The following is a 72,089-nucleotide window of genomic DNA, read 5'->3' as shown; positions in this document are numbered from 1 at the left end:
GTACATGATTAACATTTCCGCCAAATAAAACCGAGAAGGTTTTTTTTTACAACTTTATAAAAATAGGATGACTTCAGAAGCAAAGTAAGTATAAGTATTTTTAAATATAACAAACATCATATGCACATAATACACTTAAATCTTACAACCCTCATATGAAGATTAAAATATACAGTAGAACCTCTATATAAGAATATCCTGGGGACCACAAAAACATATTCTTATATGGAGGTCTACCATTAAAAAAATCACAATTTTTTTTGATATGCATGTACTTAGGAATTGTACATATAATTCACATGAAACACCTAAAATTGCGCATATATGTATATATGATGTTTGCTATGTAACACAATCCACACAAAACTGAACTACGATACGAAAAATAGATAAACAACGAAGATACTTATATCGAACTGAGGTAAAAAAAGAGCATCAAACCCATGCATATATGAGTAAAAGGATCTTACAAAATAGTTAGAAGAATATCTTCATATTAAATTTTGATGTATGACAAGATATATATATATATATATATATATTTAATAATGATAAGTGCTTAATTTACATGTTTTGAGTGTCAATTTCGTTCTTGGTTTAGCTATAGTTATTGCATATTATCTTGTATTATATTACTTTTCTAGTTATTGTCTTTTTTTAGGTGAATCATTCCGAAAAGAAGTGAAAATAGCACAAAAGTGAAGTCTACCAGCGGAGAAGGGCCAAAGACTCTCCCATCATCTCGAAGAAGGAAGGAAAAACAAAGGGAATGGTGAAAGAATGAGCCCATTCCGATATCATATGAAGATGTTATGAGCGAAACAAGAAGTTAAGCTTGTCAGTTCCCAGGACTGACATTTCAAGATTGACAGTTGAATTAAATTGCTAAAGGCAATTATGGTTTTACTAAGGGCTGTCATTGCCTTATATTTAAAAAAATTTAAACACCACCACTGTTTCTACTTCAGGCACCACCTTATTCTTCCACAATACTCAACCGGTTCTTGTCTTCGTCTAAAGCTGATGCCATTGATGGTGGTTATCGAAGGCGGATGTTTGGGTTGGTCTAAGGGATGCTTTGGTTGGATGTGATAGGAAACAAGGATGAAAAAGAAGATCTTGTGATTGCCATGGTTAAAATGCGGGGGTATCAAAATAAACCACCAACTTTTTCTTAGGCAACTTGTATGGACTTAACTCAAATACAATTCCGAGAGTTACAACTTAATGAATTTCAACCAAGAATTATATGAAGGGTTTATATCTTTTTCTCTCACAATCAATATGTAAACGGAAACAAGCCCGTGAACCTGATTATACCGTGAGAGTACTTGGACGATTCCAAATATCAATATCCAAGATCAATCAAGTCGTATCCAACAATTATGATAGACATATCTACTTTTATTGATTTACGTACAACCTATGATATTTCAATTCTAAATATAAACAATATAATGCGGGAAGAGAAATAACACAGACACCACAATTGTTGTTAACGAGGAAACCACAAATGCAGAAAAACCCTGGGACCTAGTCCAGATTTGAACAACAAACTATATTAAGCCGCTACAGACTCTAACCTAGTATCAAAATTTCGTACTAGAATATAGTTGAGACTGAATCCACCGTCGCAGTAATGCAGTTACAGTCGCGCTCCTTACGCCTCTTGAATCTCGCAAGACTCTGCGCAATTGAATCCCTTATATGACGTCCTTTACATCCTAAGAGTTGCTTCAACTCAATTGAAGACTTTAAACCAATCTGCCTCCCACATAGACAAAGTCTAGTAAACCTCAAAATCTAGTACTTGCGACTCCTGAAGAGCAACCTAGATTATTATTCACCTCACAAGTAATACCTACTCCGATTACAACAAAGAATCAATAGAGGAATATACTTGTGGAAACATAAATTCTGAGACGAAGAAACTTTGCGATTTCTATCTATCTTGCGTGATAGAAATGAGACTCAAAAATCAGTAGCAAGATCAGGATACACGAACTATCAAGATAAAGATATTCGGACTTGGCTTCAAGCGAAGTCTTTTTAGTCACTAAACCTAAAAAGGTTTAAAGGAGAGGAAGACTCTAGTTTACAACTAGGACACACAAGAAAAGTGTATGGGATTCAAAGATCCCAGTTGCTTGAGGTTCTCCTTATATAAACTTTCAAATCAAAGATTTCTTTAGATTTAAACTAAGGTAGCTTTGGAATCAAGCAATCAATATCTACCGCTAGATGAATCTTTAATTTGAGATTAGCACAACAAAATATACACTCTAGTTAGGATGAACCGTAACCGAACCGTATACAATGACTTATTCATGAAAGGTTAGCCTAAACTACCCAGGCAAACTATAAGCTTAATCATTTTCATATAACACTTCTTAAGACTTTAATCTTGAGTCACAACCATCAGTTATAATATGATCAAATATGTCTAGATGTGCTTTTCGAGAGTTGTTCAAATGCCATTTATCTCATAGAAATAATTTTGATGCATCTGAAAATATTTGACAGGGTAAGTGCGTGTACCTGGTATGTGTACTTACTTCCAGTTCGTGAGTTATTTTGTCATGGTACATGTACCGGTTTGTATACCCTTAAGAAAAAAACAAGTTCAGGAGTCCACATAACTTTTTTGGTATGCATACTAGGTATGTGTACCATCCTGAATTCACGAGTCAGCAGACTTTTTTAGGTTTGCATACTTGATATGTGTATCAAAAGTCATTGCCGAACTATAGCTACGCCGGTACGTGTACTAGGTACATGTACTGCGACTCCCGACCTATAACAGTTGCGCCAGTATGTAAGCTGGTACGTGTACTGTCCTGTATCCAGATTTACAGTAGTTTCATATATCTCTAATAATCAATTTGAAACATTCCCGAATAACATCAATGACACATATCATTTTTCCAGGATATTTTCAAATGATTAACTTGAATCACGATTTAGGTCATAAACAATAAATTGTTCTTTACCAAATTCATCAAGTATTGAGCAAATATTCTTAAGCTTAGTTAACATATTTCGAGAATAATTAACAAGATAAACTTAACTCAAAATTTATGTTATGCATGTAAAGTCCAATTTAGTCATGCAACATTATCTCATAGATAGAAAGGTGAAAAATTGAGTAATAGGTGGTTCAGTCTTCACTTAGCTTTTTTTTTATGAAGTTCTACGAAAGCTTCGGTTGATCTTCGCCTTCAAATGGTAGAACTCAGTGATGTTTGGTACTCAACTACACACTTCTATCCTAATCCAAGACTTGACTAAATATAGAGTAGAAATCAAGGTATAGTTTCGATCAACCAAATTTGACAACAAGCTTGAGATAGCAACACTTGTGAGTTCGACCGAGTAATGCTTTAACACATGGATTACGTTGTGTCCCATGATGAAGAACAGGGAGGAGGCTGTGGTGAAGATTCTTAGTGATCGAAAGATGATAATGGACGTTGCTGCCACATTGATGAGAAAGCTCGAGTTTGAAGAACATGGAAGAATAATGAATGTTGGCAGGTGTTGTTTGTCGTGGGACTAAGATGTATGTAGTCGACGGAGAGAAGCAGTGGGGCTGTGATGTTATTAATAACAGTGATGATGATGGAAAACGATCAGAGTTGGTGGTTTGGTGATGGAGTTGTTGTTGGCATGAAGGAGAATGAATGACGAGCTTGAACCTTTAATAGGTGGTGAGATGATAGTGCTTCTTCTCATCGGTAATGAAAAATGATGAAGTTGAGACTCGAGCTATATTGTGGGTGATGATTAGCAGGGTGGATGGTTTCGCTGCTAATGCTGATGATGGATTGATGGAGAAAATCGAGTCAAGATAGGAGAGAAAGAGGTTTTAGTAGCGATGGTGAATGATGTTTGTTGTCATCATAAAACATGGAGAATGAGTATAGAGATAAGTCAGGTGGAGTTTGAAAATATCAGGGAAACCTACATATAGGTTTTCTAACCGAGAATAATTACACGGCAACTTACGATGGGGTTTTTCCATCCGTGTCTAATCTCAGGTGAACTTACGGACCAGTTTTACCAACCGTATGAAAAAAGAATTAAATGATCAAAAATATGAGATTGAGACTAGGCTGTCAGTTCCATGGAACTGATAGGCCAAAGATCAGATGGCTGGACTTAACAGGCTCCGCGCAAGGGCCATTAATTGTGGTGATTTTTCATTCAAGAGCAGGATTTTTGGGCGTGAGTTTTCCTAGACTATATTTGGCAGTTTGTGACCTAATTCAACCTGGATTCGACACAGGAGTTTCTACAACTTGGAGACTATTTAAGATACACTTCTTAACCTAAGTTAAATAACACATCTCATATTATACTTTTGTTCTTCATTCAAAAATTATAGTGTACCCATTTAATGGGAAACCGGAAAACGGTGTAATCATGAGTGGCTAGTTTTATTGATTGGGATGAATTCTATGTTTCGGGCATGAAGCTTAATTATTATACAAAGTTTATTTGAAGTTTCCATCATATTATCAATTTCCTTTTTTTATATTTAAGGTTTATGATTGATTACTAGATTGCTCAAGTGTATAATTGGATTAATCTTTTGATCATTCTAATGCTAGTAGAAGTTGTGCGATGCGTGTAATAGTCAAACAACTCTATATACAAGTAGAAATCGTAATACCTTGCATAGGGATCATGTGAAGCAATTGCAAGCGAAGACAACACTAATAAGTGGACCTTGCGCTAGATTCTAACTGCCATGATCAACCTAAGTTGACATTACTTTAATTTGATATGGTTACACCTTGAGTGCGCTACTACTTTGTAGTTCGGTTGGATAGAATTTGATATGCGAGCGCTTCGGTATCATATTACACAAGGATCTTTAGGGCACTGAGCTAGCTGTTATTCTACGGCTAGTGATAATTGATTTTTACGAAAGGTAAACGAGTATCCTATGCAAGTCAACGTTTGGTAACAACGAATGGCTCCTTATCATGTTTTCATCTTATTGTTTATTATTCTTTTAGTTATTTCATAAACAAATCCCCCTTAGTTATTTACTTTTTTTTGCTATTCAAATAATATATCTTGAGTAATTTGTTTCACTTACGACACACATCATATAATGTCTATTATTCTTATATAGAGGTAACTCCCTTAAGATGGGACCAGAAAAAAATATGACTTATTCCAATATGAGTTTATTCTTAAATACAACTGGTCCAAGTCGGGACCAGAAATTTTTATTCTTATATGGAGGTTATTCCTATATGGAGTATTCTTATATAGAGGTTCTACTATATATACTGCAATACTCAAATCTAAACCACTAAGCAAAACTTTGAAAACATGTTCGACACAAAATTTTATGATCTTTAGAAAAAACAACTTCCCACATTTCTAGGGTCCACACGGAAAGATGGTCTTTCAGAATCAAAATTGCAGCGCAAGGGGATACTAAAACCCAAAGCCCAAATCTCATGCAGGGATTCCTTGTCAAACATATACCGGTTATCTTTTGGTATAAAGTAGTGTCCCCGTATATTAGTTTTGTTTATTTTTGCTTCATCTAACAATATACTGAAGCATTACATATTGTTTTATGAGAGCATGTTCGTAGAAATTCAAGATTTAAGATTCCTTTAGAAAACCATGGACATGAACCATGGACATGAACATCAACTCCTATACTACCAACCAACAAACCAAGCGGCAAAAGGATACAATCTATTTATTTTTGAAAAGAATATCTTACAAATTCGGTTTTGCACATGTTTTGTTTCTCGGTGTTTTTTTTTTTACTCAAAAAGGGCTAAATGGATTAAAAAGAAACATAGTTACCAGAAAGAAGTGGAAACCATGAAGTAGAGTTACAGCAGTGGCTATAAAGAAACTTGCGGCAAAATTACAGCAGTGGCTACAATGTAACCATAATACCCAAGAGAAAGCAAAACTAGCCTTAAGCTAAACATAAAAATTATCCCATAACTTCAACGGGGTGTTATAGAGAGGCTCCACTTTCTTCCGAAGCTAAAAAGATTGGAAAAATAATTTGTTATTAATGAAAGTTAATAACTGATGATAAATAGACATTTGGAAAAAGAGAAATATGAATTTCCTAAATCATATATACAATTCATATTAACAATAATAACCTACAGTAGAAACTTAACCAACCTTTTAAAGTACTTCACATATCAAGCAATTGCCTCTCTACCTATCATTATAGAACACTAACTCATAAGAAGTAACAAAATCAAAACTTTCTAAATATATTAAAAGCCATCTAAACAGACGTGGTTGATGCTAGATGCCCACAAATTTTCTCCTGAGGATATATTTGCCATTTTATCTTATGTAACCTTATATGTAACAAAATCAAAGGTGTTAATGGTTGTTTTTAGTTCAGGGCTAAAATTGTAAAACCTTGTGTCTAATGTGTTGTCTACAAAGGGACTTGTTAGAGCATTGCTCGGTTGAACCCACCAAGCATTGGTATATTAAGTTTGATTTTCATATTTTAGTGAATCAAAACTCATGTTAAGAGTCGCTTGATTATGTACTAGAGTCAACTTCGTATAGGTTAGCTTGAACGCATTAGGATATGAGACATTACAAGTATTGGGAAGACTTGAAGATGTGAAGAAGCAAGGACCTACAACGACAACAATCATCCTTCTACTTGAGGTTAGTGATATTTGACTTGAACTGTTTCATTCCCTAACGTATCTTTCAAGTCGTGCATATTGAAAACATAACTGCGAAGCATATTTGAACTCTAGATAGACATAGTATTAAGGAATACAATACGAGGTTTATTGCTTAACCATTAAACTTTGTAGATAATACATAGCTATAATCATTTGAATTCTATTGTGATTATGTATGGGTATGAGGTGAGGATTTCATCCTAGGGAACAATGTTTACATGTGTTCTAAGGAAGTAAGTTCATAAACTTATTTGTGAACCGAAAAGGAAATTGCCAGGTGTTATTGGTTTTGTTATTCATTGCATATCTTATGAACAACCAATATGTGTGATTGAGTATAACCGCTCATTACTTGTTTGTGTTCTTGGTAGAACTATTCACAAAGGCATGACTTATGTATTGGTATGACTTTTATTAGTGAAACCGATCTTAAGTAATCACCTGAGATGGTACGATCGGGTTTGTGTTATGTCTGACCAAATTTTGGAAAGGGGAACCGATCCTAGTAAGAGGTGCAATACATCATAAAGGGGAAACCGATCCTTGTATGAGGTGCAGCAAGGTTTATAGCAGAAAGGGGAACCGATCCTATGGACATGTGCAACACGTTTTTAGGCAAAGGGGAACCGATCCTATGGTCATGTGCAACACATATAAGTTAGATACTATATATATGTGGGGAACCGATCCTAGTACCTAGTCAACCGAATTTTGGAAAGCTAGTGTGACTATGCACAGTACTCACATGGAGGTAGAACCGAAACTTTTTTTGGTAGAACCGTTAAACCCATGATTGTGATTGAATGTTTGTTTTATCAATCACATAGTTCTTGAAAGTCAGATGAACCAATTCTAAACTTGTTTGGAAGTGTGGCAAATTGGTTTCGAGGTTGTAAGTGTGAAAGAGAACTTACAAAGTAAGGATGTTGACATACTTTGAACACGTGCTGTGAATTTTTATTTCTTTAATTGTTCAAAGTTATTCCTTAATATCTAAAGAAAGAAAATCCCAGGATCGAAACATAAGTAAGTTAAGAATGTTTTAATTAAGGTTATTAATTAAAAGAAATTTTCAGGTGTTAAGGAAATAATGTGCATTTACTAATTAGATCACAAGAGTCTTTTATTAATTTTATTTTGTAGGGAAATACAAGAATTAGTAATGTGCATTTACTAATTAGATTTTCCGAGAGATTTCGATCATTATTTTTGGACAGAGCATTTCCAGGAATTATGGAAGCCGAATTTATGCTTTAATGAATATCTTGAGAATATTTTCGGTTTTGGAAATTCCTTGGTGTCCAAACTTCCTTGTCTATAAATACTTGAAGTTTGCCTTTCTAGCAAACTAATCCTTCGTAACAACAGACTTACTCTTTTGTTGTTGTTACTGATGTAACCGCCTATTCGGAGAGGAGAGTAACCTAATAAGGCGAAATCTCTTACGGCCGCTCAGTTTAAAGTCTTCTTTGGGATTGAGAATCTCTAGCGTGTACCGTTGGTGGGAAACCAGATAATTGCGGTTTATCTTTTGTTTTTGATTGATTTGATTGCCTAATGGTGGTTGAAATATGATCGCACCTAGTTTTTTTATGCTTGAGGATCTTCTCTTATGATATAAGATTCACTCAAACTAGTTCAGAGTTTCGACAAGGATCTTTAGACTATTGTTAGTTCTAAAGACGATCTTGTGATAATCCATTGTTAACAGACTCCGTTCTGTGCGTGATTGATCACAAGAGATTCAAGTGATTGTGTGCAGGTTTTTATTGAAGATTTAAGAATATTTGAAGACAAAGAAGATATTGAAGATCTGATTTGGGTTTATAATCTTTGGTGTTACTTGCTTTGGTAAAAGAGGATCCAATTAATAACCGGTTTATCCTTGTGGTAAATTGGATTGATTAATTGAGTAGATTGGCATCAACACAATTCTTTGGATTAAGAGTGTTGATTGGCTTAATATTAAATGATTACTTCGTTAATTGAACATAAGATAGATCTAAGGACCTGACGAATGAGTTTATGTTAAGATAAACGGAAGAGCCTTTGTCCGACTCATATCACTTGGTTGAATAGAGTTGATACCAAACAGATTTTTTGTTCCTTTACTGTTTGGAATAGGAACCAAAGGAATTGTTCCAAGTGCGTGACTTATTTATAAGTTGGAGGCGTGGGAATACAGACAGAACTAGGTGAACTATAGGTTTAGTTGCTTGGTCTCAACTATACGAAGTTAGGTGTAATTTTGTGTAGCGGTTTAATCTGAGAGTACTCAATTCTGGACAAGGTCCCGGGATTTTTCTGCATTTGCGATTTCCTCGTTAACAAAATCTTGTTGTGTCATTTACTTTATATTTCCGCATTATAATTGTTTTATTATAATTAAATTAAATTACACAAACGTTAATTCATATTTACTTGATAAGCAACCCTATTGTGTTAGGTTAAGTCCGAAACTTTGTATCAAGTAAACATACTTCGTTGTTGCATTGTCTCGATCTCGTATCGATAGAGGATCACACGAAGTGTGAACCGATTAGTTGTATTGTCTCGACTCAGTCCATAGATAATCACTTTCGGAGAAAGGACTTATAGGTAGGAAAAGTTTTAGCTTGATGCATATTTGGATACCCTTGCCTTTTCAGTACTGAGTCATTTAAAATTAATGAGTGCTCGGGCCTCTCTACTCACACATGTATTGAGCAACTCAGTATATTTATTCAGAATGGTGCATGTAGCAACAATCCCAAACATTTTGTAAACTCTCGCCCGCATTACTCATTAGTGCATGGTTTATTGAGTATTTTCCTATGTTGTGTTCCCTAGCTGAACCCTTAGTATTGATATGACATGACAATTAGTGTCCACTCGCAGATAAGTTGCATGAATTTCCCTAAGTATCAAAATTAAGGTCTGCATGAAAATGCTCATTCAGAAGACGCGCTAACTGCTCTCTGAGAATAAAAGAATTTTGTGTCAACACACAGAATTTGTTAAATTTGTTCAATTTTGTGATAGCTCACAAGATTCAAGTTTTGGCCCAATTAATTTGCAAAAATTAGGTCTTTTGCGCCTTGTGCAAATATCTCGAACCCTATTGGTCGAGGTCAAACCTAGATGGGCTGGTAACTAATCCGCCATGGAGCTAGTAGGTACAAAGCCCTACCAGAAAAAAAGAAACATAACTGGCCGATCCGCTCCAATAGGCGCCCCTGTTGGCCGCTGGCCACGATCCATGTTGCCCTTGCCAACCATCTTTTATATTGACCAATCAGGTCGCTCTAAATGTGTCACGCGCATTTAGAATGAGGCCGGCCCCATATTGCTTGTTGGCCCTCTTTCCCATCGACCAATCAGGTCGCTCTAAATGCGCCACACACATTTGGAATGCGGTGGGCCCCATGTTGCTTGCCGGCCCCCTATTTTTTCCATCGACCAATCAAATCGCTCAAAACCCGCCACACGCACTTTTAATAAATTTGGAAGTTGGTTGGTCGGTGCGACTAATTCCATTAGGAACCTAATCTAGACGGCCCAAGCCAGTCTCCAAAAACAATCACGGCAGCACGATTATTCCACTTGATTTATTAAGCTTAACCGCTCCTAACGCGCCCGAATAGGCATCACCATGCCTCCACAAGCAACGTGCCAACACCGCTGCTGCAATCCGCGCCAAGGTGCTGATATTGCCTACAAGCCATCCCAAACCGCTCCTAGTGATCATCACAGGCGCCATGACGATTGGCTATCCAACCTGCCAAATTGCTCCAACGTGCCAATTGACAGGCCATGCCATCCCACAGCAGCGATATACTAACGTGCCACAACGGCGTAGCTGCGTGCTACCTCACTCTTTGTTCATGGCCAATGCCATAACAGATCCATGTATGATGTTTTAGGATCTTGGAAACCCATGGCCAAATCCTAGCGTGGCCAAAATAACTTTATAGCTAAAGCTAATCAAACGGCCTAAAGGAGTCCAATTTGGCTCATACTCTCTTCATCATTAATGGAGTAATATTCAAACTCTAACCAGACTATCCTAATCAGAATATAATTCTTGTTTTAATGGCTTTGGTTAAACCAAAAGGAAACCATATTTTCTAGTCATGGCCTTGCCATGATTTCCCTGATCAAAACGGCCAAGGCTGAACTTGCCAAGATGTCGCCGCGCCACATAGCCGCACACGACATTTAGGGTTTTGACATGCCAAACCCTAATTCGGTCAGGGCCATTATGCCGCCCTATGCCAAATAACATCACCTAGGGATTAAGTTCGATGTGGCAACTAGAGCTAATATCATTGATCCATATTTAGATCTAGCACCAATACGCTAAGATATAGAAGGCGTCACTTCGCCACTATGCCACTGGCAGGCGCCACTCTACCATCTTGCCACTAGTAAGTGCCACTTTGCCGCTTTGGCATTATGCCACTATGCGGGTGCCACTATGCCATTATGCCGCCTAGCTTGCGTATGATTGTTTAGAATAACTAGGTCTTGCACATTAGTCCCACTCAGCAACTTGTTGCACATTTTTCCACGAAACACTCGAGACATCAAACATGTCACAAACTGGGGGATGCTCATCAGGGTATTGGTCTGGCGGTTTATGGCGTGTGGTGTGCAATGCGCCCATTACAAGAAAGTGTCAGGAAATAGTGGACGATTAATAGCAGTAAGAGAATAGTGGGTGTAAGGCTAATCATTTTCCCCTCACGACGGGAACGTGATGTTAACTGCCTTTACACAACCCTACTTCTCCAATACTTAAATGTCTCCACTTCCTACGATATCAGGGGTGCTCAATGACTTGTATAAATAGGTTTTCAACCTATTTCGACCAACAATAGAGTTTTGGTTAACAACATAAGTATCCATAAAAATACCAAGAACTGATTGCTTACATTCGGCAAGCCAGTTCCATATTATGAGACAAGTCATAAAAATAGCCACACCTTCAGAGTTAACCATTCTGATCTCAACACCTTCTTCTCTTCCCTCCCTAAGATCAACCCTTCTCGTTCACTTTGTGACCAAAACAAGGCTAGAACGGACATTTCTTGGTTTAGGCCAGAATTGTACAGGTTGATCTCTCGACTCTAAATACTCCTGTGTAGTGCATTTGTTTAGGGTTTAGAATCGTTTCTCGGCGGCACACCCAAATTTACCAAAACCAGCAGAATCAGTTTTTACCCATAAACAACTGGCGACCACAGTTGGAGATTAATCTCTCGGTTGCAAGATCAATTTTCAATTTCGTTTCAATTTTCCCAATTTCAAGATGGTGGATCTTAGGTATAGATCAGCAACAAACTCCGATGTTACTGGCAGCGACAACACCCCTGGCGTCAACATTCCTGCTGGTGACTCCAATGTACCGCCTACCATCACGATCAACACACGTGATACTACATCCTCTACCGCCAACACCAGCGGCGCGGGAAACATTCCCTCCGGGGTGACACCTCCTATCACCAGAGCCAGAGCTGCTGCCACCACTCCCAATGTTTCTTCGAGCGTAACACCCCCAATTGTTACTAGAGGCACTGACACCCCTCCATCAGGACGAGAGACCAAAGGAGCCAGAGGAAACCAACCCCCTATTACTATTATTGATTTGATGGAGAAACAAGAAGTTCTCGCTAAAGCTCAAACAAACATGGCCACAACTCAGAAAGAGGTACTCACTTTCCTCAAGACACTGACGGAGCGGCCTAAAGAATCACTTCAACCACAAATGGAGCTAATGAGGGGTACTTTTAATACTCTAGGCACAGGCACCTCAGCAGGGCGCGCCTTTATAGATGAAGAGGCTCGTTTTTCTCCTGAACGCCCAAAGGAAAGGAACCAGCCATCTAATTTCATCACGCATGAAGATCTAGAGCGACTCCTTCAAAATCGAAGCAAAAAAATCCCGGTAGACCTGCACCAACATCAACCTCCTTATCCTCCTGATGTGCAATGAGTTCCTCTCCCTAGAGGATACTCTTCTCCTAAATTTTCCCTTTATGATGGTACTGGAAATGCTCGTGAACACATCTCTCGCTTTCTGGAATCTTTAGGAGAGAACGAATATAATCATGTCCTCCGTCTCAAAGAATTTTCAAAGTCACTTACCGAAAGAGCATACACATGGTACAATAACATCGCGCCAAACAGCATATCCAACTGGTGTGAGATGATGAACGCTTTCTACATGAAATATTTCTTTGTGTCGGAGCAAATCACCTTTTCAGACCTGGGAAGAATGTTTCAACGAAACAATGAGCATCCAAATGTTATGTCAAGAGATGAAAAATTCAGGCATTGGATTGTCACGACCCAAATGTGACTGAAAAAAAGTTGGTGGAGTCATGCATTAACGGTATGGTTCTTATTTATCGCACTTTACTAGAAAACCTGCGCTTCCAGACGTTTTTCGAACTCCATGAAGCTGCAAAGCGGTCGGCTACAACGGCGCCATCACTATTGGAAAGAACCAAACCATTCAGGAGTGAATATGCACGAGAGACTCGAGGGAACAGGCGTCTCATTAACAAACAATATAATACTGGTTGAAAAAGCGGGGGTCTAACAACAACACCCAATATTTCTCTCAGCAATCTGTATGGACAAACTCCAATATACTTTTAAGAGAATCAACTAGACAGTCAGACTCAATCTTAATAAAAGTATATCAAAGAGATATATCTCTTTCTCGATTCAATACTTACTCAAGCAAATAGAAATATGCGAGTCTAATTGAATACAAGAGAAACTACTTGAACGGTACCAAAGACCGATGTTCAAGGATCAATCCATTTCAATCAACAACCAAAGTTTGGATTTCCCGATTGATCGATTCAACGCACAACCTGTGATATTTCAATTATATAACAAAATATAATGCGTAAAAGAAATAACACAGACACCAGAAGTTTTGTTAACGAGGAAACCACAAATGCAGAAAACCCCCGGGCCTAGTCCAGATTGAACGCACATTGTATTTAGCCGGTACAGACACTGGCCTGCTACAAACTAACTTCGGTCTGGACTGTAGTTGAACCTCAATCAATCTCATACTGATCCAAAGTACAGTTGCGCTCCTTATGTCTCTGATCCCAGCAGAATCCTACGCACTTAATTCTCTTAGCTGATCTCACCCACAACTAAGAGTTGCTATGACCCAAAGTCGAAGACTTTAATAAACAAATCTGTATCACACAGAAAAGTCTACGGTAATAGATAAATCTGTCTCCCAAAGAAATACCTACAAGTTTTTGTTCCTTCTTTTGATAAATCAAGGTGAACAGGAACCAATTGATAACACGGACTTATATTCCCGAAGAACAACCTAGAATTATCAATCACCTTACAATAATCTTAATCGACTAGCGAAAGAAGATATTGCGGAATCACAAACGATGAGATGAAGGTGTTTGTGACTTCTTTTATATCTTACCTATCGGAGAAACCAATCTCAATCCAATCTTACGATTGTACTCAAATACGATAGAAACAACAAGATCATATCACGCAACTACAAAGAGAATAGTTGGTTCTGGCTTCACATCCAAATGAAGTCTTCAAGTCGTTAACCTACATGGTCTCGAGAATAAACCTAAGGTTAAAGGAGAATCAACTCTAGCTAATACAACTAGTATCATACAGGAGGTGTGGGGATTAGGTTTCCCAGTTGCTAGAGTTCTCCTTTATATAGACTTTCAAATCAGGGTTTGCAATCAATGTTATCTTGGTAACAAAGCATTCAATATTCATCGTTAGATGAAAACCTGATTAGATTCAAGCTAATATCTTTCAACCGTTAAATCGAACTTAGCTTGTTACACACAAATGAAATGCACGTTTATTTAGGTTTGTGTAACTGTACCCAAACATGTACACTTAGTTGGTTCAACAGTAGTTAACCAAATGGTTATCCATATGAGCACTGTCGTATCAACCATATTCTTCTTTACCACAACTAGTTCAAATGACTCAAAAGAACTAGTTAGAGAGTTGTTCAATTGCTTAGATCTTATAGAAGTACACAAGACACAATCGAAGAAAAAATATTTGATTCACTCGAATCAATTTTAATGAATTTATAGCCACGATTTTCAAGTATGCATTCCTTAGTTTATATAAGTTTAATTTCACGAATAACCAACTTAAGTACGCATACTGGTATGCAGACTTAAGTACCCGGAATAAGTTTTTTTTTCAGTTCACAAACTCCAGCAGAAATTCACGGGACGTGAACTTCCGACAGTGCGCGTACTGGTACGCGGACTTTAGTTCCGGTTTTCCTGAGCATCAAAGTACGCATACTTTGGTTCAAGGAATAAGGACTTACACACGTATGTGTTACCGCACAATGTTTATATCCTTCCAAGGTTATATATTCTAAACTCTCATTTCAACCATTGAAACATTCTTAGAGGACGATATATAGTTGTTATTCACAAGCTATTTTTCGTCAAAGCAATTTTCAAATAATTGAAACTAATATGACTTTCGTCACTATTAAAGATGAACTTGGCCAAAGCGAAAGCTTACCAACACATATTTCGAGAAATAGATAAGCGAGATAAACTCGGCTCGAAATAGCAAATGTGTACAATCAAAGTCTATATAGTAATATGACTTTTATCTCAAGATAGGAGATAGAGTAAATAGAATTTTGATTGATAGATAAGTTCAAGTCTCCACATACCTTTTAGTCGATGAAGTTCCACCAATTCCTTGAGTAATTCTTCGTCTTTGTATGATGATCGCCATGGAGTCTTGAGCTCAACTACACTTTCTATCCTAGTCCGAGACTTAGCTATAAGTAGATTAGAAATCAAGACTTATAGTTTTGATCACTAACATTGAAAAACATGCTTGAGATAGAAACGCATGCAAGTTCGACCGAGCAGTGCTCTAACAATCTCCCCCTTTGTCAATTTTAGTGACAAAACTATCAATACATATGGAATACAAAAATAGATAAATAAACTTTTGTAGATTCTCTTCCACATGCCTGATCTCCTTAGTTCTTCAACATTACTCGAAATATTTGTCATTTCCAAGTACTCCAATGATCCCAAAGGTTGTAAGTTTAGTATCATCGTTGTTGAAAATTCGTAGCTATAACAATGAGAAAACAAGAATTCTCAATCATTGTTACACAATGTCATAGTATTATTATACAACATCAAAGTTCAATTGTATCACAACTTCGACAACAATACTATGGTGATATGTATCACTCCTCCTTAGTCAATACTCCATCTCACATGGAAACCACTCCCCCTTACATAATGATCCGAAAACCATATATATTTGTAGTGTGAACTACACATTAATTCTCCCCCTTTTTGTCAATAAAATTGGCAAAGGTACGAAAACTAGTGGGATCCTAATGAAATTTCCGTAGACACATTTCATGACCAAAAGAAAGCACATATCAACTTTTTAGATGCAATCATATAGCCGAAGCTAGATGCTTTCATCAAGGAGTTTATAAAGATACAAGATAACTCCTATAAAATTCCACAGCCGCACTCCCCACAAAGATTTGGCAATTAACCACAAGTTCAATTAAGAACTCTCCCCCATAAAATGTCATTCTCGAAAGAACACAAGAACGACCTTACTTTCACAAGAAAAGAAGGATTTGTTTGGACATAAAAACTTACATACGAATATGAATTTGAATCCAAAATACTCAATTAAATTAACCACAAGAAAACCCATGATTAATTTAATCGGAAATGCTCAACATAAGAGAACTTACGGAGCTGCACAGTATATACATAAAAAATATGGATCAGGGAAGATCAATACTGCAGAATAGACAGTGATTCATCCTACTTTCCATCACTATTTGCACAATGACATACAATAGACATAATCCTCGTAAACAAAAGTTTTATCCTTTCTTCCATCAGAATATGACATAAAAGGCTTTAAATTTTGTAATGTCAAAAGTTCATTCATTCTTTTATCAATACATGCATATCGACATACGAATGACTTAACTTTTGACAAGGTATGGGACAATCATAGTTCACGGACGCAAACACACATATCCGATTACAATTTACAATATATAAAACCATAAAGATTAATACTGCAAAAATCATCTTCCAAATAATTTTTAGAATTTAACCAAATAAACCTAAAAATAATAATGATGAAAACATTGGACATAGCTATGTGTAATCACAATAATGGCTATTCCAAAAACTAGTTATTCTTCCTAAAACACAAGAATAAAATTCTCATAAGAATGATTTACGAGATAAATTAAAATCAACAAGCTAAACATTTACTTATCATCTTCATCATCGGAAACAATCCAAGATGCTTGAATCATGTTCAAGTCTTCATTGATCTCGGGAAACTTTGTTGCAACCAACGACAATTGTTCTTGTACGCACTTCACCCTTGAATTGACCTTACACACACCCTTGTGAATTTTTTTAAGAAGACTCGAGGTGGTAGGATCACAAGAACCATCAAAGGAATCATCTCTTTGTCTTTTGCACACATTCTCCCTTATACGTCTGAAAGTACAGAGACGGACAGGTTTGGGAGCTCCATGGGAATTGCCAATTGGGTCAAAACCACGTGCACGGAAAATTTGACTAATAAAGCAAGGGAAACCTAACTTCTTGTTGGGTGAAGTCATCGAAGTCATTTGAAAAATGATGAAACCACAAATATCGAGACTCGGAATACCAATTCAAGGAAATAGACCAATTCCGCAAACTCACGAGCCCACCGAGAATTCTCAATTGTGGAGGGTTAAAGATTAGAGATACCAAGTTTTCCGAAAGCCATCAAGGACACACTAAGAACATTAATAGGGAACTTCTCTTGATTTCAAGCAACCTTCTTACCACAAAGACCATGAGAGATGTCTTCATACGATGGTCGTTCATCACTTGGCCTAGGTAGACGAATATTACCCAACGCAATTTTGGTAATCTTCGAAATCAACTCTCTATTAACAAGAAACATTTATCTATTTATCATGGTTTTGAATTCCATTTTTTCAAGATCAACATCATGAATGTTGGCATAGAAAATTCTTGTGAGAGTATGAAATCCTTGACCAAGAGTATCAAAGATGTTTCCAAGATTGAATTTTTCAGAGCAAACTAAATATTCTTTATGTCCACTAGATAAATCCACTTTCTTTTCTAAAATAAAACCATTAGATGAAATTCTTTCAAAAACATCAACAAAAGAATCATTGACAAACCTAATCCTAAGAGAATTTTGGTCTAAAGGAAGATTCATGCTAGAAGAACCCAGACTTTTTGAAGTTCTTTTTGAAACCTTAAAATTCATCATGAGATCTAGAAATTGGAAAGAAACAAGAGGAAATCACTTACTTGGAATGAACTTTGACCACCCCTTCGTCTTATTTTTATCCAAGGAATTTTAATGGAGGAAATTCATGAACCCTAGAAAGTTCACGTAAGCGGACTGACGGGATGAGGAAGAAAGTACACGTACTTTTTCTTTATATGCCCCACTAATGGGCTTTGACCCGTTTATGAACCGCGACCCACAAAAGGAATGTGAGATTTTCTTTGATGTTCGCACATCAAGGTTGTGCATCCCGTGACAACATAAATTGTGAGAGGAGACGGATGCAGTAGAAAGCTTATTCGAAAAACCAAGAAGGATAGAATATCATTTTAACCCAACTGTACACAAATCAAACCATTTCTTTCCCCATCCTAAGATATATACAAATGGGGTAGAGCCAGACTTGTTACCAAGGGGTACTATGTGCAGAGAGACTTTCATGCACTATTCCTGGTTGATATTTGTGAGCAGTGCCAGTGATATAATCATAGTAATGATGATAATCAGGGTTACTAGAGCTTTCTATCTTCCTTTTTGTTTGACCATAAAGAAGATTTTTCCGATAACATGAAACTGTGTCAATACCATGAGAACCCGTTTTATTGAATTTTCTTGTGTTGACACCAAGTTTAGTTTGTACACCATGAAGTGATGAACTTTTATCGGAACGACTCTTAGACTTAGCGGAGTTAAGTTTTTCTAAGAATCTAAAAACGCTTTCAAAGGCTCCAAACAGATGTTTGTCAATTGATTCATCACGATAGTAATCCTCAAAAATATTAAGAGTTAATCTAGTGAGATTTCATATCTTTGAGAGTAAAGAACGTTTTATCAATCTTTCTTTCCTTTTAATTTTTCCTTTAGATTTTTTATCATCATCTAAGTTTTCCAAAGTCTTAGATGAACAGAGATTATCATGAGACACCAGAGGACCTGTCTGCAATAATCTTCGAACATTCTTTAAGGAATTCTGGCGTGCATTAGAGATGCCAAGAGCAAGTTCTCCAAAGAAATTTCCCATAGGACAAATTTTTAAGGATCAATCAAACAAAAACTTATTAGGTTTATAGTGTTTGCCTGCTCTGATACCAATTGCAAAAGCGGGGGTCTAACAACCACACCCAATATTTCGCTTAGCAATCTGTATGGACAAACTCCAATATACTTTTAAGAGAATCAAATATATAGTCAGACTTAATATTAATAAAATTATATCAAAGAGTTATATCTCTCTTTCTCAATTCAATACTTACTCAAGCAAATAGAAATCTGCGAGTCTAATTGAATACAATAGACACTACTTGAATGGTACCAAAGACCAAGATTCCAGGATCAGTCAATTTAAATCAACAACCACTGATATTTCAATTATATAACAAATATAATGCGGAAAAGAAATAACACATACACAAGAAGTTTTGTTAACGAGGAAACCGAAAATGCAGAAAAACCCCGGGACCTAGTCCAGATTGAACGCACACTGTATTAAGCCGCTACAGACACTAGCCTACTACAAACTAACTTCGGTCTGGATTGTAGTTGAACCCCAATCAATCTCGCACTGATCCAAGGTACAGTTGCTCTCCTTACATCTCTGATCCCAGCAGGATACTACGCACTTGATTCCCTTAGCTGATCTCACCCACAACTAAGAGTTGCTACGACCCAAAGTCGAAGACTTTGATAAACAAATTTGTATCACACAGAAAAGTCTACGGTAATAGATAAATCTGTGTCCCACAGAAATACCTACGAGTTTTTGTTTCGTCTTTTAAAAAATCAAGGTGAACATGAACCAATTGATAACCCTGACTTATATTTCCGAAGAACAACCTAGAATTATCAATCACCTCACAATAATCTTAATCGATTAGCGAAAGAAGATATTGTGGAATCACAAACGATGAGACGAAGGTGTTTGTGACTTCTTTTATATCTTTCCTATCGGAGAAATCAATCTCAATCCAATCTTACGATTGTACTCAAATACGATAGAAACAGCAAGATCAGATCACGCAACTATAAAGAGAATAGTTGGGTCTGGCTTCACAATCCAAATGAAGTCTTCAAGTCGTTAACCTACAGGGTCTCGACAAGAAACCTAAGGTTAAAGAAGAATCAACTCTAGCTAATACAACTAGTATCACACATGAGGTGTGGGGATTAGGTTTCCCAGTTGCTAGAGTTCTCCTTTATATAGACTTTCAAATCAGGGTTTGCAATCAATGTTAGCTTGGTAACAAAGCATTCAATATTCACCGTTAGATGAAAACCTGATTAGATTCAAGCTAATATCTTTCAACCGTTAGATTGAACTTAGCTTGTTACATACAAATGAAATGCACGTTTATTTAGGTTTGTGTAACCGTACCCAAACATGTACACTTAGTTGGTTCAACACTAGTTAACCAAATGAGCACTTTCATATCAACCATATTCTTCTTTACCACAACTAGTTCAAATGAATCAATGAACTAGTTAGAGAGTTGTTCAATTGATTAGATCTTATAGAAGTAATAGAAGTATACAACATACAATCGAAGCAAAAACGATTTGTTTCAGTCGAATCTATTCATGAACTTTATAGCCACGGTTTGAAAGTATGCATTCCTTAGTTTATATAAGTTTCAGTTCACGAATAACCGTTTTTAGAAAATAACCAACTTAAGTACGCATACTGGTACGGGGACTTAAGTACCCGGAATAAGTTTGTTTTTCAGTTCATAAACTCCAGCAGAAATAAAACGGGACGTGAACTTCCGAAAGTGCGCGTACTGGTAGGCGTACTTTAGTTCCGGTTTTCCTGAGAAGCAAAGTACGCATACTTTGGTTCAAGGAATAAGGACTTACACACGTATGTGTTACCGCACAATGTTTATATATTCTAAACTCTCATTTCAACCATTGAAACATTCTTAGAGGACGTTATATAGTTGTTGTTCATAAGCTATTTTTCGTCAAAGCAATTTTCAAATAATTGAAGCTAATATGACTTTCGTCACTAGTAAAGATGAACTTGGCCAAATCGAAAGCTTACCAACACATATTTCGAGAAATAGATAAGCGAGATAAACTCGGCCTTGAAATAGCAAATGTGTATAAACAAAGTCTATATAGCAATACGACTTTTGTCTCAAGATAGGAGATAGAGTAGATAGACTTTTGAGTGATAGATAAGTTCAAGTCTCCACGTACCTTTTAGTCGATGAAGTTCCACCAGTTCCTTGAGTAGTTATTCGTCTTTGTATTATGATCGCCATGGAGTCTTGAGCTCAACTACACTTTTTATCCTAGTCCGAGACTTAGCTATAAGTAGACTAGAAATCAAGACTTATAATTTTGATCACCAACATTGACAAACATGCTTGAGATAGCAACGCATACGAGTTCGACCGAGCAGTGCTCTAACATTGGTCCCTCTGTAAGCGTAGTGTATGAAGGAGGAAAAAAAAGGCTCCAGCAGGGGAACAACAACCCAAGCATGCAACACCAGCGCACCAGACGACTCCACTCCAGAAGGGCGCGGCTAAAACTCCTGCACGACCACAAGAAACCGGAGATGCTGCTCCAAAATTCTCGTTCCCGATTGGGGAAGTAATTGACCTCCTGGAAACGTGGATTCAAGATGATGCCATCAAGCTGCCTCCCGTCAGGCGTCCACCAACTGAGGAAGAAATGGCAAATCCCAAGTATTGTCGTTACTACAGATTCGTCAATCACCCAACCAATGAGTGCAACAATTTGAAACGCATCTTCAAAGAGAAGGTGGATGCGTAAGAATTTCAACTAGGCACTGAGGGAGTTCACAGAGACCATCTTCCTGTCAGAATTTGCACACTTTCTGGGGAATCTTTCCACAAAGCAGTACGATCCATGATGGAGCGTCTAGGCGAAATTCTTTATTTCGCACTGTGTCGGGCAAGCGGCTGTTTTTAGTCGGAGAAGTCACTCCCAAGCCCCAACTTCCCTTAGAAGGTGCTATTGGAAAATGCAACTGGGGACTGCTGACCACTGGTCACCTGAAGAACGTCGAGTTTGACCACTGCTGACCACTACTCCAAGCTAACTTCGGACTGGACTGTAGTTGAACCCCAATAAGTCTCCCACTGATCCAAGGTACAGTTGTACTACCTACGCCTATGATCCCAGCAGGATACTGCGCACTTGATTCCCTTAGTTGATCTTACCCACAACTAAGATTTTCTACGACCCAAAATCGCAGGCTTTGACAATAAACAAATTTGTCTCACACAGACAAGTCTATCAAAGGATCAATCTGTCTCCCACAGAAAAACCCTAAAGTTTTTGTTCCGTCTTTTGATAATAATCAAGGTGAACAGGAACCAATTGATAATTCGGTCTTATATTCCCGAAGAACATCCTATATAAATCAATCACCTCATAACAATCTTAATCGTATGGTAACGAAACAAGATGTTGCGGAATCACAAACAATGAGACGAAGATGTTTGTGAATACTTTTTATATCTTGCCTATCAGATATATTAATCTCAAGCCAATCAATCTGATTGTACTCGTACGATAAAAGATGCAAGATCATATCACACAACTACGATAAAAGTAATATCGGTCTGGCTTCACAATCCCAATGAAGTCTTTAAGTCGTTAACCTGGTTTTAGAAGAAGAAAACCAAAGGTTAAGGAGACACGACTCTAGCACGCAAACTAGTATCACACGTGAAGTGTGGGGATTAGTTTTGCAGAGTTGCTAGATGTCCCCTTATATAGTCTTTCAAATCAGGTTTTCACCTTGGTCACAAAGCAAACAATATCCACCGCTAGATGAAAACCTGATTTAGATTCAAGCTAATATTTCTCAACCGTTAGATCGAAAACTTAGATTGTTATACACAAATGAAATGCACGCCTCTAGGTTTGTTAACCGTACCCAAACGTGTACATTGTTGGTTCAACAATAATTAACCAAAAGGTAAGCCATATGAGCATTTCTTACCAACCATATTCTTCTTCACCATAACTAGTTCAAATGACTCAAATGAACTAGTTAGAGAGTTGTTCAATTGCAAGGAAATCTTATGTACTACACAAGACACAATTGAAGCAAAGATGATTTGATTCACTCGAATCGCTTCATGAAATTTATAGCCACGGTTTACAAATTGCATTCCCTAGTCTTTATAAATTTAAGTTCAAAAATCATCTTCAGATATATAACCTTCTTAAGTTCGCACACTAGGTTGACTTAAGCAACCGGGCAGAGTTTACAAACTCCAGCACAAAATCTCGGCAAAGACTTTCCGCCGGTTCTCGGACTGGTACTCACGCAACAAGTTTGTCAACTCCAGCTGAATTTCTCGGGATGAGAAGGTCGGCAGTTCGCGGACTTGACAACAAGTCATTCTTCCGGTTTCTCTTGATCAACAAAGTTCGCAAACTTTGGTTCAAGTGATAGGACTAATGCACATATGTGTTTCCACAACAATACTTATGTCCATCATTTGTTATGTAATCTAAACTCTCATTCCAACCATTGAAACATTCTTAGAGGACGTTATATAGTTGTTACACCATTTCTCGGCAAAGCAATTTTCAAAGTGATTGAAACATATCATGACTTTCGTTACTAGGTAAAGATAAACATGATCGAGGTGAAACGCTTACCAACACATATTTCGAGATATAGATAGGCGAGGTATACTCGGCTCGAAATACCAAATGTGTATAATCTAAGTCTATATATAGCATACGACTTTTTGTCTCAAGAAGTAGGAGATATAATAGATAGACTTTTGAGTGACAGATAAGTTCAAGTCTTCACATACATTTTTTTCGATAAGTTCCACCGGTTCCTTGAGTAGTTCTTCTTGTATGATGAATCGCCATGAAGTCCTTGAGCTCAACTACACTTTCTATCCTAGTCCGAGACTTAGCTATAATAGATTAGAAATCAAGACTTATAGTTTTGATCACTAATATTGACAAAAATGCTTGAGATATCAACGCATGCGAGTTCGACCGAGCAATGATCTAACAATCTCCCCCTTTGTCAATTTTAGTAACAAAACTATCAATACACATGGAATACAAAAAAGATAAAGAAACTTTAGTAGCTCCTATTCCACATGTCTAATCTTCAACATTCCTCGAAATCTTCGTCACTTCCAAGTACTCCAATGATCCCAAAGGTTGTAAGTTTAGCATCACCGTTGTTGAAGATCCGTAGCCATAACAATGAGAAAGCATAGGTCTCGACCATTGTTATACAGTGGCATAGTATTATTACACAGTGTCAAAGTCCAATTGTATCACAAATTCAACAATAATACTATGGTGATATGTATCACTCCCCCTTAGTCAATACTCCATCTCACATGGAAACCACTCCCCCTTACACAATGATCCTAAAAGCATATGTATTTTTAGTGTGAACTACATATTAATTCTCCCCCTTTTTATCAATAAAATTGGAAAAGCTACAAGAACGGGATCATAATAAAATTTTCGTAAGAGACATTTCATGACTAAAAGAAAATACATGCCATCTAATTTAGATGAAATCATATAGCCGAAGCTAATAGCATTCATCAAGGAGTTTAAAGATACAAGATAACCCCTTTAAAATTCCACAGCCGCACACCCCTCAAGATATGACCATTAAGCACAAGTTCAAAAGAACTCTCCCCCATTAGATGTCATTCCCAAGGGTATAACAAGAGCGACCTTAATTTCAAAAGAAAAGAAGGATTTTGAAACAAAAATGACACTAACAAGACAAAAACAACTCTACAGAAACTGAACTGGAGTAAACATACTGGAGTTTCAAACTCAATTGCCCAAAAGATAGAGATAAGCATAGGGACAAGAGTTATAGAAACGTTTTAATGAACCAAAACAACACCAATAGACTGCCGCAAGTGTTGAAACGTAGCAGTGTCTAATGGTTTGGTAAGAATATCAGCCAATAGTTGTTCGGAAGACACAAATTCCATACTTATGATACCATTTTCATAGAGATCCCAAACAAAATGGTACCTTATGTCAATGTGCTTTGTTCTTGAGTGCTCAATGGGATTCTCAGTGATTCGAATCGCACTAGAGTTATCACAAAAGATCTTCATTATTCCAGTATCAACTCCATAATCAGATAGAATTTGTTTCATCCGTAGGAGTTTAGTACAGCATGATCCAGCAGCAATATATTATGCCTCACATGTAGACAGGGATTGAGAATTTTGCTTCTTGCTATGCTAAGCTACAAGATTCATTCCTACATAGTAGAAACCCCCTGATGTACTTTTTCTGTCTTCTACACATCCTGCTCAATCAGCATCTGAATAAGCATATAGATCAGTGTTAGTATCAAAAGTGTAAGATAAACCATACCCGGCAATGTGATTAATATATCGAATGATCCTTTTTGCAGCTGCAAGATGATATTCCTTTGGATTTGCATGAAACCTGGCACAACAACCACCACTGAAAGAAATATCAGGTCTAGTAGCTGTAAGATACAAAAGGCTACCAATAATAGATCGATATAACTTTTGATCCACTTTTGCTCATTTCTCATCTATATGTAGTTTACCAGTAGTGGGCATAGGGTGTTAATTTTGGGGAAGACTTATCCAGACCGAACCTTGTCACAAGGTCTCGAGCACACTTCTCTTGAGATAAGTAAATTCCATCCTTATGTTGTTGAATTTGTAATCCTAAGAAGAATTTTAATTCACCAACATTGTTCATTTCAAATTATTTAGCAAGAGAGACTTGGAAGTCCTTTGCAAATTTTTCAGAAGTTGATCCATAGATAATATAATCTACATAGATTTGAGCAATATCCACATCTTTACCACTCCATTTGGTAAACAAATTTTTATCAGCTCCGCGTCTTGAAAAACCTTTTCTAATGAGAGAAGTGGTAAGTTTTTCAATCCAGGATCTAGGTGCTTGTTTCAACCCATACAATGCATTTTTGAGCTTTAGCACATGATCTGGGAAATCAGGATTTTCAAACCCCTTAGGTTGAGCGACATAGACTTCCTCCTTTAAAATTCCGTTTAGGAACGCGGATTTTATATCCATTTGAAACTGCTTAACCTTAAGAAAACAAGCATGAGCTAACAAAATACGAATGGACTCAAGGCGTGCCACATGAGCAAAGGTTTCGTCAAAGTCAATCCCTTCAATCTGTGAATATCCTTGAGCGACAAGTCTAGATTTGTTTCTGACAATCGTGCCAAATTCATCAGACTTATTCTTAGATATCCATTTGGTACCAACAATATTGACATTGGAGGGACAAGGTAAAAGTTCCCACACATCTTGTCTTTGAAATTGATTTAACTCTTCATGCATTTCATTCACCCAAAAGGGATCGTTCAGAGCTTCATCAATATTTCTTGGTTCTGCTTGTGAAAGATAACAACCAAAATTACACATATTTTGAAGTTGTCCTCTTGTTTTGGCTGTAGAATCTCTTCCTCCAATAATACTGTTGGGATCATGATTCCTTTGAACCCAGAGATGTCGTGGAGGGACACGTTCTTGTTCATGAGGAATGGCTTGATCAATACTCTTTTCCTCGTCACTGGAAATGTCAGGTCAGTAACCGTTGGGATAACTTCAACTGATTCTGGAATTTCTTTGACTTTTTCAATTGTCTCGGTTAGAGGCAATTCAGCAGGAGGATTATCATGACGAAAGTTACTGATGTAGTTGATGATAACATTAGCATATTTCATCATGACTTGTGTTCTAAGGTTAAACACTCGAAAACCACGACTATCAGAAGCATAGCCAAGAAAGATACCTTCACCACTTTTGGTGTCGAATTTCCCTTTTTGTTCTCGATCTTTCAGAATATAACACTTACTTCCAAACACCCTGAGATAGTGTAGGTTGGGTTTCCTTGCGTACCACAACTCATAAGGAGTGTTAAGGGTTTAGAACGTAAATACACACGGTTAATCAAGTAACATGCTGTAAAAACAGCTTCTCCCCAAAATCTTAATGGTAAGTTTTTGTTATGGAGCATTACCCTGGCCATTTCCTGAATATTCCTATTCTTTTTTTCAGCAAATCCATTAGTTTGAGGAGTGATAGGTGGTGAGTATTGTTGAATGATCCCCAGTTCGTCACAGAATTCAAATACTTTGGTGTCTTTGAATTCAGTTCCACGATCGCTTCTAATTTTCTTTAGTTTGCGACCTTGTTCGTTCTGGATCCTTTTAACAATAATATTGAATTCACCAAGAGTTTCATTCTTATGAGATAGAAATGCAACCCAAGTGAATCTGGTGTAATCATCTACCATAACTAAAGCATACTTCTTACCAGCAACAGTGGGTTGTTGAATTGGTCCGAAGAGATCCATATGAATTAAATCAAGTGGAGCATTAGTGAGAATATCTCGAGATGATTTGTGGTGAACTTTCGTTTGCTTACCCTTTTGACAGGCACCACATACACCTTCAATCTTTGCATTAATTTTGGGAATGCTTCTAACAGGTTCTTTGTTAATGATATTAGTAAGACGATAATTGATGTGACCAAAACACTCATGCCAAAGATGTGTAGATTCCACCTTAGTCAAATTGCAACGGTTGCTAAAATGAGTATCAAGTATATAACAGTTGTTTTTACCACGAGTTCGTTGAAGAATTACTTTCCCAGTTTTGTCTACAATGTCACATCCATTTGCATTGAAGACAACTCGATGGCCTTTGTCACAAATTTGACTAATAGAAAGAAGATTAGCAGTCATACCTTTTACGTATACTACATCATGGATTTCTAGAACACCGGGCAACTTGATCGTTCCCTTCTTGCTGATGTAGCAACAACTCCCATCTCCAAACGTTACAGGACCTCCTTCATAGTAATAGACGAAATAAACCATGTGAGATCACCTATCATATGTCTACTACAACCACTATCAAGAAACCATTAAAAAGGAGACATAGATCTTAAAGCAAAGGCACCCATACTATTAGTACTTCTCTGTTTAGAGTTTCCTGATAGTTTTGTATGTCCTTTCAGAGTATCAAAAAGTTGTTTAGTTTTCTTACAAAGATTACTTGCAACATTCAGACTCTTTTGAAACGACATACAAACCTGTTGAAGGTGATTGGAAGAATCACAACAACAATACGGGCCAAAACCTTGAAGTTTGTCTGAGTGGTTCCTAGTCATATCAGTTTTCACAACAACTGGTCGTTGATTACCATCTGATTTACGACTATTCTTTAAAGAGGAACAACTGGAGTTTCTCAGATTCACCAAGGGACTATTACCAGATATCAAATCTATAAGAATTGCAATTTCTGTAACAAGACCAGAGTTGATCCGGATTTGTTCATCCAACCCTTTTTGAAAAGTAACCAGTTTATCAGACTTTTTTCTACGGTTGGTTTTTAAACCTAGTGAAGCGTCAATTCAGACTTTATGGTCCATATAGTCAGATCGCTACAAACACAGACTTTTGAGGTCTTGAATGTGTTTGCCAGCTCTGACACCAATTGAAAAAGCGTGGGTCTAACACCACCACCCAATATTTCGCTTAGCAATCTGTATGGACAAACTCGAATATTTTAAGAGAATCAACAAGACTCAATCAATTAAAAGTACATCAATGAGTTTATACCTCTCTCTCTTGATTTAATTTCCTCCAACAAAAACTGCGAGTACTAATAAAATACAAGGAATAACTTGGATGGTACCAAAGACCAATATCCAAGGATCAATCAATGACAATCAACAACCAAAGGTTGGATTACTCTGATTGATGATCTAACACACAAACTGTATTATTTCAATTATAAAGATAACATAATATAATGCGGAAACTGAAATAACACAGACACCAAAAATTTTGTTAACGAGGAAACCGCAAATGCAGAAAAACCCCGGGACCTAGTCCAGATTGAACACACACTGTGTTAAGCCGCTACAGACACTAGCCTACTCCAAGATAACTTCGGACTGGATTGTAGTTGAACCCCAATCAGTCTCCCACTGGTCCTAGGTACAGTTGTACTCCCTACGCCTATGATCCCAGCAGGATACTACTCACTTAATTCTCTTAGCTGATCTCACCCACAACTAAAGTTGCTACGACCCAAAATCGCAGGCTTTGAAAATAAACAAATATGTCTCACACAGACAAGTCTATCAAAGGATCAATCTGTCTCCCACAGAAAAACCCTAAAGTTTTTGTTCCGTCTTTTGATAATAATCAAGGTGAACATGAACCAATTGATAATCCGGTCTTATATTCCCGAAGAACAACCTAGATAAATCAATCACCTCACAACAATCTTAATCGTATGGTAGCGAAACAAGATGTTGCGGAATCACAAACAATGAGATGAAGATGTTTGTGACTACTTTTTATATCTTGCCTATCGAAGATATTAATCTCAAGCCAATCAATCTGATTGTACTCGTACGATAGAAGATGCAAGATCAGATCACACAACTACGATAAAAGTAGTATCGTTCTGGCTTCATAATCCCAATGAAGTCTTTAAGTCGTTAACCTGGTTTTAGAAGAAGAAAACCAAAGGTTAAAGGAGACACGACTCTAGCACGCAAACTAGTATCACACGTAAAGTGTGGGGATTAGTTTTGCAGAGTTGCTGGATATCCCCTTATATAGTCTTTCAAATCAGGGTTTCGCCTTGGTCACAAAGCAAACAATATCCACCGTTAGATGAAATCCTGATTTAGATTCAAGCTAATATTTCTCAACCGTTAGATTGAAAACTTAGCTTGTTATACACAAATGAAATGCACACTTCTAGGTTTGTTAACCGTACCCAAACGTGTATATTATTGGTTCAACAATAGTTAACCAAAAGGTTAGTCATATGAGCATTTCATACCAACCATATTCTTCTTCACCATAACTAGTTCAAATGACTCAAATGAACTAGTTAGAGAGTTGTTCAATTGCAAGGAAATCTTATGTACTACACAAGACACAATTGAAGCAAAGATGATTTGATTCACTCGAATCGGTTTATGAACTTTGTAGCCACGGTTTTCAAATTGCATTCCTTAGTCTTTATAAGTTTAAGTTCAGAAATCATCTTCAGATATGTAACCTTCTTAAGTTCGCACACTAGGTTGACTTAAGCAACCGGGCAGAGTTTACAAACTCAAGCAGAAAATCTCGGCAAAGACTTTCCGTCGGTTCGCGGACTGGTACTCACGCAACAAGTTTGTCAACTCCAGCAGAATTTCTCGGGATGAGAAGTTTGGCAGTTCGCGGACTTGGAAACAAGCCATTCTTCCGGTTTCTCTTGATCAACAAAGTTTGCAAACTTTGGTTCAAGGGATAGGACTTATGCACATATGTGTTTCCATAATAATACTTATGTCCATCATTGGTTATGCAATCTAAACTCTCATTCCAACCATTGAAACATTCTTAGAGGACGTTATATAGTTGTTACACCATTTCTCGTCAAAGCAATTTTCAAAGTGATTGAAACATATCATGACTTTCATCACTAGGTAAAGATAAACATGATCGAAGCGAAACGCTTACCAACATATATTTTGAGATATAGATAGGCGAGGTATACTCGGCTCTAAATACCAAATGTGTATAATCTAAGTCTATATATAGCATACGTCTTTTTGTCCCAAGAAGTAGGAGATAGAATAAATAGACTTTTGAGTGACAGATAAGTTCAAGTCTTCACATACCTTTTTGTCGAGAAATTCCACCGGTTCCTTGAGTAGTTCTTATTCTTGTATGATGAATCTCCATGAAGTCCTTGAGCTCAACTACACTTTTTATCCTAGTCCGAGACTTAGATATAGTAGACTAACAATCAAGACTTATAGTTTTGATCACTAACATTGACAAACATGCTTGAGATAGCAACGGATGCGAGTTCGACCGAGCAATGCTCTAACAGTGGCTTTAAAAGATGGAAATGGAAATTGGTGGACTACCAGGGAGGACCTGGAAAAGCTGTTAACTGACTTCATACTTCTTTAGAACCTGCAAAAAATGAAGACATCTTGATCATTAATTACTTCTTTAGAAAACTTGGATTTAATGAGAATTCCAGAGAATGATGAGATATTTAAAGCTTTAAAAGACATGAAGCCTTGGAAAGCACCTGAACCAGATGGATTCCCACCTGGTTTCTTTCAACATCATTGTGATATTGTAGGTAATGATGTTATTGAAATGGTGAAACAATTTTTTCATATAGGCTATCTTCTTAAAAGCCTAAATGCTACAAATATTTCACTTATTACAGAAACAAAAAACAAGCAGTTCCCTTCTGATCTAAAGCCTATAGCTCTTTGCAACTCTTCTTATAAAATCATCTCAAAGATCTTATCAATGAGACTGGAAAATATAATGAGAAAAGTGATATCTCTACCTCAAGCTGCATATGTTTAAGGTAGACAAATAACAGACAATATCCATCTTGCTCGGGAGATTGTTGACACAATGAATAATAAAAAGGAAGTCAACAAGTACTTAGCACTGAAACTTGATATGTCTAAAGCCTTTGATAGGCTTGAATGGTCTTTTTTAAAAGACGTTATGCTAAAATTAGGGTTCTGCTCAGATTTTTGCCATCTCATCATGCAATGTGTTAGCACAACTCAGATCTCTATACTTCTAAATGGTTCTCCATGCAAATCATATTTTCCTTCAAGAGGTGTAAGGCAAGGTGACCCTCTGTCACCTTGCCTATTTATAATTGTTATGGAGGCTTTTTCCGGACAACTCCTCAAAGCTGAACAATCCAAGCAGATAGAAGGTATACAAATTGCTCCAAATGCTCCTTTAATATCTCATTTATTCTTCTCCGATGATTGTTTGTTATTCATTAATGTTGACCTACATAATGTGAACAATCTACTTAAAATAATTGATGATTTTGGAGCTGCTTCTGGTCAGATGGTGAACTTTAGTAAATCAAGTGTGTACTATAGTGCAAATGTACCACAAAAGTTTTGCAGGTTACTTACCCAAAGATTAAAGGTACCTAGGATGAACTCTAATGAAAGATACATAGGAATTCCTCTTGTCATTGGAAAGAACAAGGTTAGTTGCTTCACTGGATTGGTGGAGAGAGTTAAAAACCGTCTTTTCAATTGGAACAGTGAGTCTATGTCACAGTGCAACAAATCACTTATGATAAAGATTGTCACTAACACAATTCCAGCCTACTCTATGGGATGCTTACAAATACCGATTGAAATTATTAAACAGCTTGACACTCTGCGACGAAAATTTTAGTGGGGTTTTCAAGAGCATAATAGTATCTGCATTACTTCATGGAAAAAACTTGGTTTACATAAAAAAATTGGTGGTCAAGGTTTCAGGGATTTGAAAATTTTAAATCAAGCACTTCTTGTAAGGGCTGTATGGAGAATGTGCATTAATTCAGAGGAGCAATGGGTAAGATCTTGCAAGACAAATATTTTACTGGTACTCATATACTTCATGCAACTCTCAAGAAAAATTGTTCATGGGCATGGAGGGGTCTTCAAAAACGAATTCCATTCATAAAGACTCACAACAGGTGGAGACTAGGAAATGGGGAAAAAGTAAAGATCTGGATTGATGTATGGATTACTGGTTTAGATCATCCTCCACTACCAAGACAAGGAAATACAAACAGTGAATAATATATTTGGGTACAAGAATTATTCATTCAAGACAGCAGACAATGGAATGTGCCTTTATTACATCATTTGTTTGATTCAGATACAGCCAACCTAATAATCAATATGAGAATCCCTAATGTTGTGGAAGATAAGCTTGTCTGGATCCTTATAAGAAATGGGAATTTCACACTGAAGTCTGCATACAATAAACTTCATGAATATAGTCTTGGTAATCTACAAATTTCTCAGAAAATTGGTAACTTAAACACATGCTGGAAGCAGTTTTGGAGCATAGATACTTGGCCTCGAGTCAAACATTTTTGGTGGAAAGTTCTCTCTGACATTCTACCAACAAAAATGCGACTCTCTAGAAATTGCAGTTACATAAATTGCTTATGCATACTTTGTAAGCAATTTGATGAATCTCTTCTGCACGTTTTGTTCTTCTGCTCTTTCTCAAGAGCTGTATGGATGCAAATACCCGGAGGTGCAGCAGTTCTATCAACAATCTAGATTGATGTGACTTTGGCGTTTGAAAATTGATTGAAACAAGCTGCTCAGGCCTCTTCTCAAGGATTCTACTTGAATCGTATTATGATAGTCGCTTGGACGATCTGGAATCAGAGATGTGAATAAAATTTTCAGAATAAAAAGGCAGATCCCATTGCAACTGCTAAGAGAACACTAAGTTTTGTCAGTTACATTGATAATCTCAATAACATGCATATAATAAACCAAAATAGAATGTCGTAAGCCACTAATATAACCTCTGTCTGGAAGCCACCAATTAGTCCTTTTTATACTATTAACCGTGATGCTTCATTTGATCCTAAAACAGGACTAACTGGAATTGCTCTTATCATTCATGAGTCTACAAGAAAATGGTGTGGAGGGAAATCAAAATGCTATGCAGGAGTAAGAGATTCAGAGAGCGCGGAATGTCTTGCTTTTTCTGATGCAGTCAGCTGGAGTAATGCTTTAAAGAATACGCACATTATTTTTGAAACTGATCTCAAAAATATAGAGAGCTATATCATTCCTAGACTGTGTAATAAATCTGCTGATAAGTTAGCCAAATACAGCAGGAAAAATGGTGTAACTCAAACCTGGTTTGAGCAGCTGCCTATAAATACATTGAGCGTGGAGTTTCCCAAAATTAATAAAAAAATTCTTCGCATCAAAACATAAAATAAAATAATAGTGGTACACGTCTTTAGCAATTGTGGCATTTCAAAAGGAAAAAAAAAACTGTTGCCTGCTGGTGTTACGTCTGGACCGGGCTCGGGCTCATGTACGAACGTTATGAAGTTGTAAGGCTCCCATCGCCAGTCAGATTCAGATAACGTAGTTCACAAGAGAGGACCTTTTGGTAATTTGAGATCGAACTAAAAGTCTAAACCAAAACACACAAAATTCATCTTTTCTTGCAAATCAAGGTCTCTGGGGTTTCATTGTGTTTTCTAGACATCTCCTTCGTTCTCTTGCTCGACAGAAAATCCCTAATTCTTCTTTTCCACCAATGGCACTTCCACTAGGCCCTTACACTGGAACCAGCAGTCTTGCCTTGGTAATATACACAACTTCTTCTGCTCTGATTTCTGATCTTGTTTAGAGAAATCGTTTTAATTTTGTTCATCTTCTTTGTTTAAAAATTTCTTACAGGTTGCTAGAGCTTCTGCTTTGACAGCTGGTATTGTTTACGGAAGCTTGAAGCTCAAGTATCTTCAGGTATTTTTCAAAGAATCCACATATTTTTCATTGAAAAATTATTTATTGGGGATGTCCTTTTACTTTCTCATCATCAGATCTGTTGTTTGCTGAGTGAAGTAATTTCTCTTTTGTATTTGTTTTTGATGCTTGAGCTGTTAAATTATTTCGCTTAGATCTTGTTATTTGGTTTAGAAATTTGGAAAATCTAGGGTTTATTTCTTTAGGCTTCTGGTCTTTTGATTTGATGAATGTTCTGCTTTCTTCTTTACATATTAAAATTAGATTTCTCTAAATTGTTGTACACTTGGTTATCTGTGGACTTAGTAAGCTATTAAAGTTTGTCTCACTTAAAGTTGCACACCATATCTTGATTATAGTAGATGTTCTCTCTTCAGTGGATTGGTGAAGTTAAACTTGTTTATCCTCTTGTTCACATGTCATGTATTCTTATTGATTCCTTAACTGAACTTATTCGAGACTACTTTTAAGAATGAATGGTTTGAACGGTCCAGCTTTGTTGGCTGCGTTACTTAAGGATATATGTGATTAGTAGCAAACTAATAATTGTGAACCTAGAAAATGTGCCAAAAGAATTTGTCAATCTGCTTTTTTGCTTGCTGTAACCTGTATGTAAGAATATGTAGCTTTGGTAACTAGATCAAACATAAAAGTTGAATATGTGTTCCCTAGGATTACCTCTTCAGGAGTCAGGATGCAGTAGAGTGTAGCTTAGAGCTACCATTTCCCCTGATTGTAGTGGTGTGAGGTGTCCTCGGGCAACTCACTAGGGTAATCCAGAAGAATGAGGGAGCAGTGATTATCTAAGGCAGACAAGCATTGGCCTAAGTTGTTTCAAGAAGTCTTATATAACTCAGAAGGCTTGTACCGGATCTGATCTATAGCCTCGCTTGTACTTTGTATCCTTGGATTCTAAGTCAGAATCCTTGCATTACGTTGAGTCAGAGTCCTTGAGTTTGTTTGTGACCCATGCTCTGCTTTATTGATTCAGCTGGTTTTATGCTTCCGTCTGTGTGCAGTTCACCCGTTTTATGCTGAACTTTCACATCGTTATTTGCATAACAAAAACATCCCACTCAAAAGTTTAGGGTTGTAGCACTTGACTTTACATCGTACTTGCTACATAACATAACATTTTTCTTGATGAGCTTGTTACTATTGAAGTGTCTCAGCATTGTCTTAGTAGAAAACTGAGACATGATATATTTGTAATCTACTGCCTTGCAAGTAGGAATGTTAATCATATTTGATTGTTTATATTTCTCAGGCTAAAAAGAAAGTGGCGGTTCCTGCTCATCATTGAGAGGCAGACATAGATGAGAACACCTATGATGGTTTTTAATCAATCAAAATAATACTAGAGACACTTAGGAGTAGATTGTTATTTTTTGGCTGCATATTACTGGACCATGGTACTCTTGTGTGCTCTTTTTTTGTAAAGTCTTTTCCAATTTTGATGGAGGGTTTTGTTAACTCATCAATATACATTTAAGATTCAGATTGTGGCCTCTTGCTAGAACAAAAGCAAGGCGTTTCTTGAGGTTCGAACTCTGTCTTCATAGTCCATTTATTAGCAACAAGTCAAGAAATTTTATTATTGTCTTCTCAATTTTGCTTTGATGCTTTCCATAGGATGGGTAATAACTTATTATCCCGCAAAAAACTTGATTTTGCCTATAGTTGTGGAGACATGTACTATAATTTCTAGGGACTGATTTTAGATCATAAGTTTTTTTTCCTGACATCTCTCTCAGGTTGAATCTGGCTCGTTAGCCATACTTTGAAGTAAAAGATTGTACATGTCACTTCGTTCATAGGGAGCAACTGTGGTGTCGGGACTATTTACCCTAGGTGAAGGTCCTCGTCGTTAATGAAGTAATCCCTCACGGATCAATTTCTCCTATGGGTCACTGGTCCTGGACCCGCAAGTGGCTGTTAGTCACAAAGGTTAACAAAAAAAGGGAAATCAAAATCACTGGTCCTACGTCACGTTCCAATAATGATCAGACCAAAAATGGTGTTTAAGGATTTAATATCCATGTTCAAAGGCTTGTCAATGGTAAAACTCTAACCGACAACTTTCTTGCTGGGAAATATCACAAGGCCAACCATCAACGTGTTCATATTTACACCATTTCATCTTACTTCATTCTAGCTTTGTTCACACAGCGTTGGGTACAAACCAAAACAAGATAAAACTCTCGTGTAAACTCAAAATGGCAATTCACAACATCACGTTGGTTATCTCAGTTCCCAGTTTCTCTCTCTCTCATGGGTTCTGTAACTCTAAAACTTGGAGATGGAACAGCAAGACACAAGAGAGCTTCTCCATGTTCTTCAGCTCTAAATTTTATTATGCTGTTCTCCGTTCTAGCAACTAATCTTTTTGCCTTCTATGCGTTTACTTCAACTCCAAAAACCCACACTGGGAACAAAGTGTCATTAATTTCTGAACATGTTTCTTTGATTCTTAGAGAAATTAGTTCATCTCAAAAGAAACTTGCTCAATTGGAAACAGAGCTTCTTGGCTATAGAAACATGGACATATCAAAACCTAGTATACCCAACGAGTTAAAACTCTTCCTCCAATTCCACCCACTACCTCTGGGAAAAGATTCCAGAACTGGGATTGCAGAAATGGTTTCTTCAATTGGACATTTTTGTGAAAAATCCATGATTTTCTCATCTCAATTCATGAATTACCAAGTGGGTGGTGTTTGTCCAGATGATTGGAGTCTTGCACAGAATTTGATCTTAAGAGGGTGCGAGCCATTACCTAGAAGACGTTGTTTGACGAAGCCGAATACCAAGGAGGGGCTATTTCCATTTCCACTTTCACTTTGGAAACCTGTTAGCAATAATGTAGTTACTTGGAGTGGATTTGGTTGTAAGAACTTCGGTTGTTTGTATAGTAAGAAGATTGTTGAGGATTGTGTTGGTTGTTTTGATTTGGTTAATGGGAATGACAAGCAAAAATTTGTAAAAGCCAGTAGTAAGATTGATTTTCTTGTTGATGATGTTTTGGCCTTAGGAAATGGAGGAATTAGGATAGGACTTGATATAGGAGGTGGGTCTGGAAATTTAGCTGCAAGAATGGCTGAAAGAAATGTAACTCTAGTTACTTCAACCTTGAACATAGACGCACCATTCAATGACTTCATAGCTGTAAGAGGTCTATTTCCTTTATTTTTAAGTTTAGATCAGAGATTTCCATTTTATGACAATTGTATTTGATCTAATTCATATCTCAAAGGGGTTAATTAACGGAAATCGATCTGAGAAAATGGAGTTTTTAATGTTTGATGTCGACAGAATTTTACGAGTTGGAGGACTGTTCTGGTTGGACAACTACTATTGTTCAGATAATGAGCAGAAGAGGATTTTCACACAGTTGATGGATAAATTTCTGTACAAGAAACTGAAGTGGATAGTAGGAGAAAAGTTTGATGCAAATCAAGCAGGGAAACCCAAGGTTTACTTGTCAGCTCTTCTACAGAAACCAATAAGACTCTGATCAGTCCCACAGTTTTTTTTCTCAGTGCATGGCTTGCAGGAAACTGGGACTGGCATGGAATCTGGTATGCATTAGTGTGTTCTTGAATGTGCTATAAAGGAAGGTTTTTTTTTTCCCTTGTTGTTTTAGTTCTCTGTTAGATGGATAGTTTCATAGTTTTATCCCTAGGCAAATATGGACTCCGATGTTTGAACCAGTAAATTACCAGTAAGTAGACTAATCCCGGGCACCAAGTAGCAAGAAAGTAAAAGACATTTCTGTAAGGTTTTGTTTGTTGTCAACTTGGCTAAAAATCCTTCAGTCCCGCATTTAGCAATTTGAATTTGATTTTCCTCCAGTTGTCATTGTAAAGTAATGTTTTCTGCAGATTCCATACTCTTTTATGCACAGATTGGCGATGATAAAAAGATCTATCGGTTCGCTAACTGACTACTGAGGATTCAGTAACCATAAACTGATCAACCAAAGCAAGAAATTACTTTCATAAAGATGAGAAGTATCTAGCTGACCTCACATATATATATTACCATTGTAACAGTCGACGTATCACCATTACATACCGGTAATATCACTATATATATATATATGATGTAGAAGAAACAAAGAGCAACAACAATATGACAAATATTATAGATCCCCAACATGTCAACTAACTAAACTATCTACCACAGAGATGAGAGCTTTTGAGGGGTGACAGCCAATTTCCCTAGCTATATTGACTGATACCAAGTCTGTATGAACACATGAGCTGAATCCAAAAGTGACTTGGAGATGCTAAAGGTTTATTATTCTTGATGACAATTAATTGCAACTCAGAGGTTAATTACGGGCTCTTAATTCTTACTTGGCAAATCTGGTCAAGTCAAGGAAATTAGCTAGGGCCTGGGCGTGCTCCTCTTATAGTTTCCACACTACACTACCGTATTACTTAATAGATTCATTCCGTCTTCGCTCATTTGCTGAACTTCTGAAGGAGACAAAATTCGGATGCAACGGACACAGCTAACGAACTCCCTGCACAATGGAACCCAATTATAGCTTTTTATCAGTTCAACTGATTGTCAATTGTGTTATTTAATCTGTTTACAGATTCAAACAGAAATCGGCAGTACAAGTACTAGAAGCGACTTACTCCCACGGATCATCACCAACAAGAAGCACGTCATTTTCGTAATCTACATATACAAGCTTCCAGCTTGAACCTCTTGGATCATCAAGCATACCATCGAGGCCAAACATGCAAGCTATAGCAGATCTGAGATCATCGTAGTTCTTAAACCTTGTAACATCAATTGATCTCCCAACGGATCCTACCTTTTGGACCTGGAAGATAAAACATCAAATGTCATCAGTATTCACTCTTAACAGATAATTTTCTGGCAACACTGATATCAATTCAATACCTTTGTATACGTTCTTAGAGGTGGGGATATTTGCTGCCATGAGCCATTCTGTAAGAGGCCAGTGTCATCGAGATCTATATTGCTGGATGAAGTACCTCCTGAATTGTCCTGAAGTTCTTGGAGAGAGAAGGCTTGAGAATCTACCATGCTTGCTGTGGTAATCTGAGACTGAACATCTTGGTTTGAACTGAAGTTACCAACTAAGCAATTAGAACTCTGGAACCCTTCAATCCCCAATGAGCCAATTCCGTCGAAGGCGGTGCTCGACACAGAAGGATCTATAATAGTGCTTCCTCCATTGCTTGATTCAAAATGAACACTATAAATCTCACATTGATTCTTGCTATCCCCAGAGAGGTCTTTGAGTCCAACACCTGAATTTGAGAAACCCTGAAGAGTAGTTGGAAGTCTCTGAAGGCATGGGGTGAGTTCTTGTTCTTGAGATAAGTATCTTAAATAGTTCAGCTGAGAAGCCCAAGTTTCTTGACCCAATGAAGTTGCTGCTACATTACCCATTTCTGAATACAGCATTGGGAGGTCTTCTAAACCACATCCAGATGGTGGTGCTGGTGATCTAAGAATTCCTGCAAGAGACTGACCGGAGTGCAACATCCAATCATCATTATCCAAGTACTGAGATGATGAGAGGTTCATTGGATACGGAAGTAAGCCAGTTGCATTACTTGCATCAAAAGGGAGGGTATCAATCTGATGTTGAAGGAGCGTATTCGGCTCCAATTGTTGACTTGTTTGCGGCAATAACATGCCTTGGTTAGGATGTAACATTTGATTTACGAGGGTATGAGAATTCATAGAGCCATCCAACTTGTCTTCAGTGCACTTGGAGGAGGAAGCCGATTGATTCAGCTGATCTGATACCACCACAGGCCGTGTTTCTGGTTTCTCACTTTGTGGTTTGGGAGACGATTGACTTTCAACTTTGAAAGGAGGATTGATATTTTCACGTGCATGTGTTTGTGGTAACAAATTTGATTTCAAAATCTGAGGCACATCAAGGATGTTCTGACAAGAATTATGATTTTGAAGTGAAGTGCCATCTATTGAAAGAAACTGAGATTTTTGGGAAGCAAAAGGTTTTACAGATGATTCTCCCACTAGCAGAGGAGTTCCTCTAGTAACACAAGGTGGAAGGTATCCCGCAGACATGGCTCCGATGGGGCCAGCAGCTGGGGGTTTCAGGAGACTGGGAAACGAGGAGTACGAGAAAGCACCAGTTCCGTTTTCAGGGCCACGAGCAAAAGGTCTCTTGAACAGATTTCCCCAGTCATTCTCTGCATGTGAGGTCACATGTTAGGGGTCTCACAAAATCGTAGTACAAATTTCCAGAACAGTATATATTCAAGAAAAGAATACCTCCAAATCCAGAGTGTACTGGTCGTTTGAGATTTGAAGTCAGGGACGGAAAAATGAAAAGGCTTTCAGGAGTCTCTATGTCCCATAAGCTAACCCTATTCTGCTTATCACCACATCCAGCTTCATCCCATTCCACCTGGTTATGAGAAAAAGAATAATTAGCTAACACTGTGAAAAAGATGCCAAAGCCCTTGGTATAGGCAAAGCATTGAGAATGCCAAAGACACCTTCATTTACCTGAAGATTACGCCATTTAGAATTAGGCCATCTTAAATGATCCAAGTCACTAATACCTACAACTGTGCCCATGTACCTGGAAATAGGATGATAAATTTGGTTCAACGTCATGAATCAGGACTCCAAAAATATAGATGAAATAAGCTTTGGTAAAGGGAAATACCTGCGCTTACCAGACTCCTCGGTTTCAAGCATCATACCAAATCTCATTCCAACAGAAACCTGTGTGCCATATACGGCCTTTTGGAATCTGGTCAATGGAATGACAAATTCTGAAGGGCATGCCCTACACAAGCAGAGAAGTAACATAGTTCAGAAATACACATACACATACACATAAATAATGAACAAAAAAGGAGGAAACTCCAACCTCGGATTGTAGAATATGGTGAATGGGCTTCGATTAGCTGCAGCATGAGCTGCAGCAGCGAGGACTCCAAAATGCATGCTATCAGCAGAGAGTACAGATGATGGCAAATTTGTTTGTTGATGATTTGCACGCCTCACACCCACCATTAATTGTGACCTCTCATCCCTTTTAACAGAGAGTACTATGATCATATTAGTTTCAAAAAGGTTAAACTTGATCATACTCTTAATAAGCTTACCTAATAAACAGAACAGCATCACCGGCTTTTAGTCTTTTTGAACCCACAAAGACACTCCATCCAGTTGTGAGAAGGTGTCGCTTTGGCTGCCCTATAGGACAAATAACTTTTTGAGACAAAGAGGACAGCACCCAAAGTGACCCCTTTTCTTTGAAGTATCACCTTCACTATACTGAACTAAAGATATAGTGAAATGGTACTCACCGCGATATATGTGACGAAACGTCCACGAATTATCATGCAAATCGTGCACTATAAGCTCCTGAGTTGGGGGTTGCATTGAATAATCCTATAATAAGTCAAAAGAATAAGAATCATTTACCAAATTTAACTTGCACCATCAGTCTCTCGAGTGAAGCTTGTAAATTTTTCTGGTTCACATCATCAAACCTTACCAATGGAGGAAACAGCTTTTCTGCTGCCCTACGGGGCACTGAAAAACCACCATGTGTGCTTGTATCACTTGCTGTTAGTGTCTTGCAGAAGAACTCCGTTGGATGCTTGTTGATTTTTACTCCAAAATCGGGAAATGGAAACACATCCTTTTCCTAAATAACAGAAGATTTTCCAGTCATGAATAAGCAACTGAGAAAAATCGTACTATATTATCCAAGTCAAAGAGTGAAATAAGCATACAGAATTCACCGGCTGAAGAGTCATTTGCGCAAAAATCTCATCTGTTTCTTTATCGCACTGAAAGACCAAAATGCAATTCATCAGTAATAGTAAAGAGCAAACAACTGTTACAATGAATAACCCAACAACAAATTAAAGAACCTCCCATTACAACACCATACATGTAATGTGACATTGTGAACTTGACACGTCAACTGAGATGGGAGGCCTGGGTAATTCGGTATCTGTGATGTCGCTGCTCTTTTCGTAGAAACCGCTACCTGGAAAAACTACCAAACTTAATTATAAGCACAAAAATCACCACTCACCATCAACTGAGATTTCATGTTCTGAGAAAGCAATGTACGTTATTAATGCAGCACATGGATCCGGTTAAGCATGTAAGTAGCGGGATTTAAAAGTTTCTACTGTCTGTCTCTCTACTACTATCCCCTCTTGGATTAGTAACATTTATCCATCTTCAGATATTACCCAGAAAACACACTCAAAAAAAAAAAAAAAAAAACTTCAAAAGAAATTTAAAACAACTTGTTAAACATCCCAAGTCAAGATAGAAAAAGTTGAAATATCATTAATGCACAACATCCTCAAGAAAGAATGAACTGTAGAAGGTTAGCTTATAACAGACCTGCTCACTATGACCTTGAGGGAAGTAGAGTACGAGACTTCCAGTTTGAGGTAATGAAACCAGTGGCCCAGCACAAGCATGCCATAACTCTGAATTTATACTCTTTTTTGCCTCTGAAATCCAATAACCAAAACCAAAAGAAGATGAACATGCAGAAGAATATAAAACCCAAAAGGAAGGTCTTGTATATTAACTACTAGACTATCTTCTTTTTGGCCAAGTTGCATTGAGTCTTAATAAAAGAAGAAGCTGCAGAATCAACAAAACAAAACTAACCAGACTGATCTTGAAATTCTTTCAAAGCCTTCATCTCTTCTTTAGTAGGTTGTGCAGCCATATTAATCAACCCAGCTGTTGCTGCCGATGTTGTCTTAATCTTCTCTTCAATAACCGAACCCATGTGATCAATAACAAAAATACATCTAAAAAACAACAGATGATAAACCCATCTTCAAATATCCCAAAAACCCACACTTAAAAACACCATGATTGAAACTAAGAGCATCTCATTACATCTCATTTGTTATTTACAGCAGAGCTCCATGAAAAATACCAAAGAAAACAAAAAAGCCATATTTCTTTTTCAAAATTTTGTTTAGGCGCTGAACAAAGCAAAAGGCTCAGTCACTCACCAACCCACATCAGGAAATCTATCGAGCATTTAACTTTTGTTACAAATTCTAGTTTTCCTACTTAAATTCGCCACATAATCCAAAACTCTAGAACCAAAATCTGCAAAAGGTAAAGAAAAAGAAAGAAAAAGTACTGGACAAATCTGAAGTGGGCCTTTTTCTATAACACGCGAGATCAAAAGTTATTGAGAAGTCGAATTATAGAGTGTATTTCTTCTCTTTCATGTTCTTTCTTCTTACCCACTGTACACACTTCCGAGCCAGGAGTAAAAATGAAAAAGAAACCGACTTTTTCTTTTCTTTCTCTTTCTCTCTTTCTCTCTGTTCTTAGTTTCTTACTTCACTCCATGTATCTAACTGATAAAGCTAGCTTCATTTTTTTTTTATCTTTTAGCATGAAATGGAAAGTGTGCCGTATTATTTATTCTTTATTATTATCCTATACACCAACACCATTGTTCAAATCTGTACTCTACTCCCTCTCACTGTGTTTTTCTTTTGTAGAGAAAGTCTCACCAAGTAGTCCATTGCAGCTTTCAACGACCAGAGAGAGAAAGAAAGAGACAGAGAACAGACGATGAAATCACGGAAAGAAGACTGAATTTAATTTATTTATTTATTTATCTATGAGATAATAAAAAAGCATAAACTATGATGTAGTATATTAGAGAGAGAGGGTCTGGCTTGCCTAGTGAGAGGATAGAGGTTGAGTGTGAAATGTGTGAAGTGATGGATGGGAATGTCCATTTGGTGAATTGGCGCACTTTAGCACGTTTATTTCGAGGCAGTGTGAAGCGGTACGAAGAAAAACTTTGTTATTTGTGCTGCATTTCGATGATGGTAATTGTTCTGGTTGAGTCTAGTTTAATAGTATCCCATTAAAACTGCTGACCGTGAGTCAGTGAAGATGATCTTATATTTGTAGTTGCGCGGTGAGACTTCTTAACTTTGCATCATAAAAGCATTACTATTAACACAGCCTTGTCATTAGTTGTCGCCGTGCATAGTAATTCGGCAGTATCCCTTTATTATAACCGCCTTTATAACGGTGGAATACATTTGTGTGCATTGAGTTTACTAATGTTAATAAGTTCACTTGGACGTCGTTGTAAGTAAGCAGCAGACACCAAATATTATGCAAACAAAAGAAGGAAAAAAAATGAAGCATGAAATTCCATGAATGTGCTTTGCCGAGTCATGTATTGCAGTTCGACTAATGTAAGATGGGATTATGTGGTCCCGTATCGATGTCGGAAAGGTTTTCCAACATGTTGGTATCTGTAGCGAGATTTGCCAACCCATTCACGACTTAATTTCCTTCCCTATAGTCATGTTGGATGGTGCATTGTGGGATTTATTTCATGTTCAGCTTGATTTATGGGATCATTCCTGAAATACACCACGGTAGTTCAGAGTCCGAAGTTAGGAATATAAGTAGGTTTTTTGAGTCAGTATCGAGTTATATTTTCTGCTAACTCCGTTTAGTTGTGGTTTTTGACGCTGTGAGCGTGGCTCAAGGTTGCATTGTCAGAACAGTGGTTATTCCCAACGTTTGCGACACCTTTAACACAGTTCCAGTTGTCGCATCTCTGCATATGAAACTGCTCCTTCTATTTTAGGATGTCTCGTGATGTTACGTCTGTGTTGTTGTTGATCAAGTCCATGTTAGGTTTGGTCCAGCCTACGAAAATTGTTGTAGATGTTCATTTTTCCGGGTTTATTTGAGTTGGCGTTCCACGTAGAACAGGAGGGAGGTTTTTCCGCGCCAAGAAAATTAATATTCAAGATTGAGAGCATTTATGCTATGTTTTCTCGGTTAGGTTGCCATTGGAGATATATAAAATCATTACTGCCTTAACCATTAAGATCATAAGAGGAAATAAAATGTAGTACTAATAAGGGAGTGTGGCTTTATTTATTGAAATTGTAAGATTGTTGCACGAGGGGTTAGAATTTGGGGAGGTTTTGGACAATGTTTGAAGAATGAGGAAGCCTCTTTATGAGAATGCTCCATGAAGTCATATCGATTTGTTTGTGAAGGAGAATGTGACCAGTCGTAAACAGATCTGATTATATTGTAGCCATATGTTGGCGAGATGAATATGGTTTAGAATGTCGAGGGTCGGAGGCCTTCGTGGATTACTTTCTACAACAAAAACTGTACTTTTGGGGGACATGGAATTGTCCAGAGGAACTTAGTTGTTGATTACTTTCTAGTTTAATATTCGTCCGATTTGAATAAATTAAACACTATATATTATAAAAACATCTATGAGAAATCAATCGATAAACCGTTAATATGGTGTTCTTAAAACTAAAGGAATTTTTTAGTATGGTGCCAATAAAATGATATACCTTTGTGTATAATGCCCAACTTTCTCCAAATTTAGTTTGGTGGTCCGGTGAATCCCCATCAAGTTTCATTATTATTTGAATTATTAATATTTAAAAAAATAAAAAATCTTCGTGTATCCAATTTTATCCCAACATTGTTAATGGTTAGAACCACCACAATTAAACCACCACCATCATTAATCGATAAAACCACAAGGTAGCTCTAACTAAATCAATGTTACTAATATCAGATATATCACTATCTTCAAATTCATAGCAGTATTACTGATACAATATTCATATACAATTTATTTTTAGTTTAGTGCATGCCAGACATAGGTAAATTAAACACTCTATACTGTACAAATATTTATGGAAGTCAACCAATTAATGGTTAATTAAGTCTTCTAAAAGCTGAACCAAACATTAGTTGATATTGAATGGGATATATACTCTTAGGTCAAAAAAAGGGTGATCCTGAAAATTATTAGTCATATTTGATGTTTGTTGATGAAACCTTTGTTGGTAACATCCAAATTAATATCCAACTCGTCTTTCAGAAGACCATTTAGATACCACGTAAGAAGGTGATTTCATCGCCGAAGTTGTTAAAGTAGTTATAGAATTTCACAAGAGGTCCTCCAATCCGTATAAAACAAAACAATCTTCGTCATCCAAATATTAATATGCATGAATTGAGTAACCCCTTGTAGCAACCTTATGTATTAGGTCTTAACTAATAGCCGGTTATAATGAAAAAAACCTTATTATAGCAGATTTATAAAGATATTATCACGTATGGATTTGCTAGATCTATAAACTTTTTTATTATTATAATGGGATTTTTTATCCACATATTTAGGATAATTCACGAACTATGGATAAAAAAGAATACCATAAAAGTTGCTCCGAAAATACTTGGACTTAGTCTTATAATGCTTCAAGGTGCCTCAACCAAGTGAGACACATGGCCATTATATAGTTTCAAGATTTATTTCATGGTTTAGCTTGAACGAAGCTTGAATCTAAATTAAAATGTGAAGTAGTTTTGCGTAAAAAATAAAATAAGCCCAGATAATTTATATCGATTCATTATTTGAGTAGTTAACACCATTAGCGGTTCAACCACTGAAATTATCTGCGCTAAACCATTTCATTCTTTGTGATTCAAAGTTTCAGAACCATAATACTTAAATCCATCTTCAAGTTGATGTGGATATTAATTTGAAGGAAAAGGTCGAGCCCCATAAGTCCCACCCTTAGAATGTCAAACTAGGGAGGACACTACGAAAGGGCTAAACTAGATTGTAATTAGTCCATGGTTTTTTTCCAATAATTTGTAAATATATTGGAGCTTGACATATGTCGTAATCATAACAAGTAATTTCTTTTCGCCTGTTAACTTTGACTCATATTACATGTATCATCTATTTGTTGTTGTTATATAAAGTGATTGATAATTGTTCCCCTTGTTTTGTAATTATGTTTTTAATGTATTCTAACTGAGCTTATTTTAACGCGTTAAATAAAGTCAACCATATTTCTATAATATAATATTACATGTGTTAATACGACAACAAATAAACATTGTCTGCTATCACACTAACCAATAACAAATACCCCAGAACCATCCATTACTATTATAGTTTCTACCACCACTACTTCCACCGGCTCCAATAAAAATCACCAACACCAATACTATCCAACCACCCCTAATCTGTATTAATATCTATTAATTGAAGTATATTAATTATGATAACTAATGAAAAATGAAGAAAATATTTGTTAAGAGAAATTAACGAGACAATAGAGAAATAACAAATAAGACCGTCGGATATATTTCTAACTTTCAATCGTATAAGAAAATTGATGTTGTCCATCAAATGTGTGTGTAGTTTTGACATGTGTCGTTTATTTGCTGACAATCGTTCAAGGTTTTCTTCTAATTATCTTGTTTTCTTTTGTATTGTAATCCAGATTATTTGAACACTATAATCGATCAATTACACATCTTTCTTAGTATAATGTTACTTGTTCCATAATGACAAAGAATTAACATTCTCCACTACTACTCGCGTACACACACCATCCCTAGATGAACCACCCACTATCACAAATTCTTCCACCAGGGGCAGAGTAAGGAATTTAGCTATGAATGCGAAAACAAAAATCAAGGTGAGAAAGATGGTAAATATAGGATTCAGAGCTCGTATTTTCAGCAAACAAAAAAGGCTTGGTAACCAGTTTATCAAGGTAGGAAAAGATACCCTTTCCATGGCGTGGCTCCATTTCTGTCTTCCACCGCCACTATGTTATCGCCTCCTCCACCTCCCATCAGTATCACAACTAGTATTACCACTGGATCCACCACCGGATCCACCACCACAACTACCATAAATTTCCATTGATATATTTAATTATTATAGCATGCATACATTCTAATCTATAATTGTGATAATGGTCGCGACGTATGTTCTCGTGCTAGCATACAAGTACAAAATGAAGTAGATTTAGCTTTCTAATCTACTGAAGGTGGTGCTTTAAAGCATGCATACATTCTAATCTATAATTGTGATAATGGTCGCGACGTATGTTTAGGTGTAACTAGTATTTCAGCTTTTACATGAGGTGGAGTTAGTACTTTCATACTAGGGCAGGCCGTATCTAATGCAGTGTCAAGAAAATGGAACAAGTATCTTGGCAAGTGTAATATACGTGGTTATGGTTTTGGTACTTTAACTTTCACGACATAGGGTGAGTTAGGAGATGAGACCGTGGATCTCTTGAAGAGAGTGAAGAATTTTGTAAGCAATCATGATGTAAATGTTAAGATCGGTGACTTTCTTTCCATAGATTAGGAATTACTATTCAAAAAGGTGTTGGCGCCCAGGTTGTTGCTAGGTTGCCGATAAGTTACTTGTAAACTTTTTTTTTTTCTATTTTTGTATAGAGGGAGGATCCCCTCACACTCTTAAATTCACACTATCTCACTTTTTGGATATCATTTTTCTTAATAAAACTTAAACGGTAACATATTTGAAGCTAATATATGGGGATATGCTCGTCTTACAATTCTCTATATACCTATAAAAAATGAGCACGTTTTGAAACACGAAACTTCTCCATCTACCAATCTTAGTTTTAACGGTTGAAAATTTATCGATTTTCGATGGTTGGTTTTCAGTGTAGTAGATGGTGGAGTTATACGTTCCGAGTTCAGGGTTCATTTTTTGTGAGTATGTAGACCTTTGTAAGACGAATATAATCCTGAAATATTAGCTTCAAATATGTTTTTTAAATTTAGTGTCCAAAGTGTGAGATAGTGTGAAAATAAGAGCGTAAGGGGATCCTCCCTCTTTTGTATATTATTCAAATAAAAGAATCATTAACTTAAAAACAAAAAAAAAACAAAAAAATAATTTGAAATGATAATTTGGACTTTTTATAGTTTTAAGACACCCCTTAACATGATATCCCAGATGAATATAACCCCAGCATCCCCAAATCAAAATCCATGTCCCCACATTTTTTTTAGATAAAGGCCTTCAAAAAGGCTAATGATCCCCCTCAACTGTTGGTAGTAACCAAACAGGAGGTACAAACCAGTACATAGAGGCATTGTTTGTTTTTACCCATTGAGCTAAGTCACGAGCCACAAAATTACAAACACGCGGTTGAAAATTAAAAATACAAGACACTAATTTAGAGGAAAAGAACTAAATGTCCTTGAAAATAGCATCCGTACGCGAGGCTCCATCAAACAGGCCAGCTGAAAATTGATCAATGAGAGTCTTCGCATTACTTTCGACAATGATATGGGTTAACTGTTGCTCCATGACTTTCTTCAGGACTTCCCAAATACTCTGGATTCAGCTTCTTTAGTAGACTTTACTTCAAAAACCAGGGAGGCACAAAAAAAGGCTTTGCTTGAGAAATCTCTCATCACATGTGCTGCACCATTTGCTCTAGAAATGTCATCATAAGTACCATCAATATTACACTTTATCCATCCAAAATAGGGGGGCATCTATTTGTCACATAGGTTAACAGGAGTAGTAGGAGAAACAGTAAAACAGAGTTTCCTAATTAGAAGCATGGCTCTAGCTCTTGCTAAGACTGCTACATGAGTTTCTTTCAGGTTTTGGAAAATGAAATTATTTCTACTAGTCCAGAGAGAAAACAGGATGGTAAAAAAGAGACACTGAGCTTCATCAGGGAGTCTAGAAAAAGGGTCAATTAACCAAAAAATAACCAGTCTATGAAAGACTAATTTTGAAAAAAATGAGTATTGATGCAAAAATCAGAAAGAAACCAGAGTCGACTAGCAAAGGGACAGAGAACCAAAGCATGCATTATGGATTCTTGAGGATCATTGCACCTAGCATAATCAACACTATGCATAGGCATTCTGGTATGCAAAATAGTTCTAGCAGGAAGAGCATTTCTAGCAGCTTTCCATCTAAAGACTTGGATTCTGTAAGGAACCCTAATTTTCCAAATGCGCATCCAAATATTTTTACAAGGGGATGGCCTAAGACCTCTAAGCCCCATGTAGGAATATTTTGAAGAAACCTTTCCATTCTTTGAAAGATTCCAAGTCCTCCTATCATGGGTGTATAACTGGCTTAAGGGAATAGTGACAATCTTCTTAACAGAAGCATCATCAAAGTGAGTGTTTAATCTAGACATATTCCAAGTTCCGGTAGAATGATCAATAAAATAAGAGACTTTAATATTATGGCCTGGTGGGACTAAAGGATTTGGAGTAGCAGAACCCAAAGTGGGAATCCATTTTCCACACCAGGGATCGATGAACTGATCATCCCCAACTATCCAGGAGATGAAAGGCTTAAAAAGTTCTTTAATAGCATGCACACACTTCCGAGTCCAATAGCACTTACCAGTGCACTTGGCATTCAAGAAATCAATTCTAGGAAAGTATCTGGCTTTAAGAACAGTGGCTAGCATACAATCAGGATTTTCTAGAATTCTCCAAGTATTCCTAGCCAGCATAGCTAGGTTATTTAACTCAGCCTTTCTGAAACCCAGGCCACCTTCAGCTTTGGGAGAACATAAAATGTCCCACCCTAACAAGTAAAGTTTCCTATATTTAGGATCTAAAGTCTCACCTCACCAGAACTTACAAAGATTGGAATCCATTTGTTCGCAAAGATGTTTAGGGACAAGGAAAGCTCCCATTTGAAAAAAGGGAGATGGATTGACCAATGTGTTTGATCAAAATAGTTCTAGCAGCTTGAGACAGGAGCTTATGTAGGCAGATGGAAATTCTGGCGTCCACAACTTGGAGAATACCCATATGGGTTTGAATTTTTGAAGCTTAAAACGTAGTAGGAGGGCCAAGATATTTTTCTCCTAAATTCATGTTCTTAATCTCTAGAATGTTGGCCAGATGAGCTTTCTCGTGTTCAGGAATTTTCCTATTAAATAAATACCAGACTTATTAAAATTGATTTCTTGTCCAGAGGCCAAGCAATATTTTTGAAGATAGTCTTTAATGGTTTGAAAATTCTTGACAGTAGCTTTAGAAAACAAAAGGGAATCATCATCAAATAACAAATGTGTCATTTCTGGAGCATCTTTACACATTTTGATGCATTCCAAAATTCCTTTCCTTAGAAGGCTATCAATATAAGAAGAGAGACCTTTAGAGCATACGATATAAAGATAGGGGGACAATAGATCCCCCTGTCTCAATCCTCTTTCAGGTTGAAAAAAATCGGTAGAACTATCATTGAGAAGGACAGAGTAGGAGATTGTAGTGATCTATGAGTTTAATCCAGTGACTAGAAAGACCCATTCTAGTCAAGAAACTTTCAAGAAAGGACCATTCTAATTTGTCATAAGCTTTGGACATATCAGGTTTAATAACCGCAATACCTTCAATTTTGTCATTATGATTGACATCAAATATAGCCTCATTTGCTAGCAGAATATTATCAAAAATAATCCTCTTTGGAATGAAGGCACTTTGATTTTGGGAAATTATTTTATTCATAAAAAGTTTGAGTCTATTAGCAAGAGTTTTTGAAAGAATTTTTTGTAGATAAAATTACAAATCCCTATAGGTCTCTACTGGGACACAAGTTCAGCAAGAGGAACTTTGGTAATAAGAGCAATATTGGTATGATTAAAAGCTTTAGCAATATGCCATGTTCTAAAGAAGGTTTGAGTCATGTCAGTGACAACCTCCCCTACAATATCCCAGTGTTCCTGGAAAAATAGACCTATAAAACCATCAGGACCATGAGCTTTTTTCCCCCCCATTTGAAAAACAACATTCTTTATTTTCTCACAGGTGAGAGGCAAGTTTAGAAGTGAATTATCCCCAGCAGAGAATTTAGTAGGAAGGTCAAGAATAATTTCATCCTGAAATTGCTGAGGATGAGAGGAATACAAGTTTTTGAAATAATTAATAAAGGAAGTTCCAATACTATCTTTATCAGTTAGAATAGTTTTTGAGGAATCCTTAATCCAACTGATGGCATTTCTTTTTCTCCTAAAGAGGGTTACTCTATGGAAATATGGTGAGTTCCTGTGACCTTCCATGATCCAAACCTCTTTAGATTTATCCTTCCAATAAAGTTCCTCAAGATTGTAAAGATATTATAGTCTAGCTTTGAGTCTAGAACTAGTGCTAGTGCCAGTAGGATTAGAAATCTGAACCTCAACTAAATCTTTCCTAATGGTAGATATATTGGTTTGAATATTACCAAAAGAAGATTTATTCCAATCCCTAAGACCTCTCTTGATACTTAAAATCTTAACTTTTAGTTTATAGGCAGGAGAGCCCACAACATTAACAGATCAAGAGTTGGAAATGATGTCTATACAAGTAGGATCTTCAATCCACATAGCCACAAAGTGGAAAGGTCTAGGAATACAAACATCCTCATAATTGAAACCTATATGCATAGGGCAGTGATCAAAAGAGTCTCTAGGTAAATTGTTTACACAAAGTTTAGGACATAAATCCTCAGCAGACTGGTTTATAAGACATCTATCTAATCTTTCAAGAATAAGGTCAGAATCGTGTTGCATATTAGACCAACTAAATATGGGACCAGAAAAGCCAGCATCATGCAAGTTGAATACAGAACAAAAGTTTCTAAGATTCGAAAAATCAGAGTCATCAACCTCTAGACCACCATTCTTATCCTCAGTTCCTAAAAGAGCATTAAAATCACCTACAAATAAAAATGGTTCATCTAAAGGAGCATTAGATAGTTGACATTGTTGTTCCTAGAAAGCATGCCTTAAGATGCTGCTAGGTTCACCATACATAAAATGAGTGTGACAAGTTTTAGAGTGAATAATGTTTGTAGATGTGACATAGATGCCTCTCAAGCTTGATGATATAATGTTGAGTTGAATTTTCTTTTTCCAGTCCAGAACAAGTCCACCACTTCTTCCAATTCTAGAAACATTAAAAATGCAGGGAAACCCATGTTTTTTTAGCTTCCTAGCAGTCAGGTCTCTATTCATTTTAGTTTTCGATAAGAATATGATATCAGGAATGACATTTCTACATAGCAAACTAAGTTCCTTGTTTGTTGTTTTTTTTACCTAATCCTCTAATATTCCAAGCTAGCAAGTTGACATTATTGACAGGAAAATGATTTATAGGGGTAGTTGAATTGGAATCAATTGAAGGGGGTGAGGGGGTTGAGTTTATCTGAGTGGTGGAATCAGACCCACCACTAAGAGCAGCACTGGTAGTATCACCACTTTGAGAAGTATCTTGGGAGGAATCGAGATTAGAAGTAGCAGCATTGTGAAGAGAATTGTTACGGACACCATTGTTGTTTGGAGAAGTATCAGCAGGTAAATTATAGCTTCCATAAGAATCAAACAAAGGTTGGGTATTGAGAGAACAACTAGAGAGATTGATAGCAGGTAATTCCCCCAATTTGGTGATTGGAGGACAAAGTTGGGCGTATTCCGGTTCAGTGGTATCCTGTTCTTCTGGGATGATCACTATACTAGCTAAACTGGATTTTGTTCTTGTACGTTTTCTCAAGTCAGCTCTAGGATTAATCTTCCTTTTGAGATTTGATAGAGCATCATGCTCAGCGGAAACGCGAGTTCTTCTAGTGATAATTGGTGTGTGACTATGAACAATAGCAGTTTTGAATCTCCTCGAAGAGTTTGATATTCGAATCGGACCACTAATAACCGGTTCAGAGACAGTGATAGAAGCTTCAACAGTAACATTCCGAGTGGTTACCTGTTTGAAAATGATTGGTAACCCATTGTTCTGCTGAATCGGACCAACATCAAAAATCTTCAAAGCTGTGGATCGGTTGACAAAAGGTCTCATATGAAACATATTTGATAAACCCTTCTGGGTGGTGTTCTCCATTTTCTGGAAATTATCCTGCTTTTCATTTGTTGCATATAGGATCAACAGTAGACTCAACTTGAGTATCTGGTACAATCTCAGTTTATTGCATGGTAGTATCCGTTATTGCATTAGAAGTAGAGACATATTGTTTGTTTTCTGGTGGTGATGGCATCATGAGTCTTGAGACAGCAAGAAGAGTATATTTGCTGATAGAAGAAGCAGTTTCCTTAGTAGCTTTCTGTTTCAACTTCCAAGCAAGACAGATAACATCTTTATGGTCAAGAACACGACATGAAGTGCAGAAATATCTTGGAACTTTGATGTATCTGCACTCAATGAGAAATGGTTGGGTTCTTCCACTAGTAAATAGGAGGATGCCTACTGGTAAAGCTTTCTGCACTGGAATCCTGACGCACACCTTGACATTCTTCTTTAAAGGATGATTTCCATAAGGATCACAAGCTTCAATGAGTTCTCCCATCTTGAAAGTAAGTTTCTCAAGATCTTCAAATTCAGTACATTCTTTTGGAATATTGCACAGGATAAACCACATAAGTTCTTCAGTGAAGAGAGTTGGTAATTTGCTGGCCAGCCCTCCGGTGGAACAACTTTTAACACCATTAGATACCCACATACAAACCAAGGCCTCTACAAGTTAATTTTGTTGAAATCATCTTCATCTAAGAACCGAATGAGAACTTTATTGCGTAGTCCATTGAAGGTTGTAACAATAGGAGATTGAGCAAGAGGTCATTGGCTACAGATATAATAACGGATTGAGGATGTAGGAACAAGAGTTTCACAACACAAATATCCTGCCATACACCATTTCCAATTACTATCAGACTCACAGTTTTGTCAATGAAAAATGGTTGAGAAAGTGTAGATGGTAATGTTAATTTTTCATCCATTTGAGTAGACAAGTTTTTGATTTCTTGTTTTATCTTTTGAGAGTTATATGGTAGATTTGATAGATCCATTTGGTATGTATACTGGATATATATGAATAGAGATTGATTGGGGTGAGAAGCACCGATAAAAAATATTATATGAAGGTGTATAGAAAGGAATCTATTCTTGGTACTATCCTGATACAGATCACATGCTATATAGATGAAGAGATGACGGTAGGTTTTTTTTTATTTTGTTTTTTTTATGTTTTTGAACCTTAAAAAAGGAATGAGAAATCTGTTGAATAAATTTTGACAAATTTTCAGGAGAAAATTGGTGTAAAGTAGTTGTTGTTATGCTGCTACTTCTGCTTTAGAGACAGGATTTATCATACGAGTTGTCCCTGTATTTCTCGTATTTTATGTGTAACGGCAGAGTTGAGATATTTGTATTCATGTAAGTTATATGATAAGAGAGCCAAGTATAGACAAATCCAATGATCAATTGTAAACTTTTCTGGGATAAATGAGAGTGGTATGTAAGCATGATGAGGTTAGGTATTGGTGAATCATAAATGGGTTTGTCTTTTTTTGAATAGACAAAAGTATGGTGGTATAAACTGCCAAAGGTAATAATGGTAGTGGCATAATAAAATGGGTGGTGAGGGTTGAAATAGTAGAAATGGAGGAAAAGTTATGCGGTGGTTTGTGGTTCTGATTAGTCATATGCCTCTTAGCATTGAGTTTAGGTTTGATGGTTGAATTATTTTTGGAGACAACCCATCTGGCAGACAAACTCCAAACCTCAATGGTGCCTCTCAACAGGTGCTGCATTCTCCTAATCTGCATAAAATACAAGATTTTAATTAGACCCCAGAATAGTTTATCAAAATTAGATGACCTACCCATACCTCTCTTAATGGAAGTTCTAAACAAAATAATGATAACAAAGATTTTTAGGTGTTTGAAAATAGGTTTTTATAGGGTAATTATGATAATGAAGATGAAGAGAATACGCATGGTTCTGAATGGGTGTGGGAAACAAAGCGACGTGACGCTTAACCAAGCGCCATAAATGGGAGTTAATGGGTGCAATAGGGTCTTTAAAAGGGTGTTTAACTAAGGAATTATCATAGCCAAAACAATACTTTCTAGGTTTATGATCAGAAGAGGAAAGAATTAAGATAAAAAGAGAAAAATTAAGAGATGGCGAATCAGGGTGATCAGAGTCTTCCAGGCAACATTGAGGAGAATGTTCCGTCCGTTCCACCATCTTTAACGGAGTATGAGCAATCCAAGGTACTCGCTTTGTCCTTGAACATTTAAGAGCTTCAAAGATTGTGGATAGAAATTCAGGCTGAGATTGACGGGCGTGCACATGAGTTGTCGAAGAGAGGAAGAGAAACTCGAAAATCTGTATGTTGCATGGTTGCCAATGTATCTAGCAAGATGTGAGATAAAGGATGAGAAATGGGCAGAGAAGCACTCCAAAATCAAGAGATATGGTAGTGCCACTAAGAGTGACTCTGAAGCATCAGATGAAGGTTTTGAGTATCCTGTAAAAGAGGTTAATACCAGTGAGTTGGATTCAGATGCAGCAGAGGAGAAGGCAAGAATGGAGAAGTATCATGAAAGGAAATTGAGAAGCAGGTTTTAGTTTGAGCGTGCGAATCCCAAGATATTTGCAAGGACATGCAAGAGGGTGAAGAGAAAACGGGTGATGAGGAGATATTGGAGCAAGAGACAGATGAGGAGAAGATTGGAGAGGATGATGATGATTCTGAGGATACTTCGCCATCTAACAATACTTCACCTGCATCGTCTGACAGTGAGAAAGAATGGTATAGAGAAGAAGAAGGTTAAAGCACTGATGAAGATGACTACTAGATGTCTCTTCACAGGTATCAGAACTAACCAAATTTTCAGGTTTTGAGAAAAGCCTGAAGATGTTCAACAAGTTTTTTGCAAAATGGTTTTTTCGATGCTTGCTCCTGTTCAATCGAATTTTACTGTAGATGGTGGTGGTCTGAAGATTGTTCTTTCTCTCCTTTTGGTCAATATTAGCTTTTTTCTGGTTGTGAAGTTGTTGTGAATATGAAATGGTGTTTAAGGAATTTTTTGGGTAAGTTCTAGTTTTAGAATTCAGGTAATAGTGGTTGTGAATAGAATGTGTTTGATGTTGGCAGGTAGTACTCAAGTTCTTTGGACTAAGTTTGATAATTGTTTGGTTTGAACTGTATGTGTAATAATTTGAATGGATATTTTGGTTATTTTAAACATTGGGTATGTAATATTTTGAATGGATATTTTGGTATTGATGGCAAGTACTAGTTTGGAAGTTTTGAGTATAGTGGTTTATGTTCTTGTTGTTACTGATTTGAAAGTTATTGAAATCTTCCGAGTGATTGCAAGGATATAAGATGTTCTTGATGATTGAAATAGGAAACTCAAAGATTTTACTAAGCACATGATAGAATTTGATGGTGCTAAACATGGATTCTTAATAGAGACTTTCAACAACAATGACTTGACTAGTCTCAAGTTCCACTAAATTTCTATTACTTTTTTTTTGTTTGTCTGACAAATAGGTCCGTACAAAATTTTGGTTCGACAAATCTTCTTAAACTCATGCTTTTTGTTCTACGTCAATCCATATCCCCGATTATGGTTTCTTACAAATACTTATATACCTCAATTCCAAAAATATATCATTTTTAGAGATTGAAGGTGTGTCATTTCCTCCCTCCTTATATTTCTTATTAAAGAATTGTGCAAATAATGGAAGTATCATCCTTCCTCAGATATCGAAGATGTATTATGTTCTGCGATCACCTATTTCCTGTGGCCGAAATCGTAAATTTTCGTGAACCGTGACGGCAATACGAGGGTTCTAAAAAGGAGATCGTATTTGGATTATTAAGTGACGATGCCCACAAAAAATTGGTGTGGTGGTATGTGGGAAGATACCCGACTAGAGACTACTGATCCAAATTAAATGGACACCGAAATCGAGCAGCACGCGTGAGGTTGCAGGAGCACACCGTTCTAAAACCTCTTTGGAACTCCAAAACCGCGCATACCCCTACCTTTCGAGTCTCTCAATTTATCTACTCCGATTGCCTTATTTATTATTAATTCCCTCTCTTTCATTAATTTTTAAAGTTAGTATTTAATTACTGTACTAGTTTGAATAATGAATGTCCTTCCCCAAAACCATACTTTCTCGTACGCTTGCTTGGTGCAGCTACCACATGCATAGGATTTCTTTCTTTCAAGAAAAATTGACAATTAATAGGTGTAATCACCACTTTTGGAAGAATCAAAACCAAGGTTTGAGAAATGGGTCACGGATCAAGCCACGCGCACTAGGCGTGACCATTATAACCCGTTTCCATGGATGGGAATTCATCTCGGACCAAAAACGCATCGTTAAGGAGAAAAATAAGTTTTTTTTTATACATTTTTCTAAATTAATGGACATTACAACGGTTAAATAAAAAAATACTATCTCTATTTCTGGAAAAGTGTTATTTTCACTTTTTCATTTTAGCCTAAAATTAAGTCAAACTGAAAAAGTAAAAGTAACACTTTTCCAGAAACGGATGGAGTAATAATTATGATCTTGAAATTCCTATCTAATTGTTATAACGTGCGTGAAAACGTTATAACAAGTCCAAAAAACGTTGTTAATATGTTCTTTTTCTCTTTTTAATTCTCCTGTCAACCTAAATAGGTGATCTGTTTATTTTTAAATTTTGTTCCACCAATAGATGATCTATATCATTATAAAATGGAATATTTTTAAAACTACCATTTTAATTGATTATTGTTATTATAAGAAATATGTATAATTTCATGTTAATATTCGTTACATAGGTGTTTTAAAATGCTTTTTAATGATATAAAGGTGATTATGATGATGATGATAATGAAGGTGAATATGATGAGATACTTATGCCAACAAAGACGACTAATACCCCCACGACGATGATTATGGAGAAGGAAAGAAACCGTCTAGAAAATAAAACATACATGAATAGTTTGGAAAAAGGTGGTGGTCGTAGTTGGTTCGCATAACGTTTTAAATGATGAACACTAGTTTTATAATCTTATGTGTTTTAAATTTGAAGTTTTTGATCATGTAGTTTCCCCGTATTATTTTAAAATTTTAATTATATGTAAGCTTTCAATCCAGAGAAAAAAATAACTCAAAAAAAAATATATGAGAAAGTTATTTACACGATTACAATGTGCATGATAGCTGAAAAAGCGGGGGTCTAACAACCACACCTAATATTTCGTTTGGCAATCTGTATGGACTAACTCCAATATAATTTCATGAGAATCAACTAGACAGTCAGACTCAATCAAGGAAATAGATCCAAGAGCTGTATATCTATTTCTCAATACATTCTGCAATTGAATAGATAAAAATCTGTGAGCCCGATTGATATGAGAAATAACTTGAACGGTATCAAAAACCAATGTTCAAGTGTCAATCAATTTCTATCAACAACCAAAGATTGAATTCACCGATTGATTGAACTACGCACAACCTAAGATATTTCAATTATATAAATATATATAATGCGGAAAAGAAATAACACAGACACCAGAAGTTTTGTTTAAAGAGGAAACCGCAAAAGCAGAAAAATCCCGAGACCTAGTCCAGTTTTGAACACCACATTGTATTAAGCCACTACAGACACTAGCCAAGTACAAATTAACTTCAGACTGTAATGTAGTTGAGCCATAACCAATCTCACACTGATCAAGGTACAGTTGCGTTCCTTACGCCTCTGAATCCCTGCAGGACTCTATGCACTTGATTTCCTTAGCTGATCTCACCCGCGACTAAGAGTTGCTACGATCCAAAGTCGAAGACTTATAAACAAATTTGTACCCACATAAATGTCTATTCTGATAGATAACTTTGTCTCCTACGGAAATACCTATGAAGTTTTGTTCCGTCTTATGACAAATCAAGGTGCACGGGAACCAATTGAGAATCTGGTTTACATTCCTGAAGAACAGCCTATAAATATCAATCACCTCAAAATAACTTAACTATATGGTAGTAGAACAAGTTATTGTGGAATCACAAAGAATGAGACGAAGAGCTTTGTGATTACTTTTTATATCTTAACTATCGGAGATAAATCTCGAGAAAATCTTAGAGAAGATAGTACTCAATACGATAGAACAAGTAAGATCATAATACACAACTACAGAGAAAATAGTTGGATCTAGCTTCAGAATCCCAATGAAATCTTTAAGTCGTTAAACTATAATGGTTTCAGGAAAAACCTAGGTTAAAAGAGAATCGACTCGAGTCGCAACTATTATCACATAGGAGGTGTGGGGATTAGGTTTCCCAGTTGCTAGAGTTCTCCTTTATATAGCCTTTCAAATCAGGGTTTGCTAAGTTATCTTATAAACAAAGCACTCCATATTCACCGTTAGATGAAAATCTGATTTAAGATACAAGCTAAGTTTGCTTGAAACTAAAGCAATATCTCTCCACTGTTAGGTGGTCTTATCTTGTCACACACAAATGAAATATACTTTCATTTAGATATGGGTAACCGTACCTAAACGTGTATATTGAGTTGGCTCAATAATAGTTAACCAAAGTTAGCCATATGAATACTTTTGTTTTAACCACATTCATCTAAAACATCTAGATCAACTATGATGATCAATCAATCATGAAAGATAATCAAATGAATCTAATTATGTTTCATAGAGTTATTCAATTGTTGACAATCACATAGAAGTATATATGATCCAATTGAAGTAAAATCGGATTGTTTCATAATGTACAAAGTACAAGAATCAGTTCATCAACATTAAGCCACGATTTGCAAAGATTGCATTCCTTATTTCATAAATGCATTTTCTCATGAGTATGTAAACATACTAAACCGGTTTTAGAACTTTGACCACTAAGTTTGCAAACGGGTACACAAACTTTAGTTCCGGACTTTGGTCTTGTCCAACAATTTGCAAACGGGTACGCAAACTGTCGTCCCGGACCTAACTCCGGTAGAACCATTCGCATACTGGTATGAAAACTTGGTTCCCAGACTTTAATAGTTAAAACCATTCGCATACTGGTATGCAAACTTGGTTTATGGATCTGAATCATACCAACACAGTTTGTACACTAAGTACTAATACTGTGGTGTTTTCCAGACATGGGTTTTAGTTCTAAACTCCCAATTTCGATCATTGAAACATTCTTAGAAGACGACAATGGTTGTCTTACACAAACCGTTAGTTCATAAGCAATTTTCAAGTGATCGAAAGATCAACACGAAACTTTCCAAGTCGATATCAAATGGCTGTCTCACACAAATCATGTAAGATGTTTCAAGGAAATTTCTACATGATCATTTTTTGACTTATTATTTAGTTTCCAACAAATAAATTGTTTCCAACTAAAGTCGTCAAGAATAATGATGAATGTAGCTAAAGCAAAAAGCTACTAACACATATTTCGAGAGATAGATAAGCCAGATATACTCAGGTCAAAACAACAAATGTGTATGATATGAAAGTCTGTATTTCTATATGACTTTTGTCTCCACATGAGATATAATGGAATAGACTTCTAAGTGATAGATAAGTTTTAGTCTCCATATACCTTTTGTTGATGAAGTTCCTCCGAGTTCTTCAGTAGATCTTCGTCTTCAGTTGTAAGCGTCGTGAAGTCTAAAGCTAAAGTACACAATCTACCCTAGTCCGAAACTCCTATAAGTAGACTAGAAATCAAGACTATAGTTTTGATAAACTAAACTTGACAAACAAGCTTGAGATAACAACGCTTACGAGTTCGATCGAGCAGTTCTCTAATAGTCTCCCCCTTTGTCAATTTTAGTGACAAAACTATCAATACGTATGGATTACAAAATAAAATAAAATCTGTAGCTTCTCATCCATCATGCTTGATTTCCTTGGTTCTTCAACATTCCTTGAATTCTTCGCCACTCCAAGTATTCCAGTGATTCTGAATGTGTTCGACTCAACATCATTGTTGTTGAAGATCTGTAGCTATAACAATACGAAAACAGTTGTTCTAAAATATTGTTATACAATGTCATAGTATTATTACACAGCATCAAAGTTCAATTGTATCACAACTTTGATAATGATACTATGGTGATATGTATCACTCCCCCTTAGTCAATACTTCATCACACAATAAAAACCACTCCCCCTTACATAATGATCCGTAAACCATATGTATGTAGTGCGAACTACAAAATAATTCTCCTCCTTTTTGTCAATATAAATTGACAAAGGTACGAAAACTAACAGGATCATAATGAAATTATCATAGAGATGCTTCATGACTAATTGAGAACATATCAACTTTGTTTCGATGATTTCATACAGTCGAACAATATTCCACAGCCGCACTCCCCACAAAGATTTAGCAATTAAGCGCAAGTTTTAAGAACTCTCCCCCATAATATGTCATTCCCGAATGAACAACATAAGCGACCTTACTTTTATAAGAAAATAAGGATTTCTTTGGACATTAACAAATTACATGAAACATGAATTTATATCCACAAAAACCTCGAATAAATTAATCCATAAGGGACCTTACTGATTAATTTAATCGGAAATGCTCATCATACGAAAACGTACGGAGCCATATAGTACTTTCACATAAAAGTGAATCAGGGAAAGAACAATACTGCGGAATATTCAAAAGTTCATTCTATTTTCGACCAATATTTGCATAATGACATAATAGACTTAACTTTTGACCTATATGAGATAATCATAGTTCACGAACGTAAACACACATATCACACAAACATATTTTGCAATATATAAAACCAATAAAGATTAATACTCCAAAACCATCTTCCAAATAACTTAAATTTAAATAAATAAATCTAAAAACATTGCAATATGAAAATCCGTTGGCAATAGCTATGTGTAATCACAATATTTGATATTCCAAACCCTAGTTTTCCTTCTTAAAACACAAGAATAAATTATTCTAAGAAGTTTTCTAGACATATTTAAGCAAGAAAAAAATGTCATTTCACTTACTTTGAAAACTATTATCATATTCCCTATAATCATCAATCTCATCTTCAATTAGATCAATCCTGGATTCGAGATTATCCATCTTTTCCTCAAATCTTTTGGTTGAAGATTCAAGTTCACTCTTCAAAGCACGTGCTTGTTCCAAGACAAGATTCATGGTTAATGAAAGCTTATCAAAATGAGAGACAGTGGGATTCCCATCAGAGGAGGAATCACGTTTGTCATGACCCATCTCATTATGAGAAGAATCAAAACGAACTTTCTTATAGGGAAAGAGAATAGTCCATACATCATCTTCTTTACTGGAAAGACTTGATGAGGACATAGTAGAAAAAGGTAAATGAAATTCTTGCTTAACGGTATGAAATCTTCCAACTTAAAAACAAGAAGATATGAAATAAATTCCTAAAAAGACCTTTGACCAAAACCCTAACAGAATTTTGGATATCCAAAAAAGGATATTATTTAGGAAAATCGTTCATATACACAGAAACAGTTCTTAGATCTATAACAAAACTAGAGAACAAAAAGGAGATACAGAAACAAGTCAGCAGAAGAATTTGGACTTTCTCAATAACAGAAATCTTTTCACACCCCTCTTGGAGATTATGGTTCTTCTCCAAGGGAAAAACAAGAACAATCTTATAAACTATTACAAATTGTAATCTCTCCCATCCAATAAAGTATCAGAGGTTTATCACGAGAAGAGGATGATTTAGTTATTCCTTGTTTCTGATTTCTCTTTATGAAGGGAAGATCAAGAGGAGACATGTTCCTTTCCCGCAATGTTTCAAAAGCTCTGTTTATCGATTTTCGCAAACTATGAATGATTTTGAGTATCTCTTTCGAAAGAGATGTAGATTTCTTATGAGATTTTCTTTTCTTATTCTGATAAATTAAATTAATAGAAGAAGATTTTTCAAGAACCTTTGTGCAAATCGTCTCTGGGTAATCGTGTTTTTTATACAAGGGAGACTTATTTGTCGTGCCATTGTATGTTATCATGTCTTTATCATTACAAGAGAAGTTTGAACATGACATATTCTCAGGAGTAATATGTTGATTGGGTTTAAAAGAGTTTATCGAAGATAATCGATCCTTCTTCTTAAAATCACGATTGCGAGATGTCGCATTCTCTTTTCTTAATTTTTTCAGTTGACATTCCAGATTTTCAATCCTTTTAATCAAGGATTCCTCCTCCAATTGAAACATACTCTTAATTAAGTACATATTTTTGGTCAAGAGATCAATTTTCTCTTATGGAGAAGTTAGATTGTTTATCATAGAATAATCAGAAATGTTGGAGAGACAAGTGTGATTATCAGCAAAATAAGTGAGGGAACTTCCACATGCTTCTTCCTCGGGACAGTAGTCGAGAGTTGTCATCCATGCTTTGGTTATCTCACTAACCTCCTTATTAAGATAACCATAGAAATGGTGATCACATTTGTAGCACTTGGAACAAGTTTCATTATCATAGTTTTTGTGAACTTTCTTATCCATTTCATTGATTAAAGAAGAATTTTTACGAGACTTTCTTTTTCTCCTTATAAGAGTTTTCTTTAACTGTTGTACAAACAGTGAAAGAGTTGAACTAAAGAAATCCACATCCTTCATATCAATCAATTCAGGACATAGAGAATTTATATCAGGTGTAGCAACGGGTTGAAACACACGTGAAGTTTTTCGCTTTTACTTAGTTCAAGATAAAAAAAAATTAGATTTCCAACAAGAGTATTTCTGGAAAGAGTATCAAGGTTGTGTCCCTCAACGATGGCATGTTTCTTAGAATCGTATTTGCTGACAACGATCTGAGAATTTTCATCACAATTTCCTTTTCAGGAATAGTCTTACCCGATGCAAAAGATGCAATAACAATTTCAGAAACTTTGTGATTAAACTCATCAAAAGAATATTCATCATCCATACGAAGGTTTTCCCAATCAAAATTTAGGTTTTTTTTGGAGCCTAGCTTCTTTCTCAGAGGTATTCCCTTCAAATACAGTTTCTAAGATATCCCAGTCATCTTTAGACCGAGTGCATATAGTCACATGGTGCTGAAGATCTGGGGTAATGGCATAAATGATAGCATTTAAACCGCCAGAATTTTGCTTTGCAGCAAGAATATCATGATCTTCATACTCACCAATATCCTTTGCAATAATTACACCGTCTACTGTAACCATTGTAGGATCATAGCCATTAATAACACGAACCCATGATTGAAAATCATGCGCTTGAATAAAGGCACGCATAACAATCTTCCACCATAAGTAATTCGAGCCATCAAAGACTGGCGGTATGTTTATAGAGATAACACTTCTGTTCATAGAGTAAGATTGCTACAAACACAGATTTATGAGGTCTTAGTGTGTTTTCCAGCTCCGATACCAATTGAAAATCGGGGGTCTAACAATCATACCTAATATTTCGTTTGGCAATATGTATGGACTAACTCCAATATAATTCTGTGAAAATCAACTAGACAGTCAGTCTCAATCAAGAAAATATATCCAAGAGTTGTATCTCTATTTCTCAATACAATCTGCAGTCGAACAGATAGAAATATGTGAGCCTGATTGACATGATAAATAACTTGAACGGTATCAAAAACTAATGTTCAAGTGTCAATCAATTTCTATCAACAACCAAAGGTTGGATTCACCAATTGATTTAACTACGCACAACCTATGATATTTCAATTATATAAACAAATATAATGCGGAAAATAAGACACCAGAAGTTTTGTTAACAACGAAACCGCAAATGCAGAAAACCCCCGAGACCTAGTCCAGTTTTGAACACCACATTGTATTAAGCCACTACAGACACTAGCCAAGTACAAATTAACTTCAGACTGTAATGTAGTTGAGACATAACCAATCTCACACTGATCAAGGTACAGTCGCGTTCCTTACGCCTCTGAATCCCAGCAGGACTCTGCGCACTTGATTCCCTTAGGTGATCTCACCCACGACTAAGAGTTGTTATGACCCAAAGTCGGAGACTTATAAACAAATCTGTCTCCTAGAGAAATGACTATTCAGATAGATAAATCTGTCTCCCACAGAAATACCTATGAAGTTTTGTTCCGTCTTACGATAAATCAAGGTGCACAGGAACCAATTGATAACCTGGTCTTATATTCCCAAAGAACATCCTAGAATTACTAATCACCTCACAATAACTTAACTATTAGCAGGAGAACAAGTTATTGTGGAATCACAAAGAATGAGACAAAGATCTTTGTGATTACTTTTTATATCTTACATATCGGAGATAAATCTCGAGCAAATCTTAGAGAAGATAGTACTCAACACGATAGAACAAGTAAGATCAGAATAAACAACTACAAAAAAGATAGTTAGATCTGGCTTCAGAATCCCAATGAAGTCTTTAAGTCGTTAACCTATAATGGTTATAGGAAAAACCTAGGTTAAAGGAGAATCGAATCTAGTCGCAACTAGTATCACACAAGAGGTGTGGGGATTAGGTTTCCCAGGTGCTAGAGTTCTCCTTTATATAGCCTTTCAAATCAGGGTTTGCTAAGTTAGCTTAGAAACAAAGCATTTCATATTCATCGTTAGATGAAAATCTGATATAAGATACAAGCTAAGTTTGCTGGAAACCAAAGAAATATCTCTCCATCGTTAGATGACCTTAGCTTGTCACATACAAATTAAATATACTTTCATTTAGATATGGGTAACTGTACCTAAACGTGTATATTGAGTTGGCTCAATAATAGTTAACCAAAGTTAGCCATATGAATACTTTTGTCTTAATCACATTCATCTAACACATCTAGATCAACTATGATGATCAATCAATCATGAAAGATAATCAAATGAAATATAATTGTGTTTCATAGAGTCGTTCAATTGTTGATAATCACATAGAAGTATACATGATCTAATTGAAGCAAAATCAGATTGATTCGTAATGTACAAAGTACAAGAATCAGTTCATGAACATTAAGCCACGGTTTGCAAAGATTGCATTCCTTATTTCATAAATGTATTTGCTCATGAGTATATAAACATGCTAAACCGGTTTTAGAACTTTGACCACTAAGTTTGCAAACGGGTACGCAAACTTTAGTTCCGGACTCTGGTCTTGTCCAATTATTTGCAAACGGGTATGCAAACTGTCGTCCTGAACCTAACTTAGGTAGAACCGTTCGCATACTGGTATGCAAACTTGGTTCCCGGACTTTAACAGTTAACACCATTCGCATACTGGTATGCAAACTTGGTTTATATATCTGAATCATACCAACACAGTTTGTACACTAAGTACTAATACTGTGATGTTTTCCAGACATGGGTTTTAGTTCTAAACTCCCAATTTCGATCATTGAAACATTCTTAGAAGACTACAATGGTTGTCTCACACAAACCATTAGCTTATAAGCAATTTTCAAGTGATCGAATGATCAATACGAAATTTTCCAAGTCGACATCAAATGACTATCTCACACAAATCATGTAAGATGTTTCAAGGCAATTTCCACATGATCATCTTTTGACTTATTATTTAGTTTTCAACAGATAAATTGTTTCCAACTAAACTCATCAAGAATAATGATGAATGTAGCTAAAGCAAAAAGCTACCAACAAATATTTCGATAAATAGATAAGCGAGTTATACTCGGCTCGAAATAACAAATGTGTATGATATGAAAGTCTACATCACTATAAGACTTTTGTATCAATAGGAGATAGAATAGAATAGACTTCTGAGTGACAAATAATTTTTTGTCTCCACATACCTTTTGTTGATAAAGTTCCTCCGAGTTCTTCTGTAGATCTTCGTCTTCGGTTGTAAAAGCCGTGAAGTCTAATGCTCAACTACACAATCTATCTTAGTCTGAAACTCCTATAAGTAGACTATAAATTAAGATTATAGTTTTGATCAACTAAACCTGACAAACAAGCTTGATATAGCAACGCTTGCGAGTTCGACCGAGTAGTGCTCTAATAATAGCGGGAAAACAGTTAAAAAACACGTTAAAATGTTATTTGGAAGAAAACAAATATTCAAAATTTTAGAAAAACATTTATAACGTGTGTGAAAACGGAAAAACGGTCCTAAAATACTGATGTTATTTTCTATTTATTGGCATTATATGGGCACGGGGTTCAGATACCCTCACGGACGCGGTATATGGGTGTGACCGTTTTAACGTATCAGAACCACTGGAATGTATCAGATTAATATTTAAACCATTAGAATTTATTGAACAAATATTTCCTAATTGAATTAGAATTAAAGGTCGTACAAGGTTTATAATTTGAAACAAGACCGCGAGGCACTAAACGTTGCCCGCTTCTCAGTGATGGAGAACATCTACAATTTAGAAACACTACCATCTTGCAAAATAATTAAGATACTAATTATCTCAAGTATTAAAGAATCTCCAATTTAAGGGAAAAAGATCTTAAAATAATGTGATATTTAGGGTTTAAAATATTTCACCAAAATTTTATCTCCAATGTGAAGGTGAAGGTCATAAAGAAAGATGACATGAAATTAAGGGTAAAGGACACCGATGGAACTGGGGGCAGCTTAGGGGTATACCATCCATCCCAAAAATTTATAAACATCACCCAAAATAATTTTTTTTCACATGTGTTTTTATGTATGTTTCTAGCCTACCTAGACTTCAAATCCCACTTACGTCGCTGGTAAAATAGAAAGTCTAGATTAGACTTTTTTGATGACTCTGAGTCTTAAGTCTACATTATCATTTAGTCTCTAAATAAAAATAAAAGTGATAAATAAGCTTGGAGAATTGGAGATGAACTTTAGGTAAAAAGTTTTATCTTTACATTTTTTTTATCATTTAGCAATTGCCTACAGAAAAATGGTGTTAATAATACTTTTATCTAAGATGACTTTGACCCCTTGCATTGGAGATGCTCTTAGAATGCGTTTGGTATCGTCACTTTTAGGGCGGAGTTGAGTTGAGGGGGTAGTTGGGGGAGGCAGTTGATTTTACTAGTGTTTGGCATAACTATTCTAGGGGTGATTCCATTTTCTAGGCAGTTTATTTTCCTTTACCCGATGGAATTGAAGTTGACAGCACCCTCCATGGAAGTTCAAACTACCCCTTTATTTTCCATCCATATATAAAGAACATTTCCGTCCTTTTTCTCTTTCTTCTCCATATTTTTCTTCTCTTCCTGAAATGTCCGGCATTGAGAGAAAAATCCCTAACCTAAAACTGGGTAACTTTCAATAATTTCTCTATGTTTTCCTAATTTATTTTTGTTAAGTTCCTCCGATCTTCTCTCATGCAGTTGTTTTCGTTATCATCATCATCTTTTTGAGGGATTTTCCAAACCCTAGATTTTTTTTGAACCAAAAATTAGGATTAGTAAAGGGAAAGATTTGGGTTTCTCCCTATATATATATATAGGGTAAAGAAGTTTTCATGATCGATTTCATGTTTCTGAATCAAAAATTTATGATCAGTAAACAATATATGTACCTTTCATATATAGGGGTAAAGAAGTTTCATGATTAATTTGATGTTTCTCTTGTTTCTCTGTAAAACGATGAATCAGATCTACTTGTATTGGGATTTTTCATATAGATGTGCTTGATTTTTCTGTCAAAATTTTCTACCCATTTCACTTTGATACCAAACAAAATATATTGGACAAGAGGTAGTTGAATTTCTAGGTAGTTGGATTTCTAGGTTGTTGGAACCACCTAGAAATTGAACTCCACTGGTGCCAAACGTACCCTTAATCGAAGAGTATAATAGAAAGGGGAGGGGGGGGGATTTCTTGTTAACTTTAAAACATGAAATGTTCGAAACGTTACAAACACTAGGGGTATCATAATGTCAAATTATTGATGGTGGATTTTCAACAAAGGTCAAAACCGTAAAATCATGATACTGCATGTTTCTGACACGGCTTCAGGAATCCATGCGACGATTCGTGTTTTACGAAGTATGATGCATATGTCGCTCGAAAGGCCTCTCCGGAGCGTTCGACACCGGGAATTTCATCATAGCCTCTATGTAGAATAACGTTATTGGGAGGTTCTCCGTAAGATTGAGAGCTTAACGCCTTTAGGATATCGATGACACTCACTGTTCCCTGACTACATAGAGGAATTCTCCTCTACAAAGAAGAACGATTGGGAGGTTCTCCGTAAGATTGAGAGCAATAAAGCCTTCAGGAGGCCGGTGACACTCATTGTTCCTGACTATGTAGAGTGTTCGTGTATAGACTCAGGCGGTCCTCCATACATGAAATGTTGAGAGGGAAAAACGTCTTCAGGACATTGGCAACACTCGCTGATTCACTGACTAAACGCAAGAGATTAAATTCTACGTCATATTCACCACTGAATTCTTAGAAGATAATCTATCTTATCTTATTGCTCCTATTCCATGGTCAAACTCATGACTGGTTCTATGGAACGGTAATAGATAAATGTATTACTCTTATTTCATGATCAAATCCACGGCTGATCTCATGAAATGGTAATAGATATTACTCCGATTTCATGGTCGAATCCACGGCCGATCTCATGAAATGGTAATATCACCACCTATCTTATTACTCCGATTTCATGGTCAAATCTAGGATTCCATGAGATGGTAATAAAATTATCATTTTATTATTCCGAATCCGTGGTCAAATCCACAGCTGATTTTATGGACTGATAATAAATGACTACTCACTTTTATTGCTCAATTTCATGAATCATTCTCCACTGAATTTCATAAATTAGTAATAAATAATCAACAATTGGGAAATTGGACTACTACTGAGTAAGCCCCATAAAATGGTTCAAGTGTACTCGACAATGATGCACGAACGAGCATCCAAAAATATGGACAGATAAGGAATCCTACGCAAAATAGGAGAAAACTACAAATAATAATAAAATAATAAGAGGCGCCCAGGGGGTGGCCGGTCCCATGCCTCTTCCATTATTTTTCCCTATTTTGTTATTTTCACAAACTCATGAAAAACTCCTCCGTTTCAACAAAAACTCATGGATTCTTCATAACTTCACGGATTCATGAAAAATAATATTATGAAACAGGAAAAGGTGTGCGGGACCGTGCAACATAGCCGGCCTGCCATGCCCTAGCCATGGCCGGTCCCACACCTTGAAATCCCTAGTCTTTTATAATTATTATTTTCATAAATTCATGAAACTCCTTGGTTTGAGCAAAAATCATGATTTCGTCATAAATTCTCAAATTTTGCTCGAATCACGAAAAACCAAGAGCCAACATGGTCACACGACCGACTAGCCTCCCACGACAATTTTAAATGTTAAAATACACTTATTTTAATATTTACAAAATATTGATCAATTGAGCATACATGCTCATTCCAACAAAAATCAAGAATTTCAGTCAAGATGAAACTCTTCTGAAACTTCACAACGTTCCTCGAACACACATCAGAAAATACTGAAACTCTCAGTATGGAGACACGGGCACCACGGCAACACGTGCATGCCTTCATGACCGACCAGGGTCATCCTTAGGGATCGCACAAAGCCGGTCCCACACGTTTTCATAATTCTGACCTAATTTGCACAATTGCTCGTATTGGGCCCAAACTATCTCCAACCAACCCGGGGATTGCTCAAACGGCCAACAACTGGTCACATGACCACCAAGAGCCGATTCCATGCTCTCTTGGTCGGTCCCCATCTTTCATACCTAGGTTTTATCACCTAATGCTGAACCCAGCAATATTTCAGTAAATGATGAAACCAGCATTTAATCATCATTCTTTCACCAATCCTCAAACTGTCAACCCTGGTGCATGCTCACTCGAGCACGGCGCACCACATGGACTCCCATCATCCCATGTGGTCGGTCCCTCTATCACCAATGACCTATTTTCAGCGATTCATCAACTATGATATGAAATTAGGGTGTCGAATAAATTTTCCACGAATCATCACCCTGAGCACGATTCAAACACTAATGAATTTATGATGGATTCAG

The 72,089-nt window shown here is 36.5% G+C and overlaps 1 protein-coding gene, 1 long non-coding RNA gene and 1 pseudogene across 2 annotated transcripts; 2 read left to right on the top strand and 1 right to left on the bottom strand.

Annotated features, from left to right (window-relative positions):
- Positions 1-34,095: 34,095 nt before the first annotated feature.
- On the top strand, positions 34,096-36,021 carry LOC113349766. Its single transcript, XR_003360357.1, has 3 exons — positions 34,096-34,251; positions 34,347-34,412; positions 35,680-36,021. It is a non-coding gene; the product is annotated as an uncharacterized LOC113349766 (long non-coding RNA).
- A 484-nt stretch (positions 36,022-36,505) lies between these two features.
- On the top strand, positions 36,506-38,257 carry LOC113349765 (annotated as a pseudogene).
- Positions 38,258-38,401: 144 nt separating this feature from the next.
- On the bottom strand, positions 38,402-43,925 carry LOC113349764 (auxin response factor 5-like). Its single transcript, XM_026593792.1, has 14 exons — positions 43,089-43,925; positions 42,813-42,925; positions 42,346-42,444; positions 42,185-42,241; positions 41,944-42,096; positions 41,753-41,837; positions 41,549-41,639; positions 41,311-41,475; positions 41,104-41,226; positions 40,941-41,016; positions 40,704-40,839; positions 39,330-40,621; positions 39,059-39,249; positions 38,402-38,940 (listed from the first exon to the last, which is right to left on the bottom strand). Exons 1-14 carry the CDS (start codon positions 43,210-43,212, stop codon positions 38,838-38,840), a joined length of 2,808 nt encoding a protein of 935 aa, XP_026449577.1. The 5' UTR covers positions 43,213-43,925; the 3' UTR covers positions 38,402-38,837.
- Positions 43,926-72,089: the final 28,164 nt, after the last annotated feature.

Source organism: Papaver somniferum, chromosome 2 (assembly GCF_003573695.1).
Source record: "Papaver somniferum cultivar HN1 chromosome 2, ASM357369v1, whole genome shotgun sequence".
Taxonomy (NCBI): Eukaryota; Viridiplantae; Streptophyta; class Magnoliopsida; order Ranunculales; family Papaveraceae; genus Papaver; species Papaver somniferum.
The sequence above is the reverse complement of the archived record's forward strand: the minus strand, read 5'-3'. Positions and strand labels throughout refer to the sequence as shown.

Excerpts from the sequence above, each read along its gene's own strand:
- LOC113349764 (XM_026593792.1), bottom strand. The coding sequence starts at position 43,212 with ATGGGTTCGGTTATTGAAGAGAAGATTAAGACAACATCGGCAGCAACA. Across the intron at positions 42,445-42,812 it reads CTCAAGGTCATAGTGAGCAG|GTAGCGGTTTCTACGAAAAG; the intron begins GTCTGTTATAAG and ends TAGTTTTTCCAG. Across the intron at positions 40,622-40,703 it reads AGTACACTCTGGATTTGGAG|AGAATGACTGGGGAAATCTG; the intron begins GTATTCTTTTCT and ends CCTCACATGCAG.